Raw genomic sequence first — 72,089 nt, 5'->3', positions numbered from 1 at the left:
GCAGAATTTTTTTGCTGTGGCAGTGGTGAGGTACTGGCACAGGTTGCCCACATAAATTGTGGATGCTCCATCCCTGGCAGTGTTCAAGGCCAGGTTGGATGGGGCTCTGAGCAACCTGGTCTAGTGAAAGGTGTCCCTGCCCATGGCGAGGTTGGAACTAGATGGTTCTTCTGCATGTATATTAAAGACTAAGAACTGATTCAGGGACTTGTTCTAGTTTAGACAACTCATGCCAGCACATCATGATAGTTAAGTCCTGTTGAATTAAAAGCTTCAACTTTACTGAAAGGAGGGATAAAAATGAAGCAAAAAAAGAATTGAAAATACAAAGGAGAAATAAGTTGTCAAGGATGCTTTTCTTTTCTTCTGTTCCACTTGTCTTTGGGATTCATTTTCAGAGCTAATTTTAGCAAGTCACTTTAAATTACAATTATTTAAAATGTTCAGTATGTATATAGTACTTTTAAAGTGCAGTCATTTGGAAGTGATTTTCTTTGAAACTATGGACAAAACCAGAAAGAATGTATTTTTAAGGAGAAAAATTATATTTATATATATATGTATATAAAAATACTAAATATTTATTTAACGTTCAAACTCACATCATTTGTTCTGCAAAGATTTCTGCCCTTGATGAAACTCTCCTGGGTAGTTATGGGACTGAACAAGAAATGCCAAATCCGTATGCAATAAGATGGCAATGACTTTTTTTTTATCAGTTGGATTAAATATTACTCAAAAAACTCTTGTAAGGAAGTTATGTTTCTGCTGTTTAGGATAAATTTATTTTCTGAAGAAAAGAATTATGATGTCTTATTTTCTTATTATTTTCATTTATTTATTTTTGCATTTAGCCAAAGAATATTACTTCTGAGAAAGGGATGATCAAAGGGGTGATTTCATTTATTAGTGAAAGGGATGGGTGGGATTAAATTTTCTTGTCCTGTAAAGTCTTACCTGCTTTCTATTTGCCTGTTGAATGTTCTCTGGTCTGGGGCCTGAGATTGTCATGTTTTTCATTAAAGAAACTTGCAATTTTGGAGAAACACTGGATTATCCTACACAATGTGCCCAGAGAGACATCAAATCCCTCTGAGTAGATTTAGGAATAAATTCGTGAGGTAAACCTTCTTTAAGTAGGAATTTGTGATTGGAGATTGCAGACATAGCACCATAGGTACTGATATAGAATAATGCAACAACATAAAGATGAAACTAATATAACACAATTTAATGTGGATGGCACCATTTGGCTTGGAAAGATCCAGATCCCTTAATGGCTAAACTAACTCCTTCTTGGATTTTTTTCTTTCTCTGGCTCTATTAATCTAATAATTTTTGGTAGTCTTCCTTTCTCCTTTATGTGTTTAATATATTGTAATCATCTTTTATCCAATACATTACTTTACCCTTCACTAGTTGCTGTTTTAAACTCTAAGTAAGATATTGCTGACAAATACAGGGGTAATATCTTTTATTCAGACAAATTCCTTCACATATCACCTTCATTCAGTCCTTAATCAGAGAATGACAATAATAATAATAATAATGACAATAATAATAATAATAATAATAACAATAACAACAATAGCGCTTCATATTGGTCTCACTTTATCAGATAAGCTTTATTGCTTGGTGTTGTATGCTGAGTGCTGACAGACATCAGAAACTGGTCTTAGAAAATATGTGAAATCACTTTGACACATATCTGGACAGATAATTATTCAGAGTGTTTTCTTTGCTGTAAAAAACTTTTTATGGAACATCAACTATTTGAATTTTTTTAATATAATAATTTGTTTTCTGGCATAGCATGATGTGGTCTATATACTTATTTTCTTACACGAAGAGTGAATACACTGAGAAGTAATCTGTTAATGACACATAGATATGTCACAGTTCAGTGAAATTTACAGAGCTCAGGTAGGGAAACAGTGCACGGCTGCAGAGTACAGCAGAAAGATCTGGTTGTTCTGCAGACACTTGACACACATGGCCTTTAAATACTGAAATCATATTTTTTTGTCCTATTGCCACAAGCTTCAGTAATCACTGAACCAGGGCCTACTTTTGGTCACTCTCCTTTTCGTATGCATGCATTATTTGAATGTCCTCTTAGAAAGCTTCTCAGTAGGTGTACAGGTAGTATTATTGGTATTAATAGTTTTGTTTTCTTTGTTTGCTATCTTTTACTTCTTAGTGAGAGATTTTAGAAATGCATACTAATTAGGTTCTTTTTGGTCCTCCATTAATTTAATTTTCATTCTTGCGCATAAACTTGGATTTAAAAAATGTTACTGTTTTTACTAAGCAAGTTTTCTTCTGATGCAAAATAAAATACCTGTCTTGATTTATTTCTATTTTCCCTAATCTGAAAAAGGTCTTATCAGGACTGAAGGTTCAATTCTATTCTCTGTCCTCATCAATTTTAAAGCTGTTGCAGTGCCTTAACCTTATGTCTTACTTAGTGAATTAAAGCCTCCAATTTTCTCTACCATGTCTGCAGATTTGAGTGACTCACAATAGCCCTTAGGAAATGCTGAGTGTTTCTTATAAGCTAGTTAATAGGAAATTTTGAATAGAAGGTTGTGACTGAAGTCCCCAGCTCATAATCTCTAGCCTTCACCTATCTGTAGGTACACTGCTCTCTTCTCACTAACTAAAACTTGGCATAGATCTTGGTTGCCATAATACTGCAAGGTCAGTATCTGCAGACCAAGCAGGAAACCCTTTATGGTAGAAATTTTTCTTCTTTGTCCAAGGAAGGCTTTCTACATCTTTTTTGCCTATCTTTCCTTGAAAGTAGAGGCTCTAATCTTGAGTTAAAAGGGTATCTTGGACCTCAAATCTTCCTGTTTAACAAATTGTACTTTTAATGGAGTAATTAGATTTTTGGCTTCTAGTATATCTGTAGCACTACATCAAATACACAGGAATATCTACTTCATGAACGTCTAGGTATGTCCAGGTATACTTAGAGTCAGGCAGGTTTTAGTCATGCACAGATATAAATATTTGGGGTAGCTAACAAATTTCGTTAGCAAGGGAATTCAAAATGTGAGTTTTGAAGGCTTACACTTTTTTTAATTCAATGCATCTACATCTTCAGATTTTAATACCCTTTAGATAACCATCATTAAATAGGATCTTTTTTGGGTGTTTTGAAAATTACTGCCAGTTTGCAATCACATAATTTAGCCTATTTGGGGGAAAAATTCCATAGCATTAAAAATATATCATAGCATCTAATTTATGGGGCTTTTTATGTTACAAGGACCATCTAGGGAGACACATATGTGTGCATCCCTGATAGTTTCGTCAGTGGAGTCAAAGGGAATTTTCTCGTATTCTGAGTTAATAGTGAGTCAGATGGGAGAAGAGGTAAAAGAGTAATGTTAAAACCTCCAATATATGGAGAGTGAAGTCAAAAAGTAACTGAAAAAAAGTCCAGAAGTCAACAAGAAAATTGTCAGTCACTCATAAAATATTAGAAAAATAATTTCTAATGAAATTCTTAGAAAAATAAGAGTAGATTAACAAAAGATGTGGTACAAAACATTTATGTTATAGTACCAATAAAATGAAAAGATAGGAAGAATGATATAATGAAAAAATAAGTAAGTGCAGAAACACAGAAAATGAGATACATAACAGAAATAGCAATGGGAAACAGGTGGTAAGGAAATGTTCTGCCAGCTTGATGGTCAGCAAAGTCTGGAAGAGTAAATATTGTTACCACTGAGAAGTGCTGTCATACCAGTAAATTCTGAAACAGAATTTGTCACATTCTTGGTTTAAACAGGCACTTGACTGGGAACTGTGTTGTCCTTAACTTTCAAATATAAAATATAAATGGCTGAGAGGGAACTAATTGATGTCTACAAGTATCTGAAGGGAGGGTGCCAAAAGGATGGATCCAGGCTGTCCTCCATGGTGCCAGGCAATAGGGCAAGAGGCAATGAGCAGACATTTCTGCACAGAAAGTTCCACCTGGATGCAAGGAAGAACTTTACTGTGTGGATGACCATGCACTGGAACAGGTTGCCCAGAGAGGTTGTGAAGTCTCCCTCTCTGAAGAATTCAAGAACTATCTGGATGCAATCCTGTGCCATATGTTCTGGGATGGTCCAGCTTGAGCAGGAGGTTGGACTGGATGATCCACTGTGGTGCCTTCCAACCTGACCCATTCTGTGATTCTGTGATAATAAATATGAAATGCAAATAGCTGATAACTCTGAAAAGTGTGAGAAACCACAAGACTAAAGCTCTCACCAATAACAGATGTACTTTACAACTAGGCTCAAACACTTGCAAACTTCAATGAGCATGAGGTGTGCATTCTCATGGAGTGTATTTCCATGCAGGCAGGATGTCAACCAGACCCATGGCTGATACCCCTAGGAACTGCAGTTAAAGAAAGTTCCATGCAAGTTCCATTCAAATGGAGCTTCAGAGAAGTAGAGGACAGAGCCAGGAAAGCCTTGGCCCAGTAAGCTGGGATGTTCTCTTCTAGGAGCCTTGAAGGGACAGAAAAATTTCTGTGAAAGGACACTGTGTATTAGTCTCTAGAGGCAGTTACAGCCACGGAGCAGGTAAGAACTTCAGATTACTTTCCAGAAAATTCCTGGCGCCAATGAACCACCTGTGTGGACAAAAAATATATGATAGAGGGCAGAGAAAGACTGAACAAAATTTGCAGGCATAGTAGCATGATGAGAGGGAGGCTTTTAATGTTTATCCCAATGAAATACCAAAGGGAAAAAGTACATTCTTTTTAGGACTAACTTCACCTAACCTTGGATCTTTATAATGGATGTTGCTTCACATGGGCTTGCCACTTTAATTCTTTTAGAGCGGCAAGAGTAATAGCTTTTTTTCAGGTACGTTTTATTTCATCCTAAAATACATTTCTAAAATAGATGCCCAAGCATGCCTGTTTCTTATGTAAATTGCTTAATAATAATAATAATAATACCACCACTTAACTTTATTTTCAACATTTCACTTTGAAAATGTGGTATAATAACACTTCGATATTTCCTGATCATAAAATTCTTAATTTTTTAATATAAAATAAAGTAAAAAAATCTTAAAAGTCAAGAATGCCACTATTCAGAGCTCGTCATTTTCATAAACACTGACAAAAGCTGTTAATTTTTTAAGACGGAGAGCATGCTATCAAAAATTTGCTGTTTCAATTAATCTAACGGTTATTTTATATAGCTTATATTTTCTGGTCACCTACATCTAAGAAGCAGTTCAAAACACTTTAGAATATGCAGTCTTGTTCACCATATGGGTACAACTAACTTACAGTATATCTACTTCCAAAAGATTCAGTATATTTCTGTTTCGTCTGTGCATTTCCTGTTTTGTGGAAAGATGTTTTTATTTCCCTGCTGATGTTTATGTACCTGTTCTGTGACTGTATTACGGCTTCATTGCTGTAATCCACTGACTTTAATGGAGTTATTCTTTTCATGTAGCAATTCCCAGAGTTATTCTTACACAAGTATAATCTGCAAAGTCTGTATGATTTCTCTTTTTATAGAACCTAAAGAAATCTTTGTATTCATTGTGCATATTAAGAAAAAAAAAGGATTTGTGGGCAAAAAAGAAGGAAATCATACTATACATAGCAAATTTGAAGGCGTGAATGGGTAATCAACTTTAAATCAAATGACATAGCTGCAGGAGGCATGAGTTTACATTCATGGATACAGCCTTCTTGCTCTGCACTCTTCCAGCATGCCAAAGTAGCTACGAATTTGGCACAGGAAGCTGGATTTGTAACTGCTTTGCATCACTGCACAGCAGTTGGAGCACTCTGGCACATCTGCCCCTTATCTGATGCAAATTGATGCAGGAAGTGAAACTTCATAAAAATGTCTTAGACTTACATTGGGAAGACCAGACGCAGAGTTGACATAAATACTTTGCTAGTTTAAATCATGAGTTCAGTGGAGCTGGACTGACTTACATATGACTTACATAAATTTCAGATCCAGATTCAGATCCTGGGTTGTGAAATTATGAGAAGAAATAATGTATTGATGAAAATCAACAGCAGTGTCCAGTAGGAAGATAACTCAAATATAGTCTAAATAATGCTAAATAATGAGTGTTCTCACAGGCTGCCAAGAGAAGGGGTGCTATGCCATGAAAAACAAGCATAATACATGGAAACCATGAAGGTTCCATCAAAAAAATCATCCTTTTTGTTGTCTCCTGGTTATGTATTTTGCTAGAAATACCCAAAAAGCATCATTCCAGCCATACTTTGTAAATATTCAGCAAAGAAATGCTACTCAAAGCTAAAATCCTGCTAGACCATTATTTGCTTGGCATAGTGTTCTGAAAGACGGTTTTGCAAATGTTGTTAGTTTTGGTTTCATGTATTTTTTACTCAACTTACACTATAGTACTTAAAGTGTTTACATAATGTCTGATCTTTTTTACTGTTCACATTTAACATCTTCATGATTCACTTGCATGTTTTCATTGTTTGGGTTTTTTATCCTCTTCTGATAAACAATATTTTATTGATTCAGCTGCAGATTTTAATGCCTCAAAACGTACAAATATTGCCTATGTGTTACAGTGCGTACTTTGATGTTCCAATTAGATATTTTATGGATCCAGCTGCATGCTTTGGTGATCCAGTTGGATTCTTGATTTTCAATAAAATTGGTAGTCACACTATGTTCTATGTTAATTAAAGTGATTGCAGTATTTTGATAACCAGTTTGAGTAAACAAACTGAAAAATAGCCCAAACAAACCTAAAATCTATTTTTTTGTTTTTGTTTTTTCTTCATAATATGCGATACTACACCAGAATTTGAAGGTAAGTCAAGCAAATTTGCTTAGTTATAATGAAAATACAAAACCAAGGCATCATTTTGTCATAAATATGTTGGGATCCATATGAATTCAGGCAGGCTGCTCAGTGTACTGCACTTTGCTAAGTATTTTGCAGGTAATTCAGGCTACCAAAAGACCTTCTTGTCTATCCTAAGCACAGAATTTACAAGACTTACAGATTTATTTAATGTATCCAAGATATATCCATGCTGTCTCTTAAATATTTCATTAATGAAAAAATTCCGTCTTCTGTTTAGGAATTCTACAATATTGGGTTACTGTGTACTACATCAGTCATCTAAGGGTTTCTATTTTAAGAATTATCATGCCTTAAAATTGAATGCATATTTACAGTTTGCTGTATGTTTTTGCAATCCACCCTCAGACTACACCAGTGTAAATGCTATATGAGATACATATATAAAGATAGAAAAGGGAACCAGAGGCATGGATATTTCTCTGCGTTGGTTACACTTAAGAATGGACTGTGTATATCCATTTCAGCTCCGGAGAAATGATCCTTAATAAAATGAAATTAATCTCTATGTCCTTTTCTTCTTCTGAAATATATCACAGTCTACCACAGTCCTTTATTTCACTCTGCCAAGTAGACTAGCAAAAATGTTTCTTAAACTAATCATAACTTTGCTATAGCCCAAGAGAACCTGTGGAAGGTAGGTGTGCTTTAGCTCAGCTCGGTACTTAGCACATACAATCTCTGGATCACCACCAGCAACACATCTGTCACACAGGTGTTTCCCTACAGACTCCTGTTTTCAAACAGGAGTTTCTTTAAGGTACTTTATGCAAAAATTATGAAATAGATTAATAAGAATAATTTTATGAAGTGGAATGCATCAGGTGCAGTCGCTTGTTATATGATCATTTTTTTACTGTCTCACTAAATGTATGAAGGTCATAAAGTTTTTGTTTCTTTCCTAATTTATTCCCAAACTTCTTTCCTCTTTATCCTCATGCCAAGGTTTTAACCACATATTTCTGTCAATGCGGCTTATGAAATTCACACAATTATCACTATAATTTACCACACCACATAGATCACAGTCAGTTTTCCTTGAAGGGGCATTTCCTACCTTCTTGATATCTTAGTACTGACATTTCTATTTATTTCACAGCAACTCTTACTATTTGACCTGGGATTATGTCTCCTTTGATAAGAAGTATCTGTTGCTCTTCACCTTAAGCATACTTATAGTTTACTGTCGTTTCTGCTGTGCATTTCCCTGGAGAATCTGAGATTCAAATTCACTCTACCAACATAGGATGAGTGCAGAAGCTTTGCTGATCTACACGAAAACTGAGTTTTATATGAGTTTGGAGATGAAAGCTAAGCTCATGTCTGATTAGTTTCAGTTTTCTTCTCTTTCTTTATGCATAGTGAAGTTTCTATTTTTTTCCCTGTTTTCTGCTGCTGAAAAGTAGTTTCTAAATGCTTATGGGTAAGAATGCTTATGGGTAAGACAGGCTTTGTACTTATTTATTCAACCTTTGTGAGTTTCTTAAATTTCTCTCATTTTCTGTCACAGTGCAACACTACCTAAGAGGTAAAAAAAATCAGCAATGCATCATTGACCAAGGATCCCTTGCTTTTATCACATCAAAGTATATAATTCATAGATATTTTCCTAAAACTCCTTCCCTTGTACTTTGGCAAGTTCCATAATTGCTGGTGGTAAAACACCATAATGATACTGAACTTGCTAAATAAAGTTTTTTGTATGCAGCTTGTATTGTAAAAAGTTCGTGTGGAAATAGGGCGCTGAGAAAATATAGTCTTTGTCCTACCTGCTTGGACAGTTAAAGGGATACTTTAGAGAATTTTGCTGCCTTATGCCAGCTGTACAGACTTTCAGTAGGCATAAAAACTACTTAGATATAAAAGTTATTCTACATATGTTATTCTACAGATGCAATATTATAACTAAAAGTTATTCTACAGATGCAATTTACCAAAGACAGTGATTGCAGGTGGTGGAGGCTCTTGGGATCTTGTTCACTGCCTCGCCTCCATAGCTGTCCAAGCACATTTTCCACTTTCATCAGGTTTGACTGCCTCTGGGTCTCCAGGTCAGCAGCTCCCAGATATTTTTATTTTTTTGGCCATCTCTTATTCTGTTTCTTCAGCTTTAATTCCAGTTGTTTCTGTTATATTGTGTTTTTTGCTAATAGCCCTCAGGTATCCAGATTGCTACTGACTGGGCCAGCCTTGGGCTGCCCATCTGGGACTGAATTTGTATCAGCAACCTCTTTTTCCCCCTGGTCATGCTGCTTCAGCTGCAGTATAAATTCCTTGAGGTTTTCTCCAATACAGTGCATGCTCCTCTCTCAAAACTCTTCGCGTTCCCTTTTACTAAACTCTCGAAAACAACACAGGCTAGCTTGTCGTATTCATACAGGCTTGCACTATCTCCTTCATAGTTTATAGTGTTCCCTACAAAACAAAATTCTGAGATAGAATATAGATGTTTAAAAACAAAGTGGATTCTAAAACTGAAAAAATTGGAAACTTTACCATGGTTTTTGATCTGCAAATTTCCACCTCATTCTCTGGAAGACGCATTAGCTTGTATTTCTCTACTTGAACAGAAAAGTAAATTCTCCCCAGTGTTGGTGATAGGCCATGATTCAAATTGATTGATGAAAGGGAGAAATCTTATCAACAATGTCATTATGCCCACCATAACTGCCAAAAAAAGGGTCATTCTTACACTCAGTGGTAGATAGCCTATGGTTTTCCAGCCTCGGGCAGCTCCGTAGCATTTATGACTCCCACACAAGAGTCAGTTTTAGGACTTGATACAGGATAGTACTGGTCAGGAGATTGACAGATGACATTCTGAAGATTAAACAACAAGGTTGTCTTGGACTCAGCTCCATGATCTTCAGGCAATCAATTAAATCCTTGAAGATCTGTTTCAAGTGCAGCCAGAGTTGCTCTGAGGTGCTTAAAACACAACTTGTTGCCCTTACAGAATCACAAAATGGGTAAGGTTGGAGGGGACAACAGTGGGTCATTGGTCAAATTCCCTGCTCAGACAGGGTCATCTGAAAGCATATTGCACAGGATTGCATCCAGATGATTGCCCTCAGTTGCACCAAGAATCTGGTTCATGATTTTCTTTTTACATACTCTAGGTAATTCCCACATGCTCAGTGGTTTTTTTCTGAGTGATTTTGACCTTCATCATCAAGAAGTGAGTCCTCACTTAATAAGTGACAAATAGCAGGAAAAAAAAAAAGAGGGAATAGTTTTATTGGTTTTCAGAATGGAGATTTTTGAACACTTCATTCTTTGGTTATACGAAGACGAGAAAAGGTTAAAAAGTGTTTTGAGGATGAAATAGTTATTTTGTAGAGAAGTCACTCCCCGATTGATCCACAAACAGTGGTTTGGATATCGCCTTTGACAAAAATGTCTTCTTTGCTTTTGTATTTTTGTCCCAGACAGATGGAGACCAAAATAATAGAGAGAGCGCTGTTGTAGGGCTTTCTGCCAGGACTCGTTTTTCAGGTAAACTCTGTGTAGTTCTTTATGAACAAATAAGTTGTAAGGGATGCTTCATTCAACTCCTGTCATCTGAAGATGTCTCATTATCAGTGTTATGGGAAGCATTTCAGGAGACAGTGCTCACAGAAGTGAATCAGACATGCATGGAATGGTAAGAACAGCAGATCTGTTTTCCTCCTCCTTTGGTCTGGTTTTGCTGATTTTACAAATTTGACAATTTTGGCTCAGTGTTTTTGCGTCCTTCATTGCAGGACTAGATATAGCCTGTGGTAAATATGGATTTTTTTTTTTATTATCTGTGTGGATTATTTTCATTTTCCATCCAGTGAACCTGAGGGAGAAAGAGAAGGAACACCAACAAACAGCAATGAGACAGTGTGCTGATAGCTTTAAATGAATTTTCTAAGGGCTAAGTAAGCTTTGAGATGTCTGCTCCGTTCAGTAAAATCTGCACATTGATTACATCTCTGTAAATGTAGGATAAGTACAGTGTAAAGGTCAACAGATTAAACATGTAGTTTAATCAGCAAATTATGCAAATGAACATAAATGAAATATACCATTCAACTGTTAAGATCAGTAAAGCATGCAACTCTATTAGTGAAGTGTTTGAGTGCTGGCCATCTTAAATCTACACCCAATTAACTAAACTTTAAGAAAATTCCGTTGCTGGAGGAAACAGATAAAAGAGTTTATCAGCCAAATGTTTGGTCTAACCAACATTTATTGTAATGTACCTACCTAAAATATGGTGACAAAAATTTAGCAAAATTGGTTAAAAAATTGACAATAGTGACAACAAAATAACTGCACCTAAGTTTTTTTCTCCATCACTGGAGGGTGAATATCAATTAGCAAGTAGTGAAACTATATGACTACTTGAAATATGGTGATCAGTGAGGTGGAATTTACGGACATTTGACAACCACTTTACACGGCTCAAGTAGCAAGTTCCCTCCTAGCTCCTCATCTAGGTCAAAATCAGCAAAGCACTTAAGTAGATCCATAACTTTGGGTGTAGGAGTAGTACCATAAATGTCTTTTGCTCACCTGCTACTGCTGATGTTATGGAAGTAGAGACCTGAGATCAGGGCTCAGTTGTGCTAGTTGGAGTTCATAGATTTAAAAAGATACAGCCTCTATAAGACTAGCAATCTAGAGAGATAGAGGGGTGGGGGGAAAAACAGAGTTATTATTCTCTCTTCTCCATCTTTCTTCTTATTTTTTTATCATAATTACAATAATTAGGTTGGAAATTTTGGATTACATCCCAGATATCATTACATATATGAATGGGTTTCAGAAGTTCATAGTTTTAGCAGCAGCAAACAGTGTTAAGACCAATGAAGAACTGTTTATATGTCTAGAAACAATAACCAATATTTTCAAAGAAGTAGTTAGAATTCTTAGATTATATGTAATGAAACAGACAATTTTTTGTGTCTCTCTGCCTTTTTTGTAGTATTTTAATCAATGTAACATTATTTTGCATGTTGGTAAGTAAACAGCTTTTATTTAATTCAAGTAACTAGAACTATTTTACAGGTTGAGCTTGCAATGGTGTTTAGTTTGGAACAGAAACATGGCTTTCAATTAATTTGTCAATGGTTCCAGCTCATTTTGATTCAGCTCATATTAGGGAAATTTTTGGAGCACTGCTGGATTTCTTTCAGATGGAACTGTTGGAGGATGTTCTTCAGGGACGCACCTAATGCCTTCCAGCTGCAGATGATGAGCGTTCCCAGTCAGGGACGAGACTAAAGATAGTTTTTATTCAACTAAAAGGGAAGGAGGGAACCCACTCTGTATGAGCATTGTGTAAAAATTAGTTTCTCAGCAATTTGGCTATAGAGATCAATTTCCATTAGTCATTGCTTTGTGCTAACAATATGTGTAATTACAGTTTATCAGAGTTTCCCATTCTTCTCCCCATCCTATTTTCTCTTACTTTTTTGCTGTGAAATTTTTGAGTTGATAAATGATGCAATTTGATCAAGGATTTATGGTATTCAATGGACAAAATAAAGGCTCCTAAATACCAGCACATACAGTTAGTATAAATGTTTAAATCAACATTTTCATTTTGACTGACCTTTGCTAGTCAGCAATTTCTGTTTGATGAAAAAACTGAAAAATAAACTGCAACTTTTCATTGCAGATATATGTTGAAAATATCTAGGAAAAAACCTTTTTTTTACAACTACAGATCACTTGGCTTAGGTGAAGAGTCACAGGGAAGTTTTTATTGCATCCATGACTTGTATATCTCCCTGTGTCAGAGCAAGGTTTAAGCATGAACCTACTTCTCTCTTGTACCTTCACTATAGAAGTATCCCATTGCCTATCCACTTTAACAGTTCTAGTCCTCCCTTTCTGCCTCTTGAACGATTTATCACTTTTAGGAATGTTTATCTTCACTCTGCACCCTTTTACACCTCACTTATGGCATTTGTCATGGTGAAGCAGAGTAGAGAGAATTCACGGGAAATACCCTTTAATTTGAAACAGCAGCAAGCATTTTTTGAAAAATAAAAATAAAATCCACATTCATCAATTGTTATTGAAGAACCCTTTAAAGTATGCTCTACCAGACTGAAGGTTCTGTTTCTTATATTGCATTTTAGGATTTTTCCCATGGAGGAATGGGAAATTAGTTAGACAAATTGTCCTGTTCAGCCTTCACAAAAGATCCTTCCTTTAAAAAAATGCAATCAGAAGTCATGATAGTGATTAAAATAAATTATTTGAAGGATCAACTTCTTATTGCATGAACTGTTAAAATGGACATTAGTAGCTCACCACCCATAGTACAGCCTTTTTTTCAATAGGAGACCTTAGGTACTTTTTCAAGTGCTTAGGTTTGTAGATATGCTCTAGAAACCACATTCCATTGTGCAAAAAAAGTACAGAAAAGGGATAAGCACAAAAGAGTGACACTATCATCATCATATCACAAAATAAATGGAATTTCAGTTTTAGCACAGATGCAGTCAAATAAAAACCAATCCATCAAAATATCTCATATCAATGTACTGTTACATTGCTGGGATTAGTTAGAGATGCTTGTGAGATGATTTGTCCCTTAAATGTCAGGGAGAAAACCCTAAAAACAGGAATATTTTTTTACATGAAAGAAAGAGAGTAGAATACACCAAGGAGAAAATAGTACTTTATTTCACTTTGTTAAAATAGAAAGAAAAAATCTTTGAAAATCTAGACCTAGGTCAATCTAATCCTTTATGCATGAAGACAGAAGCAAAATTGAATGCTATATAAGAATTATTTTAAACTCAGACAAAAGTTAAACCAAAAAAATATACACATATATGCATACATACACATGTATATGTAGATAGGATAAAGAGGTTTTTCAGTAGAGGTATGGTAATTCATCAGATTTTGAGTAGTTAGATTTCAAGAAGTCTGAAAATATAAATCTTGCTCTTGATCAGGCATTTGGTGAACCCTTAGTGCCCTTGTAACTATCTTACCCTATACATAAAATTTCCACTGGTCCTATCAACTTATTTCTGTCTTCTTTTGTCTCCAATTTCATCCAGTACAACACTATCTAGGGTTGAAATTTTGGGGGGTTTTAAAGTCTCTCTAAGGCAAAACATAGCCTATTGAAATGCCATCCTTTCAGGCACCATAGAGAAGAAACAACAGCATTTACCTTTGACTCAAATAGAGATTGGTATTGTCCATCTGTTCCAGCCTACAGAGGGGAAATAGGTGTGCCTTTTGGAGCATATTTCCTACCGAACAGCCCAATAAACAGGACGAAATAACCTTTGACTTTGTTTCCTTAGCCCACTTGTGACTGTGTGTGCTTCTGGACGTACTGCGAAGCACTTGTGCAGCATCCAGACCACAAATGAGGCATGTCTCAGTGTAAGCCTAGTGAACGTCTTTTCTGCTTCACACAGATCTGGCCACTCATCACAGTGTATTCTGTCCCTTTGGGCAGCATGGAACATCCCTTGAGCACATCAGCCAAGTAAGCTTTGTAGCAATGCTCACTATGGGCAGAAGGTCAGCGTGCATATTTGTCTGTGTATGTGTGTGTCTCTTCCCTATTCCTGTAGCTTTTAAATCTATTGATTTTAGCCAGATTTGACAGAGTAGTAGAGGTATCAAAGATAATTAAATGCCAGTTCCAGTTTCTTGCACTTTTCTCTGTTAGCAGCTGGTGTCCCTCTGCTCTCTAGTCTAATTTTCCATCTAAACTATTATTTGATATTCAGAGAAGCTTATGAGCAGTCACAGTCTGAACAGAAATTGCTGTTGGTTGCTTTTACTGAAAGCCCCCACTGCTATCTCCAAAATACCATGTTGAAGAGGACTATGAGAAAAAAAAAAAGGCAACATGCATTGCTCTAGTGTTTGAGGTGACCAGTTTAAAATATGCTGTGGGTCCTGAGAATTATCAATCATTTGTCGGTCTGTGTTATATGTGGCAGCTTTCCTCCTGCTACACAGTATGTTATAGAGAGAAGAAGGGGAGAAGAGACATTTTATTTTGCACTGGTAGGGACTATATTTGATCCTCAATTGACTGCGTTTATAAGACTATTATTCTATGTAATGCAATATTATTGTACAAAACCAATTTCAAAGTCGCAATATCTCATTTTGTGTTTCTCCAGAAAAAAGAAGCAACCTTATACTAGCGAGAGTGATATGAGAGGGTAATACAAAATATAAGTCTAGAGAGTTCTGAGGAAGAAAGAAATGTCAGGCTTTAAAGAGAGGCAGGTATCTGAGGAAAGAGCAACACAGATTCCTGCAGATGGTGGCAAGGATGTGTCTCAATATTATGTCCCCATTCTGGCAAACACTTTAGCTTAAAGATTGAAACCAGTATTTGAAATGCTGGTCATTTCTGGACAGAAGAAATTAATGTATAACTATTTATTAATTAGGAAAGTAGTTAGGTGTATTACTGGATGATCAGTTTGGACAGAGGGTGGGCAATACTAACATAAATGTTGCTAAGTGTTTCAGAAGTATGAAAGAGAACTACAATGCAAATCCACAGGTACTTTCATAATGCTTATGTTAAGCTTTTATAAGACATTAATAGAATTTGATAGAGGGATAGATCAAGAATTATTGATACCCAGAAAAAGAAACCATGAAAAAGAGGATAATATAGCACAGCATGACAGAAATCTCAAATCTGTGATAGGAATATGACAACTGCAGAATGTTTATAGAATTATTCAGAAAGTTCCTTCTACTTCAAGTGAGGTTATGAAAGTAAGGTAAGTTTAATGAAAATATTTCTAGAAAGAAGCAGTATAAATAAAAAAAAAAAAAAAAGAAAGTGGAAAAGGACTCCCTGAAGAAGGTAATGACTGAAAGTAACTTCCTAAAAACGCATTTTGATGGATATGATTGATGTTGTAGTTGTTTACTGGTAATAACTTCCTCAGCAGCATAGGTAGGATTTTCTGAAATGGTGAGGGATTCTGGTCCAGGGGGAAGGGAAGTGTGGATTCTGGGTCACAAGGTAGAAAGGAGGCCATAACTTCCTTGTAGGTAAGCTCAGGAAATGTGGGGTAAGTGAATGGACACTGAGTTGGATCCAGAAGTGGCTGAATGGCAGAGCTCAGAGGGTCGTGACCAGCAGAGCAGAATCCACTTGGAGGCCTGTAGTCAGTGGCATTCCCAGGCATCAGTACTGAGTCCAGCCTTATTCAACTTCTTTACCAATGACCTGGCTAAAGGGATAGGATGTGCCCTCAGCAAGTTTGCTGATGACATGAAACTGGGGGGAGTGGCTGGCACACCAGAAGGCTGTGCTGCCATTCAGTGGGACCTTGATAGGCTGGAGAGTTGGGAGGAGAGAAACCTAATGAGGTTCAGCAAGGGCAAGTGTAGGGTCCTGCACCTGGGGAGGAATAACCAGCACAGGCTGGGGGCTGACCTACTGCAGAGCAGCTCTGCTGGGAAGGACCTGGCAGTACTGGTGGATGACAAACTCACTGTGAGCTGGCAGTGCCCTTGTGGCCAGAAGGGCCAGTGGTATCCTGAGGTGCATTGGGAGGGCAGTGACCAGCAGGCCGAGGGAGGTGATAGCCCCGCCTCCGCTTGGCCCTAGTGAGGCCACATCTGGAGAGCTGTGTCCAGTTCTCGGCTCCTCAGAACATGAAAGAGAAGGAGCTTCTGGAAAGGGTCCAGCAGAGGCCACAAGGATGGGAGGTGTCTTCTCTTATGAGAGGGCAATGTGGGAGCTGGGCCTGTTTATTGTAGAGAAGAGAGAGGGGATCTCATTTATTATCATATGACTTTTGGAAAACAAGAAATAGGCTTGTGAAGGTGAAAAATGCAGGTATCGTTAATTCCCCATCAAAACTATGTCATTAGAAACTGAAGCTACCTTTAAAAACATAGTCACTAGGCAACAAAGAATTTTAAAGAGAAACCCAGAGTAACATACAAAAGAACAGATATGTACATCATCTTTGAAACGGAAATATTCTATGACAGTTTTAAACATGCACAGTATTACATAAATCAGCCATAGGAAGTGAAATTCCAGTATAAATTGCAATAAGAAAAGTGCCTTTAAATAAATGACTGAACTAAACATCAAAGAGTGCCTGAGAGATAAAACACATCAGCAAACATGGTACACTTTTTATGAGATAAAGTGCTGAACAGCCTCAGGAATGAGCCATCCGAAAGGTTAAAATTTCTCTGACTATCTGTCTCTCTTACTACCTTCTTTCTTCACATGCTATAGTATCAAGTCAGCATCATTAATGAATTGATTCCAGAGAAAAAATCCCAACATCTATAAATACAGTTTGTATCTAGTTAATGAATTTGTTGCTGAAATCCCTTTCCTGTGGAAAAGAGAACATTAACTCCTGCTGCTGTTTTTTTAAAGACTTCCAGCAGATGATGGGAAAGACAGTATAATACAGACAGGGTGTCATCTTCTAGTTACAAAGCAAAATATAAAACAGCTAAAATAAATGTGGGTAGTAGGTTCACAAATTATATTGAGAGATTTAGATATGTTTATCAAACAAAACCTCCTCACTTTATTCTGGAGACTACTAATTTTGTGTGAGAGTTCTTACACAGAATCAGAATTCTCATTTTCAGGGATGTCATAGAAATCACTGATCAGCTTGGTCCCTCTGCTCTCCTGAGCAGCCAGGCCATGTACTCAAAGGACAGTAGTAAATAAGGGTTGCTACAAACATTCTAGTTGTGTTTATACAAATTTTTAGAAATTTTTCATACTATCTCTTGATTGGGGGACTGCTGAATTAGGCACTCTGGAAAATCAGGTAATATTTGAGGTGCTAGTTTTTGATCATATGATGACAAAGAAGGAACAGAGCTGATCCAATTTCTTCACTTTTTATCATCCGTGTAATTTCTCCATCTAGACTACAATGTCACAAAAGGCTGCACTCTGGAGCATATGTTTACAGACAAACCAGGCAGAAATTAACAACAGAGTACATTTCTATAGGAAATCTATTTAGAAGTTACAGAAACTAATAAGAAGTTAGTCTTTCTAACTTATGCTTTGTAAGCATTTCAACACAAATTCTACAGAATGTCTAACTAAAACCTATATGAAAGCTAAAAAGCTTTCTGTTTAGTTAGTTCTATTTGTTGGAAAAAGCCAGACTCTGAATGTACCCACTGTGCTTTTTTCCAAATGAATTATAATTATCTGTGCTGTGCATGTTCCATAGCCTTTTTTGTTTAGGACATACATTCCTGTCAGTAATATATCTAGTGCTAGAATTCTTACTTTTCTAACCTCAACAGTGTATATTACAGGGCTTCTGTCAGAAGGGAAGACTGTGAAGAAATATTTCTATGATCATTTACCAATGGCTGAAAGTTATTATACATTAGACTGCATTCATTGTTTAGTCTGAGAGGAGCATTAAATTGATAACAGTGCAATTTAAAAATTGGTTGTTTCTTGCCTACCATTCTCTTTGTAAACATATCAAAGATACCCTTTATTTTCTGGACTCTCTTATCTTTTCTGTATCTTTCTACAAAAGGCTGCAGTATGTGTCACAGCAAAGCTTCCTGCACACTGTGACAATGTCCTGCTTTATCAGTGAGATCCTGTTTATGAGAACAGAAATATACAGATACATTTTATGATGTATATATTTATTTGTGAAGTAGAAATACCATTTATATCTTCAACTTTTGGTGTCAGGTCCTTTTTTGCTCAGTTGCCTCATAACGACAGAAAGGACTACACAAACATCTCTGCTCCTTCTACAAGAAAATAAAACCAGAGAACTTGTATTTGAAGACCAAAACTGTAAAAGAAGGAAATTATTTAAACTATTGAAAAAAAATTCTTCCTTCATCCTCTTTTGGGACAATAACATGCAAATATTTGCACTTTTTCTGAGATATCTTTTGGCATAATCTTATACACCCTAATTTTTAATTTTTTTGTCACTGCAGTCAGTACAAATACAGAATTATGCTCTCTAGATCATGTTAAGAGATCTGGCTTGCTCTTCATTGTTTGCCCTCTTCTATGACTGAAGATTAAATCCACACCACAGATATTGTCTTCCTGGCTACAAGTTTGATTTCCCCAACTCCACTAGCATGTTATCAATTGTAAAATATGCAGATATTAATCCTGAGCTGCATATTTCCTTTTTACTCAGGGACAGGAGAAGATTTATGTATCAAAAATATTTTTTTTTTAAATTGCTTGAAAAATTTCAAAGGGTAGGAAGACAATGAGCAAGTAGAAATGTGAAAAAAATCCTGTCTTTTTATTTTCATATAAACGTTTTTGTTCATATAAACAGTCTTTCTCCAACAGAAGGTTTGTTTTTACAAAGCTCTTTCTCTTGGCTGGATTCAGATAAGACAAAGGTGTTGTTATGATGAGATCACTATAAACCCGACCATGGGCCAGAAGGATGCTCCTTTTTTAACGATGAGAAATGAGAAAATTATAAGTTCCTAAATACCTTCTAAACGTAACTCTAATTTAAAAACTTGTATTCCTTCTAACTGGTGGAACTGGTTTATTGAGCTTTGATATTAAAGTCCAAGAACAAAGGTAATAGAATATGAAACATAAATTTTAATATCTAGCATTGGAACTAGAAACAGAAAATCACTGACATTCAGTGACATCATATATAAATATTTGGTTAACCCCATTTGAATGATTTCTTAATGATCCTGTGAAGTTGCAAGTCTGCTTACAGTTGGCAAGACTACAGAAGAGATGTGTATGTTTGTGAAAATGACACTGACTCCTGTGTCACTGTTTTTTTTCTTATTTCGTCACTGAAATATGCCAGGTTAATAAAATTGTCACTTAGTTTTATATACATTGCTACAAAGAACTTGTACACAAATATAAACCTATACTATTCAGCTTTGACTGCAACTCCTTTCCTTTCCTGGCAACCCAGTGAAATCAATATATATTCATGATCTAATCCAACAGACCATGTGATTAATTTCATGCAGTCACACCAAAGGCAGCATTCACATGCTTCAAGTTAAATAGTGTTTGTCTTGACTTCTGAATTCATAAGAATAAAAAATTAAGTACTCATTTAAAAAAAGATAAATATCTTCAGATATTTTTATTATCCACCCTATGAAAAAATAAATTTTGTAGTCCTTTTTTTTTACAAATATTGCCAACTTGAAGAGAAAAAATCTCATCAGCAAATAATGTGTGAAGAAATTTTTAATTGATTATGAGGCAATATTAATGTATTTAAATACTTCAATTGCTCTTTCCTTGCTAATGTAATTAGTCTTCCTTTGTGTGTTTAGTCTATAATTTTTCTTTGTGCATACATACTGGGCTGGAAAGAGTAAGTTTATGGATAACATTCTTTTATGGGCATTCCTCATGCATCACATTAGAAAACAGCAGTATGCAGCCACATGTAACCACAAGTCTTCATGAAAAGTAATAAAACTTAAAGCCATTCTTCCTGGCATGCACGCCTAGTTACAATTCAATTCTAATTGCATTTCAGATAAACTACTATCAGATCTCTATATTTTTCCAAAGAAAGAAATCTCCCCAAAATTGCCATCTGTAGTTCCAGGAGCAGTAGGTAGCTTGAGGGATCAGCTTAAATTCAGAACAGAACATCTTGAAATGTTCTCTTTCTTTTTCATCTCTGAGATTCTGCTTTACATTAAACTCTGAGAAAGTGCCATTTCTGAACACTCCCCCTTGAGTTTTGCTTCCAGTGTACATCAACAGGCAGGAATGTCATGACCTTTTGTAGTACATACTCCATAAACACTTGTTCTCCTGTCACTTATTTTGTCAAGTTTAAATTTGTTTGTATTTTCTAGGTACAGACATTCAGTAAAGGTTCTGTAAAACCTCAGTACTTTGGGCTGGATTCTCATTAAAAAGTTTTTGTTTTCATCAGTGTTCAACTTCATCAGCTTTAATAGTGTTGCTTTTGATCTACAACAGCTTGTGAAAAGAGCAAGAAGTACCCTTTCTATCATACATTGAATAATGTTCAAAGCAATTATCTCTTCCTTTCTGATAGAATACTGAACATCAGAAGATCTGTGACCTGACTATTTCAGAAATCCTCCAGCTAATACTAATTTCATATACATGTGGTTTTAATGTTCTTTATCTTGAAGCCTTTGTTTAGTGATCTTAGCGATATTAAGACTACCTGAGTCTACTCTTCCCAGAATGTAATATACTGTTCTATCTCACTTTCACAGACTTGTTCCATTTGTACCTTCACTGCCTTGCAACAGACCTTTCTTCAGGAATTGTCATCTTATATGCTTAAAGAGACATTTTCAAGACTTATTGCAGCTTCCAGCAGTTCAGGTAGCATCAGGCTTAATAGTTGTATGTTTGCTGTGCTTATATAGCAATGCTTCTCATGCTAACTGCAGAGGATTGCTGTACATCATATTGACCTGTGGGACTCTCCCTCACAGTTGGGATTTACCCATTTACCAGCTGGTGCTGTGACACTTTCCAAAACTTTCGGACTAGAAGTACCACAGTGGCTCCTTAGAGAAGGAACGTGATCAGCTAAATCTCTTGTCTATATCTTAGAAACATAAAGGTAGGAACAACAGTACTCATCATATAAATGTCCATTTCAAGTAACGTTATAGCTAGCTTTTGAGTACCTCGTGAATTTTTCACAAACAGGTTTTTAAGGGCCTATTAGCCAGAATGTATACAATGCCCTGTTGAGTCACGAGAATATGATTTTCTTGAACAAAGAGAAAATGTCTTTTATTTAAATTCTTTTAAAGGATTTGCAAGAGGCTGTTTGGAAGACTCATTGCATTGCCAGGCACTTCTTGAAGCTGTCTGCAGCTTGCCTGTAGAGCTGATACATATGGAAATTAATTTATGCCAGGCTCATGGCTGTTCTTGGAGCCTTCAAGGACTTCCAAATGTCACTGAAGTGCTCTTTGAGTCAAAGAGATTTCACATCTGTCATATCCTAAACATACTAATTTGAAAGGTGTTAAAAATGCCTTTGCAAAATACTTTTGTAGATGTTTCCTGAGTGCTCTGCTTCACAATAGTAGTGGCAGTTATAAAACTATCTGCTATGACTTTATCATTTCTTGTTTTTTTCTGCTCATATTTGATTTGATACATATGAAAAAGCAACCCACACATATCAAGGCATAATTTCAGAGGACTTTTCTCATAAAGAAGTTTCACCCAGGTGCATAATTTACAGGTAATTAGGCAAAGGTAACTCAGCACTAAGTATTTAATGGTGTCAAAAGTATCTACAATTGACTCATCTTGCAATTGATTTTGAGGCCAAAACAAAGTTTATTATTAAAACTTGGGCCTGATGGGTATATTTGCAAAATGAGGTGTTTGTAGTTAATACTAATAGTAGTAATAATAATAATAATAATAATAGTAATAATAAAGGTATTTGAAAGTTGCTTTTATTCAGTTCTGGATACCACATTACCAAAAAGATATTGACAAATTGTTAGGAATTTACATGTAAATAAATATAAGTAAATGTAAGTAAAAATAACCAGACTGATTCATGAGTGAATATTAAAAGAACTAAATCTGTAGAGTTTGACTAAATATTGATTAAGATCACTAACAGTCTAGCTGATGTTAAGCTCTTTTGGCACAGACATGCTCCTGGGAGCACAGCAGAGCTATGGTACACCAGAAATAATTTCAGAAGGGCTTTTAACTTTATGGATGTTCAGTTCTTTCTGACTGTACAGAAGACCAGTGTGAGGTGTCCCATACTGAAGGATATTAGCCTGCACAGTTTCATGTCTTCCCTTCTCCCATCCGTTCTTTAAGAACAATGTCCCCAAATACCACTAACACCGAGTTGGGAATAAACTGTCTTCATGCACTTTCCAGATTTTTGGAGAAATATAATTGAACAGGATGTTTAGTCTGGAAGATAGAAGGAAATGTGGGTTTTTTAAGGTAATCTGGACATTACTGGTAGGGGAATTTGCATCTATCTCAATGGTCATTTTCCTTTTTTAATTTCTATGATTCCAGGAAGATCAGAGTAGCATCATTTTAGCACAAAATTTAGATACTTGTATGAAAAAGGTATTCATACATTTAGAGATCTCAGAAAAAAAACACCCCAATCATTAAAGCATATGAAAATACGAATTTAACATAAATATTTAAATTTAATATAAGAATGGAATAAATCAGAGTGAAATGTGAAAGCTGAAATAAAATAATCCAATTTCAAGTCAGTTTGAAGGTTAACTACATTCCTGACAATGTTGGTTATAATTCTCAGTTAATAGAAATTCCTGCAACAGAAATAGCTGGAAGATGCAGAAACTTGGTTTTGAAACTCTATTTAATTATTGGCTTTCTCATTTTATGAGCTTCTTAAATATTGATAGGGGAACAAGCAGAAGAAGGGAACAAGGAGGAGAGTCAGAGAATGTCAAGGAATTACATATTGCTCCTGATTTTCAGTTGCTATTAGAACTCAAAAGGGTTTTGACTATGGGTCTTATAACGGAAAAGTGGCAAGGAAGCTGTAGAATTTTTAAAAACTAAATAGAAAAAAATTCTTAGAACCTTTGCATAATAGGTAATATTTGCAATGACAGTTCCAAATAGCAAAAAACCCCATCCTAAAACAGAGTAACATACCCTCTGCCGTTTGTTCCCTCTCTAAGTGGAAATTAGTTCATCTAAATATATTTTCAAAACATAAGAAGACAGGAGGTAGAAAACAACAAAAAAAAATCCAAAAAAAAACCCCAAACAAAAATAAAGAATTAAAAAAAGGACTAATCTAAGATATTCCTGAGTAACTTTAATAGAAGCATGCATCGGATATAGACTTGCTAATACACAAGATTTTAAAGAATATTTCAAAAAATCAGAATTTAAAACTTGCCTAGAATTTCTTGGTATTTTTATTTTCTATTATGAGAGAACTTGAGGAGAAGATATCTTCAAGTCTGAAGAAACAGTGAACCTTTTGAAAGAGTTCAAAGAGAGCAAACGAAATGGTCATAGACCCCTGTACCATACTTTTTGTAGTTGCTGGTCTAGCTTAAGAGAAGCCACATCCTGCATATTTTCTTTGTCTAATGTCATCTTATTTATTTTCTGTCAATAGGCAACACTCCTCCATCTTTTTGAATGAAATTTCTGTAAATGAAGATGGAAAAATATTTTGTTGATAACAGTTGTTATCTTTCTGGCTAATCACAATTCCCATAAAGTTCCCATTTTTGTTATAAGCAGCCTATTGAAGTTCATGAAAGAACCTCCAAACCACTATATCTTGGATCAGGGCTGTTGGTATTAGGTATGTATGTCTTTTGCACCACTGACAAACTGGAACACGTAGGTCTTTATAACAAACTTTACATGTCTGGTTCTGTCTTGCACACTTTAGGAACATTTTTTATCTTGAAATATAGGAAATAAAGGTTTGTTGTTTTTTTCCTTGCATAGGAATTAATTTTACAACGCATGAGCTGTCATAATGGGAATAAATTGTATGTACTGGGATACATGCTGTCACAGTAAAAAACTCTTTGTCTTCAAGAAATTTTGCTGGTTGTGACTCACCATCATTTCATCTCCCTTCAGCAGATTCCCTGTCTGTGTTTCAGATTATCTAGCCTTTAGGTCATTTCTTTATGAATAACGTTCATTTTTTCTCATTTCATTCCTTACAAAACAATTTCAGCAGGACCTTTCAAAACTTCTACTCCTTCACCCAGGAACCTGGTGACCTCACAGAATCCCAGAATGACAGAATGGATAAGGTTGGAAGGAACCACAGTGGGTCATCTGGTCCAAACTTCCTGCTCAGGTAGGGTCCTAGAGCACATTGCACAGGATTGTGTCCAGAGGGTTCTTGAATATCTCTAGTGAGGGAGACTCCACAACCTCTGGGCAATGTGTTCCAGTGCTCAGTCACTGAAAAGTAAAGTTCTTCCTTGTTTCAGATTCAGGTGGAACTTCCTGTGCACCTCACTAAGACCTACGTGTTCCAGTTTTTGGCCTTTGCTTCTTGTCCTACTGCTTGGGGCTACAGAAAAGAGCTTGGCTCTGTTGTCTTGACACCCTCCCTTCAGACATTGATAAGGCCCTCTTTCAGTCAGCTCTTTTCAAGGTTGAACAGGCCCAACTCCCTCAGCCATTCCTCATAAGAGAAATGCTCCAATCCCTTAATCATAATCATTGCCCTCAGCTGGATCCACTCCAGGAGCTCCAAGTCTCTCTTGTGCTAAGGAGCCCACAACTCGATGCAGCGCTCCAGACGTGACTCCAGGCTGAGTAGAGGGGCAGGATCACCTCCCTTGACCCCCTGGGAATGCTCTTCCTAAAACAGGCCAGGATACCATTGGTTTTCCAGGCCACAAGGACACACTGCTGGCTTGTGGACAGATTGTTCTCTGCTCACAGAAGCTCATGGGGAGACTAACTTGTCCCATCAGTTCAACACCAGTGTATTGATAAGGAGAAATTTCCACTACAGGCATTTCAGAGCTCTTTTCAATGTAGTTGGTCAATTTAAAGTAGTCTTGAAACTTAAGTAGAAACATACAATGTGTTATTGAAAAAAACACAACTTCGTTCACTGTCCTTATTACAGCTATCAAAACTATTTTAAGTCAGGGTAAGTCTGGTAGGTAAACCAGAAAATAACTATAGTATCATTCATATAATTCCATTGCACCAAGCAGAGTGTCAAATTTCATAAATTATACCTTGAGGCTGTTTGATCCAAAACACGTTACATTTGCAAACTAGTCTGATGCTGAATTTCTCAGATTTTTTTTAAATCTCTAACCTCCATGGTATTCCCTGCGATTTCTTGGATTTCTGCATAATGTTTAGTGCACAGCTTGATGTATTCCTCCTCTGTCCTTGCAGTACCAATGGGAAATACTGGGAAAGCAAGTGCTTCAGTCTGCATTAAACTAAATGCATACTTCATTCAACCTGTTTCCTCAGGGGATTTTCAACCTGGTTGTAAAAAGCAAAGCTCTTTGGAAGAAATGTACTTAAGTATGAGTTGCTTATTTTTTTTTTAATTTTGTCCTCTGATAAATAGCAGCTGCTGAAGCTGTGTAGACTCTGACTCCACCACCAACTACTCTGCATCATTATTTTAAATGAAGATTGCATGGACAGTAGAAAATTAAGAGTGACTGAGTGGGTAAAGTTGGGAGGAAGACTCAACCATTCCTTTTTTTCCCTCATAAGGAATTGTGGCTAAAAAACTGCAGGACCATTTTAGTCTGCCACAAATAAGAAAAAATCACCCCCAGAGAACCACATTGTATATGAGGCAGTGTGTTCAGAGAACAGAAGACAACAATAAATAATTCTTTCTCCTCTCAGAATGTTTGTTTTTTCTATGATTTCAGTGAAAAATGAGATCACCATAGTGTTTCAGCATTATTCAACCAACTTGCAATATTACTTCAGGAATTTCTCTCAAAAGCTCAAACTTTATTTATTTATTTATTCATCACTGTTATGGATAGATTTTTAACTTAGCTAAATTGAAACTTTTACAGTGAGTTTTGGCTGAGTCATTTGATTATTGCAATTAATTTTAGGATCTCTATCACTATATGTATACAGCAATTTATAAAACTGTACCTTAGAATCATAGAATAGTTTGCATTGGAAGGGAGCTTTAAAGGCCTTCTAGTCCAACCCCCTGCAATGAGCAGGGACATCTTCAACTACATCAGGTGGCTTAAAGCCTTTGAATGTTTTGAGCGATGGGAAATCCACCACCTCTCTGGGCAACCTGTTCTAGTGTTTTACCACTCTCATTGTAAAGAATTTCTTTCTTATATATAATGTAAATGGACCCAGTAAATTCAGTAAATTCAGTAAAAACCCATTATCCCTTGTCCTATCCCAACAGGCCTTGATAAAAAGTCTGTCCTCATTTTTTCTGTAGGACGCCCTTAAGTGCTGAAACGTTGGAGTAATGTCTCTCTGCAGCCTTCTCTTCTTCAGGATGAACAATCCTAATTCTCTCAACCTTCCCTCCCTTCTTGCCCTTTAGTTTGACCAGCAGGTCTTGCTTGACTCAGCCGTACCACTCCTGGTTTCTTTGACTGATTTCTTACACCTGAGGATCGGGAGCTTTGGCACTCTGTGGAAAGCATCCTTAGAGTCTGTCAGCTCTGTCCTACTCCCTTGCCCCTGAGGGCAGCTTAGCAGAGACTGCTACTGACTAACTCCTTGAAGAGCTGGAATTCTACTTTCCCAAAATTTAGAGTCCTGACTGTACTCTTTGACTGTCCCATATCCCTCAGGGCTGCAAAGTCCACCATAATCATCGCAGCCCAGGCTGCCTCCAAACTTCACACCACTGATTAGCTCACTTATGTTGGTAACCAACAGGTCCAGTTCTGCATCCCCTCTGAAAGGGCTGTCTAGTACCTTGCTTAAGAAGTTATCCTTCATGCATTCCAGGAGTCTCCTGGACTGCCTACAACTTGCCATGCTTTCCCAGCAGATGTTGATGTGGTTGAACTTCTCTGGCAGGAGAAGAGCCTGTGAGCATGAGGCCTCCTGTAGCCAGAGCAAGAAGACTTTTTCAATAGGCTGCCCTGTATCAGCTGGCCTGTACCAGACATCAGTCACAAGGTTCTGTTGCTACCTTGGTCTCTGATTCTTACCCAGTTTTAGACTTGCTTCCGACTTTTCTTTGGAGACAACTCTCCACACACTATTCAATTTTGTAGAGGACAACACATCCACCATTCCTTCCTCCCCTAAAATTGATTAACTAGTTTTCTGAGCATGCATGGGATAATCTGAAACAAAATTTATGTGGAAAAGGGATGAATGTAAGAATCTTTAGATCACCTCAGGATCTATCTGCAGGTATTCACAGAAAGCCAATGAATTCTAGAACATCATCATGTTTCCGTAATAGAGGAATGTCATCGCCTCCTCTACGTTTAAAGGAGGGCCTAGGACAAAAATACCCACTGACTCAAACTAAGTTGCTGTTAAAATAAAAATACGTAATGGCTGATGGGGCCATATAACTGAGAGTTTAGTTTATTTGTGTAAAAGGAAGAATACCAGTTATGGATCACCATAGATTATCCAAGGAAAAGATTTTGACCTTAAGATGTAGTTTCAGAGGTTTATGTTTCCAGCTCATGAGTAAATTTATACAAGCTAACTTTGACAGTCCTATTAAAACCCAAATTAATGTCAAATGTGTAAAGTTTCTGTACAGAAGAACTTCTGTTCCCTTCAATTAAATATGGAGAAATAACAGTAATTTACCTCTTTAGAAGCAGATACCAACCTGAATGAAATTCCTCTTGCTAACTTTAAAGATTAGTTACTGCTTGATACAGCTAAACCTATTTTAAAATTTTAAATGTGAATTCTGAACGTGTTTATAGCCATAACATGTTTATAGCTATGTTATATTTTCATTTAAAAGATTGTACTTGCAATCGTATTTGACAAGTGCAAAAACCTGTGAGTCTATAAGAAAACATGAATGAAGGAGGACTGAATTTTTAATGGATTAATGCACAAGACTTTTAAACATGAGTGCTTGAAAGCTAGACACATGATATCTATACATGGGCATAACATTATATATATTCTGTATATATGAAAGGCTATGATGAAAAAACCCAACCCCTCCACCCCAAAAATAAAACCAAGCCAAACAAAAAATAAATTAAAAATCTCAAAACAATCCAGCCAGCCAGAGCCAAAGGGAATTGCAATAACTAATTTCCATTCTATTTACATATTTAAAAGCCTATCTTTAGTGACCCAAGATGATGCATTTGATAATAAAATTGGTGAATGTGTTTATTTTTTTTCTGTCTAAGATAATTGCATGAGACAACCCCAAACACTGAAGAAAACAGTCCCTTGTTCCACTGTCTGTGGTAAATAGTCCCTTCTAAAAGGGATCATAACTTTGGGTTATGTCCCCATAAGGAGCTGTTTCTTAAAGAGGAGTCTATAGGGTTCATAAAGGCTAGCATCAATGACTAAGCCTGTCAGTTTAGGATCTTCAGTTGACTTACTCATTTACTTCTGCTGTTCTCTGAATAAAAGAGAACTGGGAGGAATATTCAGGAGTGAAGCACTCACTTGGGAAGCTGAAGAGAAATTTATTGCAATAATAAGACTCGAAGTAACTTAACAGTAGTGTCTCCCGATGTACCTTCTGGCAAAGTGTCTTCTTTCTGTGGAAAGCCATTCAAACCTGAAACCTTTTTATAGTTTATACAGTCAAGAGGGAAAGTCTCTTACTCTACTGCAGTGACTCTGATGACAAGCAAAGGTATCGAAAAAGTGCTAAATGGATGGAAAGTATTTTTTCACTAACGTGCTGGTAAAAGCAAAAGAAAGTGACATCCTTCATAAACGTATCAGGACCATTTAAATAAACAAAACACCCCTTTTACTATACTCCAATATAGCAGAGGGGTAGCAGTCCAGGAGCTTCCTGAAGATCCCTGATCATCACTCAAGTGTTGGAGGAGCCAAAGAAAAGGTGTCCTGATGCACATCATGCTCAAAAACAAGAAAGGGTTTGTTGGGGTTGTCTAGGTTGAAAGCCTAGGTTACTGTGGATATGAGATGGTACTGAGAGCAGGGAGAAGACTGAAGAACGATCTCAGCCCTGGAATGCAGGACAGCAGACTTTGGCTGACTCAAAGGTATGCTTGTAAGAGTCCTAGAGAATAAGGCCTGGGGAGGAAGAGGCACTCATAAAAGTCCTGATTTAATATTCAAGGACCACCTACTCCAAGCTTGAGTGGCCCATGACAACCAACAAGCAGGGAGTGATCCTTCCCCTTTCCTCAGCCCTAGTAAGTTCACATCTGGAGACCTTGTCTGGTCCTGTGTTTCCTGGAGTCACAGACATAAGAGAGGGTCCAAAGAAGGGCTGCAAAGATGATGAAAGAACAGAAGCTGCTCACATATGGGAAAGACTGAGGTGGCTGGGCCAGTTCAGCTTGGAGAAGAGAAGGCTCAGGAAGCCTCCTTATCAATGTGCATAAATATTTCCAGAGAGGTTGCAAAGAGAGAACCAGGCTCTTTTCAGTTATGCCTAGTGACAATGCCAGAGGCAATGGGCACAAACTGAAACAAGGGATGTTCTGTCAGGAATATCAGGAAACAGTTTTACTGTGAGGGTGACTGATCACTGACATAGTCCAGAGAGTCTGTGGATCACTTTGAAGATAGTCAGAAGCAGTTTAGACATGGTCTGAGCACCCAGTCATAGGTGCTTGAATAGGGGGGCTGAACTAGACGACTTCTAAGGGTCCCTTCCAACCTCAACAGTTCTGTGATTCTGTGACTTTTATCCCTAAAGATCAAAGGTAGTGTGAAACAAGTGTACACTCTCATTTTACCACACTTAGATTCAGAACATTCAGAACAGCAGACGCTCTCCAAGGTCTAGAAAACTGTCATTTCCACTGGTCCCAAATTCCCAGAGAGGAGTCACCAAAGAAACATGCTCCTGTCAGCCCTTGACTTCACCCAACTACTCTGTGTGCTAAGAGAGAAGATAAAAGTGACTGCAATGCGGTGGGTTTAGAAAGAAGAAAAAAATATTTTGTTCCAGACAATAATCTCATTAGTGACAGGAGGTGAGGCTTTGATTGATTCAACAGCTGTATATTCAAGGATTCTTTCTGCATAGTATTACCCCTCAAGACATTGGCTAAGCCCTTGGTGTCACATCAGTGAAAAATAATGAGAAAGGTAAGGATCTGTTCCTTTTCCCTGTTATGGGAGAGAGATTATTTCTCATTTTTCACCTTTTATTTGCTGGATTTCTCATTTTGTAATTAAAAATACATTAAACTTTCTAAAATAGGCATTTCATGTTCCCTTCCTTAGTAAAAAAAAAGTAATTTATAATTTAGTTATATAGCACTGTAACTATACATATTGTTGTAAGACAGTTCTAAAATGCTTATCATTAAATAAGAAATCCCAAGGTCTTAAAAATCTAAAGAGACAGCTTAAAATAAAGGAACTCTGAAATTGAAACTTTTGCAACTTCTTTTTATATATGTGCTACTTTACTATGTGCTCTAAAAACTGCTTAATGCACGTATCCAGAAGTAATCTTTTGTGAACCCCTTAATTTTTACTCCATGAACCAATCTACTCAAAAAGCACTTTCACTCACTTATGTAAATAAAACATCTGAAATAAAATATTTCGTCTGAGAGTCTCTCACACAGATTACGATTTATTTTAATGTTAATAAAGATTTTCATAGAACTTGCAGATGTGTGTATCTATATTTCTAATACTATTTTGATATCATTATCTAATTAAATATTATTTATGTGTTAACTTATATTGTATGTTAATTATATATTCTGTATTAATCTGATACCATCATATTTTTTAGTATAAAAAAAAGGTCATGATAAGGCTGCTAAATTTTACTAACATATGATTTTTTATATCACTTTTCTGGCTCCTTATAAGGTATCAGTACACAGGACATATATTATAGAGGCAAAAAAAAAGAAAAGCATAAAATGAAATCCATCCAAATGTAAGACTTCTGTTCCAACAGAGAAGCTAGAAAAGTTTGTTAGTTCTTGTTTTGGGCCAATGTGGATCAATAGTTGAACAAAGTTTTTAAGGCTGAACTGAGATTGAAACAGTGTAAAAAAAAAGAGATGAGGCTGTCTGGAGCTGGTAGATAGTAAAGTCATCATATTCAGGGTGGCATATATAATTATATATATTTATATACAGATGCATTTTCAGTGTTTTTCAAAAGTTATTTAGATCTTTTCATCATTGTGCTTCATAATTTAATAACTCAATTGAGGACATTTTGTCTATCAAAGTAGAATCAGTTCCTTCAACCTCTTATAAATCTTTAGTACCTGTCACTTTCAAGCATAGCTACTGTATTTCTTGCTTTATAATTTCAGCATTGCATACACTACTCAATGTGACATATAAATACTGCAGTATAAAAATATGCCACCTTTCTGGATTTATATACTATTTCTTTAACAACACAGTCCATCATCTTCACCTTGCTCACTGTAACCTCGGTACTGTATACAGGTACTTGTAGATATTTTTCCAGCAATAAAACTTGAGTTTTGTCTATATCAGTATGACAAAGATTTGCTTACTCGAACACTTACTGATTTGTGTTTACTAGAATCGTAGAATCATAAAATTATTTGGTTGGAAAGGTCGTTAAAGATCATCTATTTCTAGTCCCTTTGCCATGGGCAGGGATGCCATTCACTAGGTCAAGTTGCTCAGGGTTTCATCAATCCTGGCTTGGAACATTTCTGGAGATGGGACAACCACAACCACTCTGGGCAACCTGATCCAGTGCTCCACCATGCTCACAGTAAAGAATTTCTTCCTAATACTTAATTTAAGCATGCCCTCTTTCAACTCCAAAGCACTGCCCCTTGTCCTGTCACTCTATGCCCATAAAAAAAAGTCTTTCTTCCTCTTTCTATAAGCCACCTTTAGGTAGTGAAAGGCTCCAATTAGGTTTCCCTGGAGCCTTCTCTTCCCTAGGTTGAACAGACCCTGCTCTCTCACTCAGCCTTGTCTTCATAGGAGAGGTACTCCAGGCCTCAGATCATCTTTGGGGCTTTCTTCTGGACCCATTCTAGCAGGTCCACATCTCTCTTGTCCTGGAGAACCCAGACCTGTAACCAGACTAGAGAGAGAGAATTGCCTCCTCGAGCTCCTGTCCATGTGTCTTTTCAGGAAGCTCAGGATGTGGCTATCCTTCTGCACTGTGAGTGTGCACTGTTTAATTGTTGGTTTATGTTCAGCTTTTCATCCACAATTCCCAAGCCCTTCTCCACAGGATTGCTCTCAATATCTTCTTTTCCCAGTCTGTATGCACATCTGGGATTGCCTCAACCCAGGTGCAGCACCTGCACTTGGGCTTGTTGACCTCTTGAGGTTCTTGTGGGCTCACTTCTCGAGTTTGTTCAGGTTCCCCTAGATGTCATCCCGTCCTTCTGTTGTGTCAACTACACAACTCAGCTTGAAGTCATCTGAAAACCTGATGAGGGTATACTTGATCCACTATCTGCATTATTGGTGAAAGTATTGAAGAGCATCAGTCCCAGGACAGAGAGTTGAGGGATACCACTCATCACCAGCCTCCACCTGGACATAGAATCATTGACCACAACTCTGTCTGCATCCATCCAATCAATTTCTTATCCACTGAATGACTGTTTAACTTCTAATATCATTAATTTCTCAAATTGCACTTAACAGTACTTATCTAATGGTCAGCATTTTTACTTTCAGTCCTCTTAGTTCTAGATTTTCAAACTGACCAAAAAGAAATTACATAATTATAAAACAGAGTTAATAAAATATGAATGCAGAAAAAGACGTAAACAAGTTTTACTGCATTTCAAAAGGAAAGTATAGGAAGGAAAATAAGGCGATGTAATGTAATAGGAAAGATAAAAAAAGTTGCCATCAACATTTATTGATGTAGCCTGTGCAACAGAAATCTGTTGTTAATCGACCACACCATGAGTTTCTCATATCAGCAGAAGGAATTGAAATATTTTTTCTTGTTCATTAGAAATCTATTGAGCTATCTGTGTAAATGTACTCAATATACTTTCTCTTAGAATTTACATTTTTAAGAACTTTCTTTTTTTTAGGCAAGTAAGGATATGTTATTTACATTAAAAGCTATTGAAATATTTAGACAAAAATTTTTAGTGCATTTTCAATTTCTCTGTGGGTTTTCTATCAAAACGATGACTGTACTGCTATAGTGATGATTTAGACTACTTCAATCAATCAGCTGGTTTGGACCAATATTATGAAACTCATTTCTGTACAAAAGAAAATTCCATGTTTTGCATATTTCTCGAAGTTTTATTGTCTAAATGTGTTAGACATCTTTTTCTCTGAATCCAGATTACACTTTTATTAATATCCCCTTTTTTCCTTGGTATACATTCCCAAAAGAAATTGAAAATCCTGGCAATCATATTACAGTAAGTGACTTTATTTGTTTCAGAAGTAATTAATGATATTTTGATATTTGCAGATTTATTCCATTTCTGGATAAGGACACTCACCATTTTGCTTGTACCTTCCTCTGATGTACTAGGTGAAAACCAGACTATGACATTCTAAGTAATTGATCTATCTTTTCAAATAAAACTGAATTTTTGCCAAAGTTATAATCATATCAGTTAGGAAAGACAAATCTGGAAAGCCACCTGAACATTTTGTAATTTCAAAACCCAGTTTTCAAGAAGCATTGAATAACAGACTGTCCTGAGAAGCAACACAGAAATAAAGCTCTAATGGAACCAGGGAGCTGGTCATCTAATTTTCTAAACATAGAAGTTACCCTAAACATGCAGTGTTGCCTCAAAAATTATACTATAAGATTAAAAATTTATGATTTCAGACAACTAGGCAGTTATCATCAGGATAATTAAGACAACCTGTTTCTTCCAAATGAATCTTTTCATACACAAAGTACTGCTGATGATTTTTTATCATGTCTGCTCTCAGGGTCCCTCCCCCCTGCCATGTAGCCCTGGGAGAGGGGCCCCGGGGGGGCAGACACGGGGTTTCCCTGCCCCTGGTCAGCCCCGTTCCCCATTGGTTGTGTTCCCCTGCGCGGGCAAGGACCTTCGGGTCCTGTGACTGTAACAGTTCCTTGGCAGATCCTGGCCATGTGGCTGGAGAAATAAACATCTCTGAAACATCTACCATGAATCTGTCCATATATATTTCTTTTCCACGGCCCTCCTTGTTTGATACATTGTGTTACAGTATTCCCCACTGTAGCAAATGGTGGAGAATTGTGAGCAGAACGATTCCTGATCCCTAAGTGACTGAAAGAAACTTTGGATTTCTCTTCTTGTTTTTGTTTTGCTATTCCATATCTAAACTATGGAGGAACTGTGGGAAGACTCTTGGCTCTCAGAGCTGCATATGGAAATTTATCTTAAACTTGAAAAGATTCTTGAACAACGATTTGTAAATTTTAGCTTAATTCAAGCCCAAAAGGAACTGAAACACTTCCTGGCATGGTTGTTTAAGAGCTTTTTCTATGTTTCTTGGGATTTAATTCTTATCAAAGACTTTTGGAAGACCGTTTGGACACAGTTAATACTGGAGTCAAAATATATGGCAATGGAAGAATATTTTCGTGAATATTATTTAATTACCGAGACTGTTGAGCAATGTCAGCTGTGTCTTGGCGAAGGGAAGTGTGCCTCAGGGACCGTGCAGCCCAGGCCACGTGCACCGAGCGCTCTGCGAGCAGCAGCAAGGCAGTTCCCACGTGCGGGCGGAGCCACGCGAGCCACAGTGTCGGTGGCGGAGCGAGGCGCGGCGGGACCCGGCGGTGCCTGCCCGGCCGCGTGCAGCGCGTGGTGGAGTGAGCCCCGTGAACGCCCGACTGAGAGGGGCAGTGCGCAGGCAGTGGCTAGTGGCGGTGGCAGTGAAGCAGAGCCGCGCCCAGCCGAAACGCGCGCTGGAGCAGGGCGCGGGGGAGTCATCGCTTGGGGGCCCGGCCAAGACATGGGTGCAGCGCCCGGCAGCGGCAGCGAAGCTGCGACCAGAGGAGGTGACGCACGGAGAACTGAGCGGCGCGGCCCGGCCCAGCCCGCGCGGCCCCGAATGCAACCCTGGGAAGAGCGCACAGGCACCAGCAGCTCTGGAGGCCCCAGCAGCACTAGCAGCCCTGGCAATTCCAACATGGGAGCAAGTGAAAGAGAAAGCAAGAACGCGGCGAGACAGAAAACAGCAGCCACTCGGAAAAAGGAAAAGATCACCGTAGCTAAGGTTTTAGGAATAGTAAAATGGTATAATGTTAAACAAAATTATGGTTTTATAACAAGATGTGACAACCAGCAAGACCTATTAGTTCATAGAACTGCTATTAAAAAGAGTAATGCTGGAAAATACATCTCAGGTTTGGGAGATGGAGAGGTGGTGGACAAGGTAGAAAAGGGTTGCAAGCATCACAAGTTACTGGGCCTGATGGTGTTGCTGTAAAAGGCAGTATACAGTATATCTCCATTATGAGCCCCCCCTACAGTCTCCCTTTCCTAATCCCACCTTTCCCCTTTATCCTATATCCTATTACCACCAGTGAATTCCCAATCCGTTTTTTCATCCATGGTTTCCCTCACAAAACCATACCTTTGCCAATTGTTTCCCCAAAAATCCCTTTCCAATGCCGAGTGGGGGATGAAAAGGGGGAGGGAAGAAGTTAAACTCTCTCCTGCCTCAGTTTCCCCACAAAGCATGCTCAGAGAGTCCTGTCTCTTCTGTCAGCCTTAAGATGTTCCAGAAAATCTGTTTGGACATTTAAAGACTCAGGAGGGTGGCTTGTTTTATTTTGAAACTGTTCTTGTTATGTTTATCCAGTTGTTTTCAATATTAAGTTTTAAATCTCTTTTTATTAAAAATAAACAGGTGAAATGTTGGGTCCCTCCCCCTGCCATGTAGCCCTGGGAGAGGGGCCCTGGGCAGGAGACACAGGTTTTCCCTGCCCCTGGCCAGCCCCGTTCCCCATTGTTGGTTTGTGTTCCCCTGCGCGGGCAAGGACCCTCAGGTCCCGTGACTGTAACAGTTCCTTGGCAGATCCCCAGCCATGTGGCTGGAGAAATAAACATCTCTGAAACATCTATCAAGAATCAGTCCATATATATTTCTTTTCCACGGGACTCCTTGTTCGATACATTGTGTTACAGAATCCCCACTGCATTTTATTCTCATACTTTGTGTTAATATTTAAATGTTGAGTCTTTTCTTCCTCAGTGAAAGTCAAATATTAATTATTCCTATCCTCATGCAAAATAAAAAAAATTATGCAGTGATATGCATGTATTGTCATTCTATTTTTACAAAAAAAGAGAAAAGGAACACTGAATTTCACATGTGCACTTTTGATTTTGTTAGACTAAATGAAAAGTGATTGGATTATGCTGCTTTCCGTTCTTTTGACATGCAGTTGTCATCTTCTCTTAACAGAACCAGTTTTTTCCTTCCTAATTTGTATGCCTTGTTATTCTTATTGAAAATGCTCTGTGATACTTGATCCTTGTTATTCATTTATGCATGCTTAATGCTTAAATTTCTCAAGAATCATTATAAGCTACCAATCCTTTGCCTCCTTCTCTTCTCATTGCTTTCTTTTGATTTCTTGATTGTTCATGAGAATGTTCTTTACCTGTGGTCTACAAATGAAGATCTATTCTTTGTGACACTCTAGGACAAGGTCAATCAATTGCAATAAAATAATTTTCATTTTTCCTTAGAACTGAGTCATGAAAATAATTTGTGCTACTTTACTTGATTAGAGACAGTTTGCTACATAAAATATTTTGAGTATCTTGATTGCATACTCCATTAAGCACTCTAGTCTAAATGTATTGTATTCTGCTTAATGACATTTACAAACAGGTGAGAGAGTTTTACACATTTCAGGATCTGTGACTTTTCCCAATTTATTCCTGATTCCTAGGGTTAGTGAGGCTCTCTGTGGAAAATGAGATGGGAAAAGCTGATGGTGGGGAGGAATAGTCACATGAAGTTTGTCTTCTATCCATCTAGTTCACCTTCTAGATGAGTTTTTGTATGGCTTCTTTTTTTTTCTTTTTTCGGAAATATTTTTTCCATTCTTTCCTGACTGGATGGTTTTGGAAATTTTTGGAAAATTTGGAAAAATTTCATTCAAAGATCCCTTCAAGATGTAATATTTTTTTTCTTTGTCTATTTTACTCTATAGGTGAAAATTTTCATGACAGAAATTTATCATTTGGTACAATGAGTAATGGGATTTTTTTTGCCTGAAGAGAAATGTATTGAGGCAAGCAATGGCAGGTGTGAAACATCTGAATGATATGGAGACACTGAATTCAGAATTAGTAATCATTCTGACTTGTCAATGAAAGAAAAGTGGACACCAATAAATTTTGCAAGCAACAATATTTAAACTGAAAAAAAATGCTTGAAAAACATTGACTTAATGCCAAAGATCATTGCACAGGTCATAAATTTAAAATGCAAATTTTCAAGGAGAAGTTGTGCAAAATTATGGAAGTATGTTTATTGGTGGCTAAATATGACTTTGAAGAACTCATTAATGTAGAAGTCTTTGTGCTGCTTACTCCAGATGTACTGTAGGGTTTTCTTGAACCACTTCCTTTTTAATTCCCTGTGTATCTTATGTGTTTCTGGGAAGCAGAAGATGGTTGGAGAGATGAAACATCTCATTTACTATGCCCATGCTTCCAATAAATGTGTGTAATAATTTAGGTAAGGAAAACTTACACAGAACTGTGGTGGCCAACCAACCTGTGGTACAGGAGACAGAGAGGGTTCTTGGTAAGGCCGTCTCTGGTGCCAAAGACCTAGCAGTTATGGTGAGGGAAAGAAGCCTCTCCCAGGATGTCTTGTTTGGTTACAGTAATGTACGCCAGTTCTGATTCCCCAGTTGGCTCCTGGTGTTAGCCACACCCCTGTACTTAAGCTCGAGCTGTCATGTGCTCGGGGTCATTTGCGTCTAGAACCCTTCACAAGCTGTAGGAAAAAACTGCCTCTGTGGAACTCTAAGCAAGGACCCTTCTCAACTCCTTGCCGTTGGCTTAATATTACTGAAGCCATCCCTGCGTCGGTGCGTTCATGCATGTGAGCCACAGAGCCGGCAGGGAATCTAGTAATACAGAGCTGCACATTTAGAGGAAAGGCACATGATATTGTTAGTAAATTACATTTCTATTTATTTGTTTACTTGCTTAATTATTTTTCCTCACTAGAACTGAATTACCTCTGGCTGTGAATACCTTAGAAACAACGTCTGATCAAAAACATTGAAAAAAACTGTCAATTTCTTGTCATAAAGAGATGATCAGAAAAAGCTGTTGATCTGTATAAGGGTAAAGCTCCACAGCTACTAGAAAATGGCAGACTGTTATCTTCTAAGCCCAGCTGAAGAAATGAGCAAAAACTTTTGTAAGATATACATTTTTCAATATATATTTTTTCATAAGAAGAAATTATTTTGCAATGAATTCTACCTTAGGTAACAAAATTGAAACCTAAGACTGAATATTCTAATTGAGTTAATAATAACTTGTTTTTTTTTCTAGCAAAAAAATTATAAAGACTTACTTTCAATATTTCACTGGCAGCAAAACTGCCTAGATCTGCATCTTTTTTTCTTTTTTTTAGCTGAAATATAATGTGAACTGGATAAAATACGCAAACTATGAATCTCTGGACTTCACACTCCCATTAGAAATTACTCCCTATAACCTTCCTGAATTATGAAAGAAAACAAATATACTAGAAATGCACAAAAACATTCCTATACATAGAAACCAGTAGCTTTCCTAGCTAGTAAGAAAAGCTGGAAACTACACCACACCTTAAAATTCTTCTTGTACAATTAGATGTCTATATCTGAAAGAATTTTTTATTTTCTGTGAAAAGAATGAAAATCTTTAAATTATTTCCGTGTGTCTTATTCTAAAGGTAGCCATTAAAAAAAAAGAGAAATAATATTGTAGAGGTTCTTCTCTATGACTATTGATCTTCTCAGAAACAACAGTATCTAGCTCAGGTATATACAAATGAAAATAGAATGTTCTCTTCCAGATTCTACATCTTCCTATCTTAATGTCTTTCTGTAATTGATTACGCTGGGGGGGAAAAAAGCAAAATTAAAAAAAAAAATTGTTTTAAAGAAGTTTAAAAAGACCGCATGAAGGTGCAGACAGTGGACTCTGGAAAAAGTCATTGTACATATTTATGGAACTCGTCATCAAATTATATTGTCTAATGTATTTAACTGATCAATAACATCAATATGTAATAAGTATGGCAATTAGGCATGCTAATAATCAGAAAAAGAAGTGACAAACCCATTAAACATAGAAGGTTGATACAAAATCCCATGAAAATCAACATCCCGTCAGAAACCAAAACATCCTTACATATCTTTAAGCACTGACATTTGTAATAATACTTCTTGTAATTCTAGTAAAAGAAGGCAACATTTATTTCTTCATAGCAAATTATTACATCTATATATTCTAATTAAATGTATTTATCTACATAATTGCAGAAGAGAAATAATCACGGTATTTTTTAAAGACTTGTAGAACACATCATTGCCTAAATATAAATCCTCTTTTTTTCATACAGTTTTGCACTGATGGCACATGGAGCATTGATGTAAGATTTTTACTGCTTATATAGCACCTTTCATGCTTTACTGTATTAGTATCCTTGAGAATGGTGACCACATTTCCCATTCTAGACAAAAATATACATGCACATAGAAATGAAGCGCTCTCCCGAGATCATACAAGTATCCTGAGACAAACAGTTTTGCTTTTAAATCGGCTACAAAAACTAATTTCAGTTTATTATTGAAATCTGAATTTCTCTTAAGGTGAAATTATTGAAAGAGAAAAGGGATTTCTTTGCACCATTGCTCAATCACAGAGAGAGGGAGAAGTAGGGGAGATTGCTATAACCTCCTGACCATGCACATTTGCTACATGTAAATATTTTATTCAGGTTTTTGTTTGAGTTAAGAGATGTACTGAGGACCAAACTCTTCTCTCACAGTTCTGCTCAGCTTGTATAATGCCATTGCCAGCCTTAAGCTGGGTTTGCTACAACAGGAGGAACTTGTCTTGAATCTTTCATTTTTGAACTGAAATATTTTAGCATTTAGGGTCTTTGGATTGATGCTGGGTGTGTTGCTACCATACTCAGCACCTGACATTTGACATTTTTGTCAGTTTTTTCCCAGTCAGAAAAGTCAGGCCTTTAAGTTGTTGCTATGTAGAGGCCCAAAAAACGATGCTGGAAGTTAAAAAATATTTCTCAGTTGAGTGAATAATGGGGAAAAAAAAAAAAAAAAAGGAAAGATTTAGACAGATGAAATGTCAGTAATACTCATGGCAAATATTATGCAAACAATTGAAAAACTCTGTTTTATGTGTTAGTATAAGGGGAAAAAGTCCTCACTAAGAGGAACAGTCTCTCAAAAACCTCTCATATCTTTTCAGAAGCCTTATTTTAAACTATAACATTTGGTCAACATGAAGGCAGACTCCAAATATCTCTCCTTAAAGCTGATTGAGCCAGAATGCAGATAGGATGCAGAAATTATGCTAGAACTCAATCTTCTGAAAAAATGCAGAGAAGAAAATTTTTACAGGTAAATTTTTTGAGCCATTGCTTATACAAAAAAATCCCATAACCTAAGTTCTCTTTTTTCCTTTTCCCCAGGCCACCTTTGCAAATATCTATGAAAATTTGTCTGCAGACAAGAGCTCTGTTAAGCTGTTGAGCACAAATAACTATTAATCGGCTTTTTTGGGCAAAGAGTCAGAATTTTCTGTTTATTTTCAAGCAATTCCCTATGTTTCCGTGTGCAGATGAGCTAAGTGTTTTCTACAGTAATATTACCAATATTATTTTAACTATATTTTTTGGCAGATAGGAGGGAATGAAGGTGGCTTTTGCATCACAAATCCTGTTGTTTACCTTCTAGTTGTCTTAGCTGAAAAAACATCCTCTCTTACATTCCACAGTAATGTAATATATCTGTAATTGCTCTTGTAGATGCCATAGATTACTCTTCCCACCTGGTATTGCCAGTTCAGGTATCCTACAGGTTCTATGTAACTGTCCTTTAGCCCTCTTGTCCTCAGATGTCTCTGGAAATTACTTCCTTAGTCTGGTACAAGTTTTGACCTAGGAGAAAATTGCCCAGAATATGACATCTAAGAGTTGCAGGGGGTCAGGGAAGGATGGCTGAATTGCAAGAATGCCTCCCATTCTTTTTACTTCACTCTCTCCTACTCTAGGTGCTGTCTTTACTTAACAACTTAGTTTTTCTGGCTACTGTCTTTGACACTAAGAATTATGATTTGTCCAGGGATCCTAAGTATGTAAGTCTGGGTGACAGATTCCATTAAATGATAGAAGATCTGAAAGATCTTGGTCGTGTTCTAAAAGATTTGTTGATGCTAACTCAGAGATAGGGATCTGTTCCCTGAAAGGACTAACTTAGACTTTCGAGAAATATGATGCTCTGCACTTCAGCATGACAATACTTGCTAGAATGTTTTAAATCACATGCAAATATTCATGTGATTTCTAGATTAATTAAGCTTTTATATCAAAAACTACGATCTTATCTTAAAGAAGGTGAGGGAAAAAAGAGACCCATGCCATCTCTGATGATTTTAGCTGTTGAAAATCTGAATATAAATTTACATGAAAATACTTGAAACACCAGTGGGATAACAGCTGAAATACTGTTTATGAGCAGAGGAGTTACATTTTTTCACCTTTATCTTCCAAAATTAAACCATGAATTACACATAGCCACATCAAAATATTTTCAGCATGATTTGCTGCAAAAACCCACAAAGTCATGCCTAAAGACACCAGCTGCTGTCTGCAGCCACAATAATGGTTCCTAATAGCAAAGTGCTGGAATATATGAATTCTTCAGAAAGATTTGGCTATACTGGCATGGTACAAAACAAGAGGTCTATTGGTTTGTTGGGACTGGGGCTTTCTTGTTAACTACTATTTACAGGAATCAAGTACTTCATGGTGAAAGGATTAATTTTTTCTTTGCAAGACACTCTTAGCAAGTTGACTGGATCAAAACACAAGAAATCTAAAAAATATGTAACTCAGGATTCATAAATCCAAGGCTGAAAATCATCTAATTCACACAATAAAGGGGTATGGAGTATGAAGAAATACATTCTTACGAAAACATCTCAAGATAGAAACTAGGAATGTGGGCTTAGCTTCAACACAAATATTTCAGCACTCCTTTTTATGTTGAAGATTTTAAATGCCTGTTTCCTACCCTTATTCCTCTTTCTGCTTGCTGAAAAATGAGGCATTTTAAGAGTCTTACAGTAAATCTGTGTATTGGAAAGGATAGATGTGATGAAATCAGTAAATTTTAAGCATAATTTAAATATTTACATGAAGCACCATCTTTATCTTTTTTTAAGCAAGATTCTTTTAAGATAAAATCAAATGCTGTCAGAGGAACTTAAGTTCTGGTTCCTGTAGATCTAATGCACTTAAATGGGAGAACAAAAGTGAAAACAAAAATCAGTTTTTTAAAGAAGCACCACCTTTATCTTTGGAAGAAATTAAATGAGATTTTAACTTTAAGTGTAGTTTACTTCTTAACTGTAGGTTTTTAAACTATCTTCTTGACTTGTGGAATAGATAAAAGTTTTCATTGACTTTTTGTGTCTAAATTTTATTGAGAATAATTTTGGTCATAATTTTTATTAGCTTTGAGAGTCAGTGAAAAAAAATTGGCTGATATTTTTTCTTTTGTAGACATATTTTGAAGAATAAACATTTTTTTGAAACATTAAAACTTTGATATAGAAGAATTTCCCATGTGGAGTACTGAGACATTAACTCTAAGGCAAAATTCTGGTGAATAATGATGGACTCACCTGTCCGTGTTTAATGTTTCAGACCAAACTATTGCTAGCACAATGAAAATATACTCTCTCTACAGCCTGATGCTTGGTTGACCATTGCTATCACCATCAAATGCATTGACCCAGAATTCTGACCTGTGACAGCAAAATGGTACACGAGTTCCTTTTCCTCTCAAGAATTGTTCTGCAGTAGGGAAAAAGAAATGAGGAGCAGGATGAACTTCTCGGGTCTCTGAATGAGCAAAATACAGGCACACTGTACCAAAGACCTGCAAGGAAAATTAAAGCTATAAAGGCTGTAGAGTTGAGCGAAAACATAGAGAAAGGACAGAAAGAGATGTGCCTTTATAAATGGGCATTAAATTATCTTCTTCTTTTTAAGGCAAATTAAGTAGTATTAATACTGCATTGATGTAGGGAACTGCGTTATCACCTTTACACAATGCTGAACTATATGAACATAGCTACACCACCTTATCAAAAGTCTCAGCACTATATACCATTTTTGTGATGAAAAAACATGACAATGAATGATCTCTCTGTGTAACAGCAATTTTAGGTAAAGCTCAAGCAGGTTTCATCAATGGAGTTTTAGCTTGATTTCTAGTTCATGCTGTGACTTGAAGCTTTTTATGTGGTCACAGTCATATTGTCTTTTACCTGGGCATTATGAAACTTATTTTCTGCCCTTGCTTCTTCGTTCTTTTTTGTTTTAGTTCAAAGGAAATTATTTCCACATGATGTACCAGATCTTCTTTCACTTTGTTTTTTAAAATTGCTATTTTTTGACAAGGTATGCTCCATCTTTGATATTCTGACTGGACTTAATGCTATACCTTATTTAATTTACTATGAAAGTATTTTTTAAAAAAATACTTATATGGAAATATGCTGAAAATGATCAAATACTCCCTCTAACCTGGAAAAAGCTGAGAGATTGAAAGGCTGAAGGTAGCCGAAGATAGTGTTAAGCTAAAATATTGCTGGGATACATATTTCACTTAGGCTTGCTTGCTGTATGCTGGCCAACCTTGATTAAGTGTCAAGAATATTGAGTAATCTGGATCCTGGAGAGAATGTTTTAACAGGGTGAAACAGCCACCTGAAAGCTGATTTGTCCTTGATGTAAAATTTATTGCATCTATATGCTAATGACCTTATTTCTGCATCTTCAGCCATAACACAAGTTTAAACCCTCATTGAATTCCACCAACTAAAATCATGTTGTTTCAAATTAGGAGTATCCCAAAAAGGGAGAGTTTGGGTATGAAAATAATGGCATTGGTCATTTAGAGGATGACAGTTTTCTTCTTCCACTGTGTCCCACTCCAGTGACAAGAATAATGATGTAGTTTGACAATAGATGAAGTCAGATACCACATGTCCTTTTGCATCAGTAGTAGGTGCATCAGGTGTCTCAGAAGTAAAGAAAGTAAACTTAAAAGTAAGGAAAGAATTTTCGTGTGTAATGTGTGTAATGTGGAGAAAAACTTTTTTAAGTGATGACAAACTCAACGGCAAGGGATTTTATGCTTAGCATAGAAAGTGTTTGGGTTTTTTTCTAATGAATTTGTGGGATGAAAATGCGATGCATGTATTTTCTAGGACTGAAATGCATTTTTACTAAGTAGAGGAAAAGGTTGTTTTAATACCTGGAATGCATAAGTTATTTTATAAGGATAGTTGTTTAAGCATTAAATTTTAAAGTGTGCTTGTTGAATGCTGGTGTAATTTAATGCTGCTTTAGTCTAAATACCAATAAAAAGACCTTAAGCTAACATAATATGGTATCATAAGTTAATGTCAGGGGATGTGCACCATCTATAGCTAATTAATTAATATGTAAGGCATTTTAAATATAAAAACACTATTAAAGAATTACATTTTAACTTCTTTCTCAAGGTGATATCAGAAGAACTGACATTCCCCTTGTTTCTCTCTTGCAGAACGGGAAGTGTGAGAATGCTTGCCTAATTTCTGAATTAGTTATGATGCTAGCAATAAAGATAGCTCACATTTTGGTTTTTGTTCAATTTTTCATACGCAGACTTGTTACCTACATTAAATTTAAGTTTAGACTTTCAGGGGACAAACCTAAAAAATCAACATCTTAACAAATATTAGCAATCATAGATTTCACGTACATTTAGAGTAACAGTTTTTCTGGTAAATTTGTAGTCAAATGATAAGTCTAGATAAATAGAAAATTCTACTAGCCATTCATCTGAGATGTAATTTTACCAAACTAGCACATTTTCCTTTTATAACCATTAATCTTCTTTATTACCTGAAAAAACATTTCTAAGTAGTCTCTAGCTCTTTTTAATAGGTTATGAATAATTAATTTTGAAGCTACGTACCCAGAATTCTGATAACTTCTTCCAATTTTGTCACAATTAATTTCTACTTCAATAATCACAAAATATTTTAACTCTGTACATAGAATAGAATATAATAGAACATTTCAATTTTGAAGGGACCCATAAGGATCATTAAGTTTAACTCAAAAATATTTCTATCAGCCTTGGTTTTAACTTCTATACTTCCTAAGGAACTATTAGCCAAATTCAACACTTTTTTTAAGCCCTGACATTTATGGTTTTAGATAACTTTTGCATTATTATATTTTGTCATGATATTTTAAGGCAAGTATAACCATTTCTTTTCTCTATGTATTTGGATATTGCTAAGGGTAGCAGTTGCCACAACGGAAGATCACATTTCAGTGGTTTTAAAAGGAATGAGTCCTGAAAACTATATATCAATATTTTGATTTTTTTGGAAACTGATCCACAGCATCCAAAATAAATGCATTGAATTATCGGCTGTAGCTAAATCCTGACTCTGGATACATGTGTGCAATCTACAAGTGTGTGAGTGTGTACCTACAGAGGAAGTCTTGAGCAACAAGAAAAAAATCAAGTAAAAATTTAAAAAAGGTTATTTTCCTGAGTTAAATTTTAAGAGCTTTAAGTCAAATTCTAAGTGAACTCTAGTTTTCAGTGCTTATATGCGCTGAAGCACAAATTACTCTTGTATTTTAAGATGATTTCTAAATTATATACTTTTAAAAAATTAATTTCATTGTAGATATTCTTTTGTAATCTATAATAGTTTTAAGAAATCCAGAACCCATGTGAACATTTTTTAGAAGCAGTGAAAAAATTTTAAATGTGATCAGATAATGTCTCTAAAAGGTAGTAATTTGGGTTTTTCACTTCAGTTTGAGTCCTCAAATGGTTCAAACAAGAACTCTTTTTTTTTTTTAATATCAGATTTTTTCAGCAAAAATAAACATGCACATTGGAAAATCAGTGTCTAAGAATGACGTGGATATTCTGGAGCTGGATTTGCTCTCAATATTGTTCAAATATTTATGTATTAACATACCTTGTCATCAATACCTGAGTCCTCAACAGGTATTTATTCTAATTCTTGGTTTATTTCTTCATTACTTTTATTTTTCACTTATAAAACGAACTAAAAATTTATAACTATATTTTCTTACTCCCAGATGCAGTCATAAAAGGAGTAAGAAGACTTAGTGGAATCAATTTTCAGTCAGGCAATGTAGCTGCTTTGAGAGTTGAATCCACTATTGACATTTGTTTTCCTCTAAATTAATTTAGAAATCCTGAAGAAAGAAAAAAATTATACACAAAAATCTTCTTTCTTGTTTCGCTTCCTAAATTTCCAAGCCAAAAAGAAAAAAAATAGAAAAATTATATGAATTGGCAGGAAAAATAAAACAAAACCAAAACAAAGCAAAAAAAGCAAAACAAGAGACACCTCCCTTCTGAGGGTTTTTAAACCTGAGAATAGAATCTCACTAAAAAATGGAAAAAGCCAACATAATTTCATTGAAAATAAAATTTCTTTTTCTAATGATTGCCAATACCCCAAGAGTTGTAAGATAGAGAGAATAATCAACTTTGTTCCATCTTTTACAATGTGTGCTGGTTTTGACTGGAGTAGAGTTAGTACTCTTCACAGCAGCTATTACGGGACCATGTTTTAGATTTGAGCTGAAAAGAGTGTTGACAATTCTGAGATGTTTTAGATATTTCTGAGTAGTGCTGACACAGAGTCAAGGCCTTTTTTTCTTCTCATACTGCCCTGACAGTGAGGAGGCTGAGGGTGCACAAGAAGGTGGGAGGGGCTGCAGCCAAGACAGCAGGCCCCAACTGACCAAAAGGATATCCCAGACCATAGGGTCTCATGCTGAGCATTGAAAGTTGGGGGAAGAAGAAGGAAGCAGGGGACATTTGGAGTGATGGCATTTGTCTTCTCAAATCACTGTTACGTGTAATAGAGCCCTGCTCTCTTGGAAATGGCTGAACACCTGTCCGCCCATGGGAAGCAGAAAATTAATTCCTTGTTTTGCTTTGCTTGTGTGTGTACCTTTTTGCTTTACCATTAAACTGACTTTATCTCAACTTCTGAGCTTTCTCACTTTTACAAATCTCTCCTCTATCCCTTTGGTGGGGGTGTGAGGTACATAATTTACCAACTGGGGTTAAATCATGATACTATGCCACAAATAGTGATGGTTATGAAACTTTCATGTCTCTTTGAATTCCTTGTATATCTATGCAGTTTTCAGTCTTTTATATTTCTACATTACAGGTTAAATAGGAAAAACTAACCAATCCATACATTTGGGGGTTTTTTTTTAGAAAAAGAAATACGTCACAAACTATTCATTCATATCACTTGGAGAAAAAGCAACGATGAGACTTCATAAACATTGTGTTGTAAGAAGGTAAGAAAGAGAAAAATAAGGAAAAGGAAGAGTTGAGATTTACCTCCTATCAAATGTTTATGACTCAGTGACTGATGTGAAGGACTTAATAGTCAGTAAAACTGTCCAGCATATCATTGCAAGTCAGGAAAGACCTAGATAATTCTTTCTTAAAAGGTAATAAGGGGCTTTCTTTGTCAGATGCAAGAAAAGGTATGTCTCTTTCAATTGCAAAGTTCAAAACAGTAATTAGGTGCTTCACAATTCTGTAGTCGCTAGTGAAAACATTCTTAAACTTGATGCTAAGAACTTTCTCATCTGAAGGCAACATGTAAAAATATATGAATAAATTTTGAAAAGTAAATAATAAAAATTAAAGAGTTTTTTTCTTTATCTCCCTTCCTACCCTCTGCCTTCAACAGTTTAAAGCTAATTGCAGTGCTATTGACCAAGGATTTTCCAAGAGGTAACTGGGAAAATAAAACTAGACTGGTCACATTTATTCTCCGCACTACATGTGGTAGCTCAAAACTTAGTTTGATTTAAGAATCTCTGATTTTGTAGCATATGAGCTTCCTAGAAATTTTGGTTAGTTCTGCAATCTTTGTAACAGAGATCATTCAATGCATCATTAAAGAATCTTGGTCAAGGGCTGCCTAATATATTGTACAGTTCATGTCTGCACTGACACTGAGACTATAGGCAACACTAGATGAAGTGCATCACATTTAATTTGTAATAGTAATCCAGTGTCCCACTCTCCTAAGATTTGACTCTCCCAAGCATCACTCTATGCAAATTATTTATGTCATTCAGATTAATGTTAGTGGATGCAAACTATGAAATATGCATCTTGGAATAGTAGAGAAAAAAAAATCATTATTTATGTATTTAGATTATTACTTCAGCACAGTGCCAATATGTTTGGAATGCTGCTGTCTATCAATAATCTGTCCCACTATGGGAATAAAAGAGATTTGATACTGAGTACAATGAAATTCTTTCAAAGGATGTTGAAACTGTAAGTTGAAACCCATTTAAAACATGGGTTCATTGAAAGATATTAATTCTTTAATATGGTGAGAAAACAAAATATGTGTATATGTTCTGTGTTTATGGCTGAAAAAAAATGTCACAGGACAGTTGATTTTGGAAGGTTACTTCTGGAAGTCATCACCTCCAACCTCCCTGCTCAAGCACAGCCACCTAGAACTGGGTGCCCAGCACCATGTCCAAAGAGATTTTGAATATCCACAGATATTTCACAGATTGCAGAGATTCCACAGATTCTCTGGACAACCTGTGTCAGTAATCAGTCACCGTCACAGTGTTTCCCGACATTCAGATGAACTGTCTTCCGTTTCAGTTTGTGCTTATTGCCTGTGTCCTGTCCCTGGACACCACTGAAAAGAGCCTGGCTCCATCTTCTTTTCACACTCTCTGCAGGTATTTATGGACATTGATAAGTTCTGCCCCTGAGCATTCTCTTCTCCAGGCTGAACTGACTCAACCACCTCAGTCTTTCCTCATATGTGAGATGCTTCAGTCCCTTTATCATTTTTGTGGCCCTTCTTTGGACTATCTTTAGTATGTCCATGTCTCTCTTTTACTGGTGAAGCCCAGGATTGGACACAGTGTGCACAGGTGCCTCATAAGTGCTGAGTAGAGAGGCAGGATCTCTCCTCTTGATCTGTGGGTAACAATCCTGCTGCAGTCTGGAGCAAGAAACTCTCTACTGCAAGAGCACATTTTTGGCTCCTGTTCAATTTGGTGTCCAACAGGACACCCAGGTACTGCTTTCCAGCTGCGTAGGCCTCAGCATTTACACAAGCCTTTTTCATGTTCTCTGTAACCAGGTTCCTCATCTCGTGGAGCAATGCATCCGTATTTTCCCTAATCCTCCTTTTGTCACATGTGCACCTACAGAAACCCCTCTTGTTGTTTTTGACACTGGTGTACAGTGAATTCCATTTGGGCTTTAGCTTTCCTAATTCATCCCTGGAATCTCAAACAATATGTCTATATTCCTCCCAAGTTACCGCTCCTTGCTTCCACACCCTGTGTACTTCCTTTTCGTGTTTAAGTTTGGCCAGGAACTCCTTATTCATTGACACAGGTATTCCTGTGTCACAGGAAAAACACAGAGTTTTTTGCCTGACTTCCTATTTGTTGGGATGGACCACTCTTAAGCATGGAGTGGGTGATTCTTTAATATTAATCAGCTTTCTTGGTCCTTTCTTCCCTCCAGGACCTTATCTCATGGGACCCTTATTAGCAGAATTTTGATGAGGAGGAAATTATCATCTATGCACACCAGGAAACTCCTGGATTGCCTGGGTGCTGCCGTGCTGTCACTCCCACAGATACTGGGGTGGTTGGCAACTCTCATGAGGACCATGGCCTGTGAATGTAAGCCAGGGGGCCTCATCCACTTGTTCTTCCTGGTCAGCAGGCCTACAGCCGGCACCCACTACAACACCAACTTTGTCTCTTCTCACCCAAGATAAGACACAGGGTGCTTTACATTAATATTTCTTGATATATAAATTTTCAAAGGAGTTTACAGAGAGGCTTGAATTGTTAAATGTTGTTAAATATTTCACCCTAAGGGTTTGCAAGTAGACAAAAAATCCCAACAAATTGAACGGCAGAATATAGACAATAAGTCACATCATTGCAGGAAAATGAAGAGTAAAGACCAAGTTCCTCATTGTACAATACAGTATCAGACCTCTGCTATGGTAGTGCAGCAAAACCACTACACTTTTTGGACAACATTCTTCAATATTTAAGTAATTCATTATTAAAATTGATTATTCATGTAGGACCACAACAGTCCAATATCCTATAGACTAGCTGACAAGCATTTAGACATTCAGTGTAAAATTTCAAATCTAGTGAAATGTGGAGGTAAGACCTTCATGCTGACATTGAGAGGAGATGCAAAAACTAATTCTTTAAACATTGAATTGGAAGGTGACAAAAGTAATACCATTCTTTTATCTTGACAAATATTTGTCATAGAAAAAAAAGTCATTAAAAAAGAGGAAGTGTTCTTCTTTCCCATATAAAGTGTATAACAAGAACCTGGGATAGTTTTTGCTAGGGTTTTGTTAAGCAGCGGTAGTTTAAAAGTACAATTGCCCATTATAAATTTGGTAACTAAATGAGTAATGCAGGATTATTTATATTTAATAAAACCTGAGATTATACTTTTTGTTATTCATCCAAGTAAGGGAGTTAAAATCTCCTCTGTAACTTTATTACTGTCTCTGTGATCAGCAGTTTTGGTTTTGAAGTCCTTGGCTATCCTGTTAAAGACTAGGGTCCAAAGCTTGACACATTGATCAAGCTCTTCCTAAAATGGATTGATTGGCCTTATCTTTTTGTCCTAGGTGTTCTGAGTCTAATGGGATTTCCCTATCTCCTAGCTGTTTACACTATTTCATCAGCTCTGCATGTCTGCAATAAAAATAAATAAATAAATAAAATAAAAGGTTGTGCTGTTTCTCTCAACAGTGGCAGAATAAAATTGGAAGTGTATGTGCTATATGCCCTTGGATGCACATGAAAGAACATTGGTAGATTGAGGCTGCAGAGATTGTTTTCTGAAGGAACATCAGATCAGTGGAGATGTTGCAGCTTACCAAATGGTGGCATATTGTCCACCTCACTGCACTTGGAGAGGTTTAGGAAGCAAACTATTCCATGAAAATGTAGAAACAGTATCTTAATGAATGTAGGTAGATGAAGCCCCAAACAGATTTACGCAGTGAGCTGACAGCAAGGAGTGTGGACTTAAACAGTCAAGCTTGTTTCATAACTCTCTTTTATTCAACAGCACAGACACACCTGGTGAAGCCCAGGCAATATGATCCCAGAGAATACATGTGACTTTATACTTTCCGTCCAACTTGCTTCTGAACCAGAATTACTGGGTCTAATGCTAATTTGCATATAAATAACTCCTTCCAGGCAGAGGGGAACAGCATTGCTGTCATCTTCTAGACTGAGTACTTACTACCTTTGTTTTGGAAGACTGATTTTGAACTTGTTGGTATTTGTTCAGCCAGTCATTCTACCTTGTTTGTCAAAGCATATAATGATATTTACTCCTTCCTGAAGTGATTTGAAAAAGGTAATAAATAAGAATGTATCAGGATGCTGACAGGGTGAATATTTTTATCTAAAATTTTCACAAAATCTTATAAGCCAAAATGTAAGAGATAGTCTGAAGGTCCCTCATCTGCCTCACGATCATCGCCAAGGACACAGACTGAGCACAGGAGTCCTGGCCTGGCTGAGGCGGGGCGTCTGCCAAGTGCTGCCTGCGGGTGTGCCCACTGGGAACTGGTACACATTCCTGAGGAAATTAATGCAGGTCCCAACGGACTGCGCCATTCTTGCTGCCCAGGCGGGAAGGACTGCGCTGAAGCAGAAAGGAATGACCTGTCCTGTACACCTGTCCTGTACCTGTTTTCCCAAAGCAACAGGCCCCATAACAATGGGTGGAGATTTCCCCCACCTGGGAAAAAAGGGGGAGATGTGGAGATACAGCTAGAAAGCAGAAAGGAGAGCACTGCTAAACTCATGTCAGAAGGAGACGTGCTAATGCTGCTAGGCCTCGAACCATGGCAGGGAGTATGGCCTATGAAAGGCATGCTTGGTATGTATCTGTTATAGTTAGTGCTAGCATCTAGTTTTGAAATGTTATTATGAAACATGGATATGGTCTTGGCCAGTTGCCCCTCGCTTTTGAAAAGGACTATAAAGGGACTTTCTGAGATAACTAAGATGAGATCTCCCCATGGAAAGAAGACGAATCTATTGGCAGAAGACCACGAGGACTTCGTCTCATCCATTGGTAGCTATTACCCTCCCCCTCTTCTTCCTCTCTACTCTTTTACTTTGTTTTCTTTATCTCTCTCTCTTTCTCTCCTCTATCGCATTACCGTGTTGTGGGCACTTAATAAAGGTGCACTGTTTTGATTAAAGCTGAAATCCCTTGTGTCCTTTTGCACTCTGAGATCTATAAACAAACCATCACGACCCCCACTTGTATAAGCGGATCGTGACAGCCAAAATGATGATTGAACACCTGGAAATGAATAAGTTCATGAACTATTGATGACTAATTTAATGTACTTAAACAGATATAGGTGTATATCAGCAATGATGGACAGAAATTTGGGAGAGATTAGTGCATATAGTGTAAAATAGCTCCAGTCTATTTATTAAGTACATATCTCAGACCAATAACACAGAATTAATTTGTTTCTTTGTTTGATGGGTTGATTTTGGTTGTTGGGTTTTATTTGGGGAGGGGAGTTTTGTGTGTGTGTGTGCATGGACAGTAATTCTCTATAGATTTAAAACAGTAATACCATATTTGATTGGTTTTAATGGTGTTTTACCATTATCAAATATTATTCACCAAATTCATTAGGGACTGCTCAGAATTTAGCTCTTCTGAAAATGAGTGCTACTCAGTGAATTTTCTCGATATAAAAATCTAAGTTAAGACTTTACAGACAGATTCAGCCCATCTGAAAATCACCTACACGCCCACAGCTAGAGTTTCCTTCTAGTTAGATACCTTTAAAGTCCTAGGGTCACAGAAAGAATCATTGGTCACAGGGTTGTATAAAAATCTTGTCAGTATTATTTTTTTACAGTACTAAAACCCGCAGGGAAGAAAATGTGATAAATTTTAAATGTTTTTTCAAATATAACAAATTCTTCCATGTAGAACCAAGCACAGAACAAAGAACAAGGTAATTAAAGAATCTATATGTACTGTAGCAAGGGACCAGATTTTATGCCATGGAAATGACTATTTGCATGTCTCATCTACATGTTGGTGAGAAAACAAAAAGAAGCCACTAATGTTGATTTTTATCTCTTCAGCCAAATCTGGAAAAAGGCAAAATGCCATTATAGACCAAGTCCATTTCACATAACTTTATGCAAGTGCAGGCATATAGATTATGAGAATATTTTCCTAGTTCTATATTCCCCATGTAGAGACTTGGATAATTCCAAAATTCATTTCACACATTAGGTGGATTTTTCTAGCTACTAGACAATATTTGGAAAAAGTTTGTTGCAACTCTTACTGTCCATGAGAAAAAATTCTGTCACAAAGTATATTTAAATATTTACATAAACAAAAATAATAAGAAGTGGCCATGGCTGAAGTTTCAACTGCCTAGACAGCTACCTTGAGACCTGAAAAGTTGAGTGCTGATTGTTTTCTTCTGGTAAGTTTCTTTTACTATGATCAATCTACTTTACATCCCTGTTGAATTCTGACTTCTTGTAGGGGTCATTGTTTCTTATTCCCTAATAATTCTACTAGGGATGTACAAACTTAATGTATTTCTACCATTTACTGAGTTTGCCGAATTGCAAGGAACAAGCACATGTTTTATGAACTCTCAGGTGGGTTACAATGTAAAGAAATGAAAACAATATATGTGATATTTGTAGAGTCAGCTAGCAGAAAAAAGAAGGGGGGAAGCATTAAAAAAACCTTGTTTGGTTTTTATGGTGACTCTCATAGGAATAAATTGACAATGATATGGGGTTTTTTTTTATTACAGCTTGCAAAGTTATAGTCCTGACTGATGCTAAAGGCATTTTTTCCCAAAGGTATAGATTAAAAATAGTACAGTCAAAGAGAAAAATAGAAGACCATGCATATTGCACTTCTATTTCCATACTGTATAGCAAGATTTATTTAAATATATTATTGATTGACAGATGTAGACAAAATTAAGTCATTACTAGTTTCCAAATATTAGCTTATTTAAAAACACATTTATAACTATTTCAGAACAGAGCAATGTTACCTAAATTGCCTACTTTTGTTCAGAGGAATGTCAGATGCTATTTTCTCTGAAAATCAGTGAAGAAAAAGAGTATGGAGTTACGTTATTGTCATTTAAGTAAGGGGTTAAAATTATTATTTCCACTAAATATGACCTTTCAAAAGTACCACAACCCAAATCTTTGTTTAATCATCAAATACAAAGGGGTTTTTTTAAATATTAAATACAGAAAACTTCAGATAGATCCAGTTGTTTCTTCCAACTCCATCAACTCTCAGCTCTAAGATTTGCTTTTAAATCAAACCACAAACCAGAACCCAGGCATGACTGAAGGCCACAGCTGCTCTAGATGGTTTCTTTGAAGGCCCTAGAGGTACATTAGGGCACCAGTATGGAATTAGCTGGGTAGTTTACTACTAGGCATCCAAACACAGACTGCCTGCAGCTTCTGTGTGGAAAAGATTTGAGTGGATTATGGGAAATGCTATGTTTATGACTTCTTCTTGGCTCTTTGGTTCCTTAAGTACCAAGAAAACTGCACATAGGAAAGCTAAGGACCCATAAGGACATGAGTGTTCAGTAAAAATTATGACCTCCACAGTATTTCTGGTAGGTTAGAAATAAAAACTAGTTTGTGTCTAGATTTATGTCCAGGGTGGTAAAGTATTAGAGGCAGAGTTACTGTGAGCATCCCAAGTTTCACTGGATACATTTATATTATCAAATAAAATGGGCTTATTCTCCAGCATTAAGGACTACTGGCACATCACAGGTCTAGAATATATACGATATATAGTATATACAGAATATATGGCTTTTTCCATCCTGCCTCCTGGGAACCATCAGTGGTCTAAACATTACCTGGAAGAGCGTTAGTTCACACAAGCCAAAACAATGCTAGAGGCTAGAGCTCACTATTAAGGAGAGAAGAAAATGTCCAGGGTTTAAATCTGTGTCCCAGTTCTATTTATTTTACTGATAATAACAGAGTCATTAGGTTCAAATTGGAAGAGTTTGTGGATTTCGGTAAGTCAGAGTTGACATGAACTGATAATTCTGATTTATTAAACAATAGCAAAAATTGTACCTGAACATAGCTTCTGGGAAATAAATCAAAAGAGTGGGAGACAGGATATCTTTTACAATCTCTAAATACTTTCAGTCTATCTTTTTTTTTTTTCTTATTTCCTTGATAACAGGATCTGAATATCTTTTATGTTTCTTTTTGTTATATTTTTTTATTTCTCCTTTTGTTTTTTCTTTTTTTAATGAATCAGAGATTTATTCCCCTAAATCAGGGCTAGTCTGCTATTGCATTAATATTTCCAAGTGAAACAGTCACTCTTTGATGAAAATAAGTCATATTTTCTTTGCAGAACTTTTTTAGTATTTGTTTTACTGGTAGGTAGGATCAGAGACAAAGCCACAGACACCAACTTTAGCAACAGTGTGATTTACTATAATGTACAATTGAAACGAATCACAAAAGGATAGGCTAAGCAATGCACATAATCATTACTGTGAAAGAATGCCTATAGTGATTAAGAAAGATACGTCAGCAGTTATCCCAGTAAGGATACATCATACAAGTCTGACAAACCTCAGGAGTGAGAGAGTCACAGCAAAGGACTGGAGAACTGTGCCCCGTAACTGGGAACTGTACATCACCAGTTTCACAAATACTTTGCCATCATCCAAGTCCAAGAAACATCAGCCATCAGGGGAAGTTGTCACGGAGAACAACTGGGGAACCACTCACGGTACCTGGGAAATCCTGCGGTGCATCCGCCTTTGCAGGTCATGAGGCTCTCCCACTTTGCTGTGACAGTAGTCCAGCTTTTATACTGTTAAACAAACAAGCTGACATAATTTCTAATTATGGGCTCATTCTCCTGTTGGATTTCTCCCAAAACCTGGCCAGGGCTCAATGAGGAACCAAGGGAGTTGTCTTTGATCCTATACCCCACTGATAAGGCCAGATGTGGCCTTATCCAATTTCTAGAAACAGAAAGGTAAACACATGTTTTTCCTATAAATGAACACATATAACAATATTTTGCTAATGAGAAAATATATATTTAACGTTTGGTTGGAAGGTTCACCTGTAGGGCAAATTTGGTTCAGGCCTTAGTATTTCAGTATTAGATGAAGTATATAAAGAAACTTAAGTTTAAGCATAAATGTTGAGTATTGTATCCAGCTCTGAGGTCCCCAGCACAGGAAGGGCATGAGCCTGTTGGAGTGAGTCCAAAGTAGGGCCACCAAGTCAATCAGAGGGATGGAGCATCTCTCCTATGCAGAAATGCTCAGAGAATAGGGTTTGTTCAGCCTGGAAAAGAGAAGGCTTCTGCCTCACCTGTGTCAGCTGGAAGGTTGTGGCCTTCCACTACCTGAAGGGAGCCTGCAAGCAGGATGGAGAGAGACTATTTGCAATGGTATGTAGTGACAGGAAAAGGGGGAATGGCTTCAAATTGAAAATTGATTGATTTAAATTAGTTATTAGTAAGAAATTCTTTACTGTGAGTCTGGTGAAGCACTGGAACAGGATGCCCAGTTGTTGGCCCATTCCTGAAAGTGTTTCAGGCCAGACGGGGATCTGAGCAACCAGGTCTAATGGAAAATGTCCCTGCCCACAGCAGGGGGTTGTAAGTAAATGATCTTTAGTGTCTCTTTCAACCCAAATCATTCTATGATTCTATGATAAACATCAGATACAGATTTTTTTTGACATTTACTCCCTTTTCTAAAAATTTGATTCTAACAGGGATGGACACATCTGCATGGTGACATGGCGATGATGAAATCAAATCTTTTTTATAACATGCTTCATTCTTTCTATTATCTGTGATAATATAAAGCCTCCCACCCCTCCATATTTTTCTTTTTTGTATTTCTTCCTTGCCTTGCTCCTTCCACTAAGGAAGTGTTTTAATACATTAGAGAAAGAAAATTTTAAAAAACGTAGTCCTACTAAAATTCAAATATTCATGAGAAGGAAATGGATGACAGAACTGCCCATACCCACATTTTTTGAGATTTTTGGAAGTCTTTATTTTTGGGACTTTCTATAAAATTTGGCCAAAAATTTAAGCATTTTTTCACATGTCTGTCTTACACTATTTTCAGCTGTTTGGGTTTGTGTTTTGACAGGAAAGGATAAATTTCAGAATGAGTCTCGAGAAAAAACACATTGCTTTCTTTGTGTTAATCATACAGTCATTTGGCAGAAAGCCGGAGCTTGTCCATACCTCGGAGAGATAATTTTAAATTTGGCAGCATGCTTGGCCTGCTATCTGAAATACCCCTTTTGCCATCTCTTAGAAAGCTCTGTGGAATTCAGCTAAGCTGCAAAACTCAGAAAATTGTGGGTTGCTTGTGTTCAGGAGGGGCTCTGTCTGTATTACTAAACTAGCACGTATTTTAAGTGAAATAAAATCTGGGTTTTTCCAGGGAATAGAAGAAAGTTGTTTAAAATGATGAAGCCATAGATGCAAGCAACAAACAGACGAACAGCTGTTAGCAAGACAAAGCATTCAGCTTCTCACACTGTTGGCTGAAGTCAATGAGCAATTCAGCCTTTGCCTGCTATGGCTGTTAGTTGGCTCCTGCTATAGTCAGAGAGATGCCTGTAAGTCTGAGTTAGTGCCTACAGTGTAAAACAGACTGATTTTTTGTTTCCTTGATCTAACGCATGAGGATGATTCCTCTTGATTTTACTCAGGAAGCAAGGGGAGAGGTCTATAGTGGACTGTTTATGTTTCAAATCTCATCCTGTTCAGCTTCCAGAATGGAGTGGACTTTTTTGTGTGTGTGCTTACTCAAAATCAGTGGTGTTTTTACAGCTTCACAAGAATAGTGTATCCCAATATTCTTTTAAAAATCATAAAGAAATTATGCTATTTCTAGTGTTAGAGGGAAAAAAATTGATAATTTTATTTATAAAGTTTTGTATAAATAAAGAAAAATTATATTACTCCATTCAATATTTTAGGTATCTGAAACTAGAACTAGTCTAAAGACTTCAGGGTGATGAATCATTGTTTCAGAACCTAAAGGTTTGGCAAAATTGCAATTCATGGGGGAAAAAAAATCCTATTTAGTAATTCAAAGGATAAAAGGGTGTTTGTTCTCATACATATGGCATAGCACATGGCTTCTCATAAAATGGAACTTTTCTACTTTTTCAATATAGAATATGACAGCAAGAATTTATGATTCAGGGACAAACAGTCATTCTGTCATTATTTATCATAGAAGATTATAATACTTGGCACTTTTTGTCACCTTATGCATATAGATTGCTAACTTATATGTGCCACTTGCACAGTAAAATGCATATTGGTCAATGTGCTCTTTAACAGCAAACTTAAAAAAAAGAAAAGTACAAACTGAAACCACTATTTTTAAGGTCCAAAAGATAGTAAAAATTAATATTGATATGAAGTACTTTAAGTCCTGAATCTCTGATCACTGAAATTGGAGAGAAAATCACAGGAAAACAGATTTTCAGATATTTTCTACTACACCAGTAGTACTTTTAAGCCAAATTCCCTGAAGAACAACTTATATCAAAATATTTTGGCACTTCCAATTTGAGCTTGAAAATGGAAGAAAATAAGTGTTTAGGTACCACAGAAAGATTTAAACAGAATGTGACACTAAAAGTAGACAAAGGTTAGAGAAGTCTCATTTCTGACTCAACTGGTTCACAGATACAAGAAAAAAGACACTTCAGAGAAGTATTCTGTGGCATTCAGAAATAACTTGGGACATGAATTGCATCCATATTTCATTAAAAAAACCCAAACCAACTAAACAACAAACCACTGTTTTTCTTTATTCTCATTCTGAAAATATATCATCTTCAGTACCCATATGAACTCTATTCAGGTTCTTAACAGAGTGAAAGTGGATTGACCAGGAATGTCCTGTTCATTGACTTATAATTAAATGCAACTTGTCATAGCCATTTATTGCTTTGAGGAGCATATTTTAATATAAATTCCCACTTCATTGAAATACCCTCACAGCAAAATCTCAATGTTTCCTTGAATGTTTAATAGGAAAATAAATGATGTCAAAGAATGATAAAGAAAATATTCCATTCTTTCAAAATTATTTTCAAAAGAAAAAAAAAAAGGATCAAACCTCCCCCCTCCCCATTTTCATTAACTCTTGTAACAGGAATTGAAATTTTGCAATTGAGAGTAAGAGGTGTCTGAGCTTTAGTTGCTGATCATAATGAAGAATGTATTCCTTGTCTGGTCAGGTCAGGTCAAGCATTTTAAATACAAATTTTGAATTCACTTGGATTTTTAGTAAGCATTGGGAACAATTCTAAATCAAGTCTGGTTGAGAAATGCTGGGTAGTAACATCTCTCAAAAGTGGAGGTGTGTCCAGGTTATCTGTCCACAGAACTGAACCATTTATATAATATCCCTTTGTGAACCCACTTCATTTAAACAGAGAACAGAAGAATACATGTCAAGTTTCAGTAGGAAGGTACAAACCTAGTAGCTTCATCCAGCTATGCAATTGTTTCTGGAATGAACAACTATTTCCTTATCCAAAAATAAGCTACATCCGCAATTGTTTTGTCTTCATTAGATGTTATATTTCTATAATAGCGCCACTGAGGGGGAGGATGGTGCACCACCACAGAGAGTCATGCAAAGTAGCAATGTCAATATAAAGGCTATGAATTCATGAGGCCTATTCTCACGAGGACTAGGTAGATTTCTCAAGACAGTGATGTAAGACATATGCTTACAGAGCAATTCAGCTGTTATTCTTTTCAGCACACCCTGACACCCGTAGTGCAGAAGATGGTGTTTGAAACTGATGTCGAAATTAGATGATGCAAGCACTACATAAAGTAAAACCAAGCTCATCTGAATATTTCATGTATATAGTGAATAATAATATAACTACAAATATTTAGGTATTTCCTCAGAAACATGTGTAATATTTTATTCAAAATAAATTTTATATTGCCCTAGGACCACTTCACAGAATTTCTCTACAGAGATTTAGGGTCCATTTAAACAAAAATGTTAGATATTTCCAGAGCTGACATGATTATGCTGACTTGTATTTTTACAATATTCTATCAATAGTATTCAGACTGCTCAATCCACTTACTGTAGCTGTTCTTAAAGGTATTCTTCAGCTTTTTTTTTTTCCCTTTGCTTGTTATATTATGTAGCCGACACAAATGTGAATTTAACATGAAATTTGTTAACTGTGTTACTTTGAAGACTAACAGATTTTCAGCATAGATATATGGATTGTAATGGATTGCATTGAAGCTAGTTTTACAGTGGTCACAGTCTATCAAACTGCTGAAGAAAGGCAGCAAAATTTCATACCTCTTTACAAATATCAAAATGTGTAATCTAGCCATCTTTTCCCTAAACATCTATACTTTGTTCCTGTGTTCCTGTATTTCTTTCCAGAAACATAAGCACTAACATCCTTTCTAGTGCAGTAGAGATTCCAGTGCTTGCGGATTCTATCACTTATGGATGGGGTATGTGCTTGGAGCACTGATATGTTATGCTGTCTAGAGTTCTGCTGAATTCTTTGTTCCATTTCATATTCTTCCAGAAATTAATTTAGCCTGTGTTATCTGTTCAAAATTTGCTGCACCTCTGCAGCATATCAGCACACATAAAGGCAGCAGGAGCAGCAAACAGCCTGCCATGGTTTGGGCGCTTTACCTTTAAGGAAGTGCATGTTCCAAAGTGCTGCATTTGCCTGATGACTACACTTCTTTGTACCAACTAGCTTGCTGTAAACTGAGTTTATCATCAGGACAAGGCACCTTGCAGGTGGGTAAAGCTGGCATGAAATTCTCTGGTAGACCATTCTTGAACAGGTGAATGCAGCAGCAACTTGCAAAGGAAGAAAGATGATTTATTCTGAAGAGCTGCTTGCAGGCAATGTGATGGGTTTGTAGAGTTGCCCAGGGACACACAGGAATGTTCCAGCCCTCAGGAACCCCACAGTGCAGACCTAGGCGGGTAGTGTGGATGCTTTTAGACCGTGCAAAAGGTCCGTCCCTGTACCACCCCCTCTCCCCTTGATAATCAGGGACACAAGACACAGCAAATACCACAGCAGAAAGTGCATCCCATTGTTGAAACCATTGCTCAGAAGAGTACCCAAACATATATTCTAGGATAATTTTTGTACTTCTTAACTGCTAAAGTGCCCTTTCTCCTGATAGTCCCTCTATGTGAATGTGCAAGAGACAGGATAATATGGTGAGGAGGGGAAAGAGCATAACCTAGAGGTAACTTGGCAAGAGAGGAGACAGATGGCTGATCTGAAAGCATCAGAGGTTTGCTCCCAAAGTACCTCCCAAAATAGAGTTGGTTGTAAATTAGAATTGCCCTTTATAAACAAGGTGTATTGCTCTAAAATCTGGCCATCTGATTATGGGTGCAGATGGTCTGTTACTGTGGGGATTAAGAGGTGTAAAGGGATACATGACAGGTAAGTGCCCCAGGCTCATGCCTCAGTGGCCTAAGGTTATACAGGCTAGATTCAGTTTGTAATTCTTTCTGAACAAGTATTTTTTTTATAAGACTACTAACAAGGGTGTCAGTGCTGTTGTTTCTTTGAGTGTGCAAGTTACGGACACTGCTTCAGTACCTAAAGACGAAGACCATAAATTATTTTTATATGAACCGGAGAGCAAACTAAGATGTTCTGAAAGATCATGTTTGCTGCAGATCTAGAATATTTAATATTTGCTATGTGTTATGTATGTATATGTACAGGAATCTAGTTATTTATATACTTCTGCTCACATATATAGATGTATACAGAAGTTTACAAATACATAGTAATACATACACACAGAGATTTATAAATACATATATACTCCCACATAATCACCATATACATACATAAGTACATTGGCAAATGAGGGCTTACTTCTTCAGTGCCATTGTTAGAGCACTACAAAGTAAACTGACCAAACAGCCTGTTATCAAAACAAAATGGATGATGATCTAGACTTACAAAAATGATGATCATTAAGGTATATTATTAATGTATGTTTAGTTATGACACAAAAAAACCCACCATCAATATATGACATGCATTTATGTATGCTGTTTATTTATGAAGTAGTTGTCTTTGTATTAAAGACTTGTCTTGTAATGCAAATAATCACTGTTTTAGCACATTATCAGAAAATTTATAGGTCCTTCTGAGATGTGGACATCTGGGTTCACAGATACTGTGGCACCTGGCTTAACATGTGGGGAAAAAAAAGAAAAACTGTTGCACTAAAATACTTAAGATGCCTAAACCAGTCTTTAAATATTTCTCCATTAATTTATGAGACACATACAAAGTATATAGCACATTTCAAAGCATTCCTTATTCGATCCTAATGACAAATTTGTGGTGAATAAGCTTAAACAAAATCACATATGACACTGTTTGCCCATTTATACCTGGTTTTTATATGCACATTATACATAGAGTTTTTGTTGGGTAGTGAGATAGCAACTATTTAGAGGTCCAGCCCTGGACTGAGTCAATACAGGTAAATTTCGATAGTATGTACTATGCTGTCACATTATTGTGGCCTTACAGACTCAGGTGAGTCACTTCACCGTGTTACTTGATTCTCTTCTAAGCTCTAGTTTCTCATGTCTATCTAAAATGAAATTAAATAAAAAGAATAATGACAAATTGAAGGTCAAGGACCATCTCCTACGACTTTCTGTATTTCATATTGAAAATACAATATAATAAAAAGAATGCTTTATTACCACGGATAAGATTAAATAAGGTACCATTTTAGTTCTGAAAAATATTTCAGCCTGTTTTTCATCTCATGTTAAAACTTTACAAATATACTGATATTGTTAAGTTTGGACATTAAAAGTCTGAGATGGGGGGGACATTAAAAGTCTGACAAATGTTATTGTTTACTTTTCCATATTTATTTTGTAATTGTTCATTCTTCTAACTTGGATTTATTTGAGGTAGTAGGAAATATTTTCAAAAAGGACATTAACAACTTCTGGACATTATTAATGTGTAACGTTCCAAAAATATTTCCTAAAATATTTCTTTGATAGCAGAATAATCCTTTTAGTTATTTTCTTATTTAGTTCAGTTACCTTCAAGAAAAAACTTTGAATATCAAGCAGACAAGTACTTGGACAGAATACACTCTTGGAATTCATGTCTATGCAGCATGAGAAGAAGTACAAACATACCAGGGGTCTCAAAAGGATAAAAAAACCCATTTCAGTAACCTCTTAGCCACCAAGGGAATTTCTTCACATCTCTATATGCATTTCTGGAACCCTTTAGGATGAACTATTCTTTATAACAAGAACAGGACAAGGTTTGCAAGTAGGGTTTGCATGCTCAAAAAACTCTAATATTTTTGGTAATTCCAAGTGGCTAATGGAAGATGGTGCATCTCCTTATAGAATTTATACCACCAATGTCCTTAGCTCTCTGTATTTAAAAATATGCCATTGTCCAGCAGGGTGTTAGTCGAATGACAATATATGGAGTTTAGGTGTTTCAGTAAGTTTCAGTTTTTCTATGAAGACTCTGGCAGTTTAATACAACCTCATATGGCTAAAAGTAATTCTGAGGGGAGAAAGCAAAGAGTTTCTTTCTTTTAGTTAAAACTGCCAGAAATAGGGACAATTTTGTATCAGTAGTGCCTTTTTAAATTGAGATCCAATTCTACTCTTAGTGTCTTATGTTCAATTGCTGGTCAATCAAGACAAATGTACATTTTATTCAGAGAAATGTAAGGGAACCTAAAGGATGCTGTGACCCAGCACAATGCCTTTCACAGCTGGAGCCTGTACAGAAATGCTAAGACCATGCTTTAATTCCTATTGCACACTAAATGCAATATTCCTGATCTTGCACTATGAGAGCTATGGCAAAACTTTCACTGGCTTAACTGACAGTTGGACTAGACTCTGAATCACTTTCTCACTCATTAAGTGTCATTTTCTATGTTTATGGGTAAGTTTAAAAAAAAAATAACAAAAAACCAAAACCAAAACAAAACCAAAAAACAAACAAACAAAAAAACCCCACACCAAAACCCAGACCCAGACTGTTTCAGCAGAATTCTCCTTACAAATGGAAAATGATTAGAACTGTTTAATCCTCCTTGAATCTGAGAGAATTACAGTTCAGAGGGTGACTCAAGTTTCCACACAAATACAGTGTTAGTACTTAGTGAGAACATCCTTCCTTTGAAATTCAGCCCTGTGATTTTGTAATGAACAAAACTAGTTTTCTAGTCTGTTATATGTTTATACCAGATGAAATATTTGTATCTGTATTTAGTGCTTAAGTGGGTAAAGTCAATAATAGAATTTTAAATTTATTTAAGACTGGTCACTACAACAGAGATGACTAAAGTGGTTTCAGAGTCTCAATATATTAAGCCACCATACTTTGTTATAGGTTTGTGAGAAAAGTTCCTGAGAGTAGTGGAGGAGTGGTGCTGCCTTATTTGTTTAAATGCTATGGAAGTTTTAGCCCTAACTCTTCATGCAGAGCCAATATAACTACCAAAAAATATTTTGCTCTTGAACAGACAGATGGTACTTAATGTCATCTCATACGCTGCTAATAGGTATATTCAGTCTCTTAATTTTATTCTTTTTATTGGCCGTACGTATAGTTACATCATCTATACATTAGAAAATCTGTTGCTAACACATGTTCAGAAGGCAAATTCATTATCTGAACTAGCTTGCTTACATTGTTTTAGAGCTATTAGGCCTAAATTTGCAACAGCCTACAGGTATATGCTGAATCCCAAGCTACCCTTTTCAGACATAATTTTAAAACATTGCTGTAAAAGCCCTGGGAGGCCCCTGAGCCATTCTAGCCTGGTTTAATTCCTTTTTTCTGTATAGCACATTTTGTAAGAGTGCCCCAGAGCAGTAAGCAAAATCTATCAATAAAATACACAGAAATTTGTCCTTCTAGTCACCCTTAAACTTGTTTGGATTTTTTTTTAATATTAATATTATTTTTAAATTACTTAACAAATGGTGAATACAGTTTTGTGTCTTCCCTTACAGTTGGCTGCAGTCATTCTTGGTAATCGGGTACTGGTGTAACATCTTCTTAATTGTACAGCATATACAGAACTGGAACAACATATTCATAAGTGTGCTCTGGTTTTCATTTAATACTTGAATGACTCTGAAAGGAGGAGCGTGATAATACTTGATAGAGTCAAGTAAAATTCAAGATTCCTCATTGCTGTTTTAGTGCTGTGTTGCAATCTGGACAAATAGAAGTCCTGCTGTCTTTGTCCTGAGCATGATCAGCTGTTACCAGATGTCTGAAAAGCCACATGGTGCCTTTACAATGTAGACGAACATCAATGAAAGAGGAGAGGCCACAACTGTATCATCAGTCATCTATTTCTGCTCATGGTGGCTTCATGTTGCAGTTATAATCAAACCGTTGAAAACTTTTCGCTGTTAATCAAAGATTAAACACAGCAAGCTCGTCATTCTGTGAGGCACATGTGAGTCTAAAGCATAATTACTTTCTGTATTGTTTATCCATAAGCTTGGGCTCTGTTTAAGGCATAGGGTTGAGCTCTTTTAGAAGGCAGATTCTCAGCATATTCACTGACTTGATATGAATCCAGGTGCTCAGTCTTACAGTCTACTAGGTCAGTAAAAAATTGAACGTGATATGCAGCAATATGTCAGTTTGGTTTTTTGTAAGCCTACTGTGAACAATTTAGGCCAAGCTACAAGCAATTCAATAAAAGCAATGCAGGTAAAAATTGCATGTATATCTGTATTGTTAAATGTAGAAGGGGAAGGATAAATCTTGAGCATCAAATCTGCAAGGCTATACTGATTCCAGAAAAATTAAAAGGGATATATTATGGGTACGGGCACACAGTTGTTAAAACCATCGTGTTAAAGTGTTAGGAAAGAACATCTCATAATTTAATTAGTGCCAGCCACCACCCTAAACAGTGCTTGACTCTGATTTGGTCATTCCCATGTGCTAAGGGCTATTTGCAATGAGCAATGCATGGTGGCAAGCCTGATTGGGGAGGCAGGAGGGTTAGGTCTGTCTCTACAAGCCATGCCATGCTCGCAGGCTTATGGCCAAAAACCAGTCCATGGCACACAATCTTGCGGTACATGAAGTGCTATTGTTCACTGTGCTTAATTTGGGTCCATCTCTCAGGTCTGGTTTATTCCAAGTAGATCTCTCCAAGACAAATCTGATCTATTGAGTCAATGTGGGTTTATAACAAGCTTCTTCCAGATGACTCCAGGGTCAGGCATCAGTCCCTGTCCTGCCTTTATATATCAACTTAAACAAAGACAAAATTTAACTACTGTAAACCTGTTCTGAAATCTACTTAAGGTTTTGTATTGTAGGTACAAGTGGAGAAACTTGAAGATACAATATCATCTGTCTTTTGACATGTTTATACAAGGTTTTGCCAGAATTCCTTCTATTAATGGAATGCTCAATAAATCCTTATTTCATTACTTACTTTTGACAAGAGGATTAAAAAGGTAGACAAGAATAACATAAAATCATGCCTGCTGTCCTTTTATACCAGTGAGCTTTAATAGATATATCCCACATCTGCTAAGTCATTTACCCCAAGACAATTCAGGGGGAATTCAATAAAGAAATTTCTCCTGAGCTGTCCAATATCCACCATTACAGATTCAGTAGTCTTAACACAATACTGTTTTCTGCTTGTTGCTTAAGGCATCAAAAAATACATTGACAAAACAGCACAAGATTTCCTATTAAATGACACACATTAGGAGAAAAAAACCCCAACAAAATAGGTTGGTTTTTTTTTTTTTTTTATATGTGAAAGCTCTTTACACACACCAGAAATAAGAAAAACATTATTTTGAACCATATTCTCACCTCATAGCATGGCATGTTTACTGATTAATCAATAGAAACTTAAAAAATTTACCATCCTTAGATTCAAATAAGCTGTACAGATGGATTTCACAACCTGTCAGATACACACCACTTAGGAAGCCAACAAACCAGTCAACCAAACCAACAAAAGAAAGAAAGCTAATGTCTCTAAGGCATATGCAATAGCCATCTCAAAGTCTCCCTTGTTAAACCCAGGATAATGGCAGGCTTGCTTGTTTTCCTACTTTCTGGATTCAGAAAACTGGTGGGGTGTTTTAAGTTCTGTAGTCTGGGTATATGTTTTTCTTTAATGAATGGTTTCATATCCTTCATAAATTCAAATAATTCATGAAGGTAAAAATATTAAAATTTGAGTTTTATTTGTACTAGGTGAAATTTTATGCATCTAAAATTAGTGCTACACATGAGATAACACCTCTTTCTCTGCAAATATTGTAATTCTGTGACCTGTGATACAATATACCCAGAATTAGTAAAGGCCACAGGCTTTGCAATAAGTTTGCAAGGTCTTAGGACTGAGGTTTGTCAGGATTCCTTTTTCTGAACTTTTTTTGACCTGCCTGCAGCTTTGTTTGATTTGGTTTACCTGGAAGAGCAATTTTTCTTCTGATGAGGTGGTTATGGCTAATTTTTTTTTGCCTATCATTATACAGTCCAATCACAGTTTTATAGAGATAGTAGTGACAAGTAGGGTGGAGCTTTTTTATGAAGAATGAGGTGTTCACAGTTCTAAGATAATGATGCAGAAAAATGCAGACCTGGTATGACAGCAGAAGCTTAGAGAAGTGGGGATGCAGCTCAGGAATGGGGTGATAAAGGCTGTATACAGGAAGGCACTGGAGACACATGAGCAGTTACAGAAATGCATATCTGGAGCTGGAAAAAACTGGTTTTAGGGGTAGCAAATTAAAAAAAAGGAGTACCTAACACACTTAAAAGCTACCATAGATATTATATTCAAATATAATATGCAGTTGCAGATCAATAAAGAAAGAGGAAGTTGTAAAAATATTTTAACAAACATATTAAAATTATTCTTCATGAATAGTAGAATGAGGAAGATGAAAATCTCAACATTAACATCAACAATATTCTTCCTGGTGAAAGATTCCTGCTGCTGACAATGCACTGTAGCAACTCCTACACCAGCACTAGAATGAACTTGATCCCAGGATCTAGAAGCATGAGAAGGGATAATACCAGAAAAAGCATGAAAATTAAATGTGTCTATAACTGTTTTAATTGTATTACTGCTATCATTGAAACTTTTTTTGGTAGAGAAACATTATTTCCTTTTCTGTAATAATTTGACCTAAACTAATAATACTTCCTAGATTAGATTGTTAAAATAGCCACTACACTAACAATAAATTATTTTCTTTATGCAGAAGCTATCTTTCCTCTTTCCCCTTAAACAAAATTTTTAACATGGGAATATTGAATAAAGTCTGAACTGAAAGGAAAAGAGTGGTCTAAAAGCCATCTCAATTACTAGAATTGCTTTTTGCTCAAATGTGGTTTGCTTCCTCTTTCAAACCTGATTAGACAGAGAAAAGCAATAAGGGTCATCTTAGTTCCCCTGATGCAAAAACACTTAGTGACATCTGAGAAGCCCTGAGGTATCCAAGATATCTATAAGAAGCTGTCAAGCATGGCATAAAACCTATGAATGATCCATATTGCCTTCTGGACTGTCAGTAGGAGGCTACTTGGGATAATCTAGGGAATCTCAAATGGCATTAGAGGTCTCTGTGGGAACTTACACCTGAAAAATTCTACCAAATCTGGCTCAGAGGACATTCTCTGAGTTTTGAGTAGTTTTCCTCATAAAATATGACACTATCTTATTTTACCTCCAGATCGAACGTTAATTTGAAAAAGAGCATATTCTGACACCAGACCAAATTCAGCAAAAGAACCTGTTGAGGAATACCTTCAGAGCAGGTAGCTCGGGGCAGATGCAGTGGGAGCTGCAGGCTGAGCCCTGCGTAGCCAGAGCCCGAGGCGAGAGGCAGGGAAATGCCGACCCTTTGCATAACAAAGGGCCCGGGGCACCCAGCTTGAGCTGCTATTTTGTTGTTTAGTTATTGCACCAGGACTAAATGATTTTAATGATCTGGACTTCAGAGACTAGGCTGTGAAAACCTGGGGTCGAGTCTGTGAGGAAAGCTGGTGTGACTGTGTGAGCGGGGGTGTGGCTGCAACAGGGCCTGGGTCCCAGCTCAGGTGGTATGGGATGACTGACAGAGTGGATCCAGGATGGTCGGACAGGGAAGTTTCCTTATTAATACTCACAGGAATGTCTTACTGAGAATTATGATCTCATCCCAATGTGGAACTTATGTTATTTGCTTGTAATAGTGATGTTTAAAGTTTGCAAAACATAAACTCCTTCACAGAACCATGATTTACCTGAATACTAGCCCAAACTTTTTTCAAATTTGTATCTGAACTTTGAGTTTCTAATTTCATGTCAGATTCAGAAGTGTCTTTGTTTCTCTGTTTAACTTGGTTTCCCTTAAATATGAGAAATACTGCTTACAGAAACAGACTATAACACAAATTGCAAAGGATGTTTCTGAGTCAATTGCTACTCAGAATCACCTTGCTGGAAATGACATCACATGTGGTACTAATATCTTTAGAATACAAAAAGAAAAGACTTAAAAAAATTCAGAAGAAAGACTTTAAATGCTTTATTTTTTAGACAAGTTCTTAAATTTTTAAACATTAAAATTCCTATTTTGATTGTAAATTTACATAACAACTGGATAAAGATAAGTTTTATCACTTCTTTTCTTCACATTATGTTAGTGTTGCAGGGACATGGCATAATTTGCAAGATGATTACCACAAGCAGGTAGCTCAGAAATGTCAGTTTGAGAAAATCCCAAACTTCAGTTTGAAATACAATTCAAAGCTGCTATGCTGTACTGTTTTTCTCCATGTCAGCTTTCAGATTGTTGTGATGGGGAACAATAAAAAGGGTTAAAAAAAGTTTTCTTTGTGTTTTCAGATCAAACCTATTTTTGTCCATTGACTGATATTTTATCTGCATATCATAAAAAATATTTTTAATAGATGTCAGGAACTCTTTTCAGAAGCATTACAATGATAGCTGCCTGATTTGGTACAGGACTAGAGGAGAGATGCAGAAGCCTAGATACAAGAACTGATATTATTGAAGATGATCTTGCAACAAAAAATATCCTTTTTCCCACTCCCTCATACAAAACAGATTTTAATCAACAGCCATTACTTGCAGGTAAATGGCACATTTAGTTAGTACTTTCTGGGGTTGAGTAAGTCCCAAATGGAGTGAAGAGAAACGGGACAATCTGGCACAGACCTTGCTGTGTACCAGCTCATCAGCAAAACACTGAGAAATTTTGCAATAAAGACACGTGGTAATATGGAAAATGACATAAGAAGACACTGATCTTGGCATTGCAAAGAGAGTTATTCTTTTAAGGCTTCCAGTTTCTCCACTCTACTAAGTATATTATTTCTTTTCTTTTGTAACAGGGAGACATATTCTTGTTTTCCTCAGACCTAATGGGGTGAATCCTTACATCCTTTCTCTTTTCTTATTTCCCTGATCTCCACAAAGAATTTTAAGTTGGAAAAGCCAATTAGGGATGTAAAGGTTTGATGTCAATGCTTTGGTCAATGCTTTCATTTATTTCTTTAGGGATTTGTCTTTATATATAGATACCAAAGAAGCGATTCATTGCTTGAACTTTATTAAAAAACAAAAGAGGATCAGAGGTTTAGGACAAGCATTTTACTAGGATGCAATGTTTCTACATTCAGTGCATATTAATTATAGGATTTATTTTCTGATACATGTGAAATTTTTTGCATGTTTATCTGCCTTCAGGTAAATCATAAAATTTGTTTTCACAGCCTATATCTTTCAGTTCTCTGACATTGTTTTGTCTTTTCAGTTGACAGACTAATTGAGTCCCCTTCATTTTTTTCCAAAGACAGTACTATTTTGCTAAAACTATTTTTGAAGGTTTTATCTTCAAAAATATTAAGCAAATCAACACAAAAGGCCTTTATGTCACAACTACAAAAATGTAAGTTTTAATACTTCATAAAATTTAAGGCCATGATTAAATTTGGGTCT

This window comes from Corvus moneduloides, chromosome 2, assembly GCF_009650955.1.
Source record: "Corvus moneduloides isolate bCorMon1 chromosome 2, bCorMon1.pri, whole genome shotgun sequence".
In the NCBI taxonomy this organism is placed as follows: domain Eukaryota; kingdom Metazoa; phylum Chordata; class Aves; order Passeriformes; family Corvidae; genus Corvus; species Corvus moneduloides.
This window is presented reverse-complemented; position numbering follows the sequence as displayed.